The following is a 69,687-nucleotide window of genomic DNA, read 5'->3' on the forward strand; positions in this document are numbered from 1 at the left end:
AGTTGCTGCACATGTGGTCTTTTTGTAGGCCAATATTCAGCACCGTATAATATCGCCGGACGAATTGCTGTCCTATAGAATTTGCCTTTTAGCTTTTGTGGCACCCTCTTGTCACAAAGGATGCCAGAAGCTTGCCGCCATTTCAACCAGCCAGCTGAAATTCTATGCCTAACATCTTCATCAATGTCGCCATCCTTTTGTAACACCGATCCTAAATACCGAAACGTATCCTTCTGGACCACCACTTGCCCATCTAGACTAACGTCTCCCCCCTCATGCCTAGTCGCGCTGAAATCGCACATCATGTACTCGGTCTTGGTCCTACTAAGTCTGAACCCTTTCGACTCTAACGTGCGTCTCCACAGCTCTAACTTTCTATTAACCCCTGCCCTACTCTCGTCAACTAGCACCACATCATCAGCAAAGAGCATACACCAAGGGATCTCACCTTGTATATCCCTTGTGATCTCATCCATCACTAAAGCAAATAAATAAGGGCTCAATGCTGACCCCTGGTGTAGGCCTATGTTAATAGGAAAGTCAGTGGTGTTGCCATCACATGTCCGGACAAACGTCGTCGCATCTTTGTACATATCCTTAATGAGGGTAATGTACTTGGTTGGGACTTTGTGCTTCTCCAAAGCCCACCACATGACATTTCTCGGTACTTTGTCATATGCCTTCTCAAGGTCAATGAAGACCATGTGCAAGTCCTTCTTCTGCTCCCTATATCTCTCCATCAATTGTCGTATTAAGAAAATCGCCTCCATGGTTGACCTTCCAGGCATGAACCCAAATTGGTTTTGGATCACACTTGTCCCTCTTCTTAGGCGATGCTCGATGACCCTCTCCCAAAGCTTCATCGTATGGCTCATCAGCTTAATCTCACGGTAGTTAGTACAACTTTGAATATCACCCTTGTTTTTGAAGATAGGTACTAATATACTTCTCCTCCATTCTTCCGGCATCTTGTTTGACCGAAAAATGAGATTAAAAAGCTTAGTTAACCAAACTATTGCTCTATCTCCTAGGCATCTCCACACCTCAATGGGAATACCAACAGGACCCAACGCTTTACCTCTCTTCATCCTCTTCAAAGCCTCCCCGATCTCTACCTCCTGAATTCTCCTCACAAAACGTCTGTTGGTATCGTCAAAAGAGTCATCTAATTCAAGGGTAGGGCTCTCACTCTCCCCATTAAACAACTTGTCGAAGTACTCTCTCCATCTATCCATGATCTCATCATCCTTCACTAGCAGTCGATCTGTCCCATCCTTAATGCATTTGATTTGATTGATGTCCTTTGTCTTCCGCTCGCGGATCCTAGCCATCCTATAAATGTCCTTTTCCCCTTCTTTCGTGCCTAGCCGCTGATACAGGTCATCATACGCCTTACCTTTTGCTACACTCACAGCTCGCTTTGCAACCCTCTTCGCTAATTTATAGCCCTCGATGTTGGCTGCACTCTTGTCAAGATGGAGACGCTTGAAACACTCCTTCTTCTCCTTAATAGCCCTTTGCACCTCGTCGTTCCACCACCAGGTGTCTTTCCCCTCCTGTTTGCCTCCCTTACTCACGCCAAACACCTTTGAGGCCACCTTCCGAACACATGTTGCCATCTTTAGCCACATGTCATCTGCGTCTTCTCCTTCTTCCCAAGGCCCCTCACCTAGCATCCTTTCCTTAAACGCTTGTGCCGCTTCCCCTCTAAGCTTCCACCACTTTGTTCTCGCAATCTTGGTACATTTGTCCTGGTGGACACGTACCCGAAGACGAAAGTCCGCCACCACAAGCTTGTGTTGAGGGACAACACACTCCCCAGGTATCATCTTACAATCTAAGCAATCACGTCTATCCTCCCTCCTAGTAAGGATAAAGTCGATCTGGCTCGAGTGTTGTCCACTACGAAACGTCACAAGATGGGATTCCCTCTTCTTAAACACGGTATTCGCTATCAACAAGTCGTAGGCTAACGCGAAGTTCAACACATCCTCCCCCTCTTGACTCCTGCTACCATACCCAAAACCCCCGTGCACTCGCTCGAACCCTACATTAGTCGCACCCACATGACCGTTGAGATCTCCTCCTATGAAGAGTTTCTCGCTGGTAGGCACGGTACTAACCATACTATCTAGATCTTCCCAGAACTGCATCTTGGTGCTCTCACTAAGGCCTACCTGAGGGGCATATGCACTGATCACATTCAAAACCGAATCTCCAACTACCAACCGGATTAGGATAATCCGGTCGCCTTGCCTTCTAACCTCTACGACTCCATCCTTAAGGCTCCTATCAATCAAGATGCCTACACCATTCCTACCCGGAGTTACTCCCGTGTACCAAAGCTTGAAGCCAGTATCCTCAACCTCCTTCGCCTTCTGGCCCTTCCATTTAGTCTCTTGAACGCATAGAATATTTACACGCCTCCTAATTGCTACATCAACTAGCTCTCGCAACTTACCCGTTAGGGACCCTACGTTCCAGCTACCTATACGAAACCTAGTTGGCTCGGCTAGCTTCCTTACCCTTCGCACCCGTCGAGGGAAGTGCGAAGACCCTTGCTCATTTTTCACTACACCCGGGCGTAGATGTAGCACGCCATTCAGGTGACGACCCGACCCTTGCTCACTTATCATCGTACCCAGGTCATGATACGATGCGCCCTTGGGGGATGGCGACCCGGCCCTTGCCCATTTATCACCACACCCGGGTTCCGATGTAGCGCGTCGCTAAGAGGGTTACGCCCCAACGAGTTTCTTGTAGGTTTCATATCCATTAGAGTGGCATTTTTTATGCTGGTTTGCCAAAACCTAACGCAACCCTCCTCCTTTACCCGGGCTTGGGACCGGCTATGTTGAGACGACTCAGGAGAGAGAGTCTTCCAGTCAGCATAGGCGGAGTTATGCATTCATATGAAATACTGATTTTATTATGGTTTTCAGTGCCGAGAACGGTCAGAGAGTTTTCTGATGCTTCTCGAAAGAAAGAGAGTTTTCTGATGCTTTAGTGGTTGTTCTTTAACCAATGCCCCGGCTGCCTTGGGCTAATTGTGTTGCCCTTTTCTAAGTTGAAACATCTTGTTTCTGCTGAAACTGCCTGATGGATAGGACTGCATTCGAATCTTATAGGGTCAACTTTCATGTGTTCCTTTCTTATGTCTTCTGTAATTGCTCGATTGCAGCACAACTAATATACAGCGTGTTGCTGGGGGAAAAAACATAATATACTGCAGCCGAATTTCCCCTTGCCGCTCCATGTTTGTACAAGTTGGCTCTAGTAGTATTTGCTTTAGTGTGAAGCATCTGTACTCTATAGTGGTGACTGGAGAATGGAATCATTGTGTCATGTCATGTGGCTCATGTCTCTCTTAAAATACTAACAAGATTAGATTAGCACAAGATTACAGTCAGAATGTGACAACTGACAACCCCAGTGGAACGCAAAAGCTTCTTTACTATAATAACCTCGTATATCTTGTCACGATCTCTCTAGTCGGGAGGTCACTTTTCCTTTTCTGCCCTTTCTCGGCAAAAGTGGTGGAGCCGGGTGCTCGGAGATACCAGCATCTGTCTCGACCATGGTGGCACTGTATTCTCTGGAGTGACTTCGTCTTTGTGCTCGCCCAATCTCCTCATAGGCTTTTCTTCTGCGCTCTTGTCTAGGTGCGTGGTGAAGTGGAAGGCTGAATTAAGCTATCCTCTCCAGCTGAAAACTTAGTTTTTTTGCTGTATTTTGCCTTGGTGCATGCCGAAGTAGCAATAACATTATGTTTGGTTGATGGGTAGTACGAGCTAACGCCGTCAATTCATCAGGGAGAAAAGAAGGAAAAAATACTGCGAGTTATACTCTCTTTCCATCGCAAATCGTATGTCGTTTTGGCAAATAATTCATAGCAATAATAATGTCAAACAGTAGCCAGACAGACCTAGATGAAAACGTCCATAAATCTCTCACGTGGATCAGATGCCTTTTTTTTAGCAGTTGGATCAGATGCTCTTGTAGGAATAAAGCCTGTTTCAAAACTTTGCAATGAGTCCGGAAGTGGATCACAGCCGTCAACGCATTCCGTCCGTCTGTCCGTTGTTAAGGTAGCTAATCTACGTGAAGCTTTGGTCTCCTGGAGAGTGGAGACCCGCTTCTAGTTCTCTGCCGACTGGCGACGACGTGTCACGACTGATCTCATCTTTTCATGTAATCATGTTCATTTTGTTTTGATTGGTCTCAATATTTTTAAAGAAGTAACAAAAGTGTATATAAAAATCTCATTTAGACTGTATCATAGCTACAAATATTCATTAAAAAGTTTAAAGACGGCTAAATAGACAATCCATTGAACAAATTGTCTATTTACTGTTTGTATATACTGTTCAATATACTTACAGACGGCAGCTGTTCGCACCATTATACATGCCCTCACGAGCCTTCCTAGCTTGGTTGCTCCGTACGACGGCGGGGGTCTGCGACCATCGTGCCCGCAGCAGCGTGTCGTGGCAACATCCATCGACGGAGACTCTCCGTTCGTTGGTCTTTGACTCTTTTCCTGTTTTTCTTTCCTTAGCGTACAAGTCTATAGGATACGAAAGTGGATACAAGTGGTATTTTATGTGTCGGTACCCCAGGACTGGGGTACCCCTTCTTGCTGTGTCTAGGCAAGGATCTTGTAGTTATCCTTAACTACATCCAAACAGCCGGACCCCTGCGGTCCGGAGTCCTGTTCTCCCAGCAGCGGCCCGGACCGTTCCACAGTTGGGAAAGGTCCGGAGACACCACGTGTCCCGGAAGAGGCAGGAACTCGTGCGCAAGCAGCCGGGGCTCCGGACCTCCCAAGGAGACCGGACCCCCGCAGGGTCCCGGACCCCTCATGGGGTCCCGGACCCCCTGTATAGTAACCGGACCCCTCACTAAGGGAAGAAATCGGCACCCCACGTCGGGGTGGTCTGGAGACGCCACGTGTCTGCAAGATATGGCTGTTTGGGTTTCCTTACTAACGTTCACCCACCATTGCATTCATTGCGGTAGGTGGACGTCTGCATTGATATGGCAGAAGCTGAGGCGTTTCATTGACCAGGGGACACTATTGATCGCGTATTACCAAGGCAGTGAAGCCGCTGGCGCCGCCCATACCGCATCTGCCAGCCTGCTGTGACAGATGGATACGACGGCTCAGCTTCGCCCATTATGACGCTACATAATAGCCTCAGCAGGCCACGCCGCAAGCTACGCTACTCCAACGGGCGCCTCGCTGACGGGACAAGAGAAGACCCCCCTGAGTCAGAGGAGCAGCAGTACTCATATCGGAGGAAAGATTCGCTACCACTGTAGCCACAGTCACGTTGGGCCCACATGTCGGGGCATCAACGTTCTATGTATCCGCTCCCCCTTGATCTATAAAAGGAGGGGGCGCCGCTAGAAAACCTCAGGCTCGGCAAGAGCCAAGGCCGGCAGAGGATAGGTTCATACACACCACCAAGAACAATACATCTCCAGTGGACGTAGGGTATTACGCTCCGGCGGCCCGAACCACTCTAAATCTTGTGTTCTTGAGTCCTTGTCCCAGCGTAGATTCAGCCCCATCGCCTAGTACTTCCCCGAGTACTCCCTCACTGGGAATAGGCGGGTGCGTTCCGCCACCCGGCTGTGGGTAACCCTAGAACCCCCACAACATTTTGGCGCCGTCCGTGGGGATCGTCAGGCGCAGGTTGGATCTTCGGGCTTCTGGGCCGTGTTCATCCTCTGCAACGACGAGCGAGAAGATGAAGGAAGACCGGGCCACACTCACTCCACGTGCCATGGCACTGGGGCACCAACGCCCACGGTGTGGCGGCGCACGGCAGCGGCGTCTGTTGTGCGTCGCCACAGCAACACCTCAGAGCCGGCGTGGCAGCACACAGTGGGGGCGCCGCTGGGCGCTGCTACCCTACGTCGACTCAAGGTTTTCTCTCAAGCAACGGCCACACCTCCTCTGCCGTGGCATGGCGTCGGCTCAAGACTTTCTCTCAACTTGGAGCCTGGGGCCGACAGCCATCCCGGAGGAAGTTGACCGTGTCGTCCTGCCGTCTCCAGCACCAGAGATCCACCTCAGCGTTGCTCGGTGCTGCTGCAGACAGGACCCCGCCACCTCGCGCGGGGGCCCCTGGCGCTAGCACCAAGGACAAGCCGGCGAACGACCGCACTTCTCCACGCGTCGCACCGGTCCATCTGCTGCGCAAGGGTTCTGGTTTCCATCGGCAACGGCGACGGCAGGGGGAGGGGGCCTCTTCCATTCAAAGCCAAAGAATTTGTCTCATGCCATGTAAGCATGTGACAGCTCTTAGGCAAGGAGGGGTCCCCCGAGCTCCCGAGGTGATGCTGGATGATGCGGTTCAGGCACGTCCAGGGCGCCTTCACCTCCGAAGAAGAACACGCTGTATAGCATGCAGCCGTAGGTTACTCCTAAGAAAAGACTAAGAGAATTCCTCCTTTGTAATAACGTGGCGCCTACGTGTGTGTCCAGAGCGGTCAAGGTCCGACCTTGTAAACCCAACCTCTGGCCCTATCACACAAACAGGCAAAAAACGGTCCGGAGCGGTGGAGGTCCGACCTCGTAATCCCGACCTCTGATGTATACCGTGACAACCACAATAATAAAGGAGATTTTCTTTCTCAGTTTTACCTAGGCTCCGCCCTGGTTTACATTTATTCGCCTTGGTTTAACTATTCTTTCCTCTTGAACGGAGTTTCCCTTGTTGCTAACAATTCAAGTTAAGCTGCTAGCTATGGTCAGGTGAAGACACCCCTTCTAGTTGGAAGGCAGTCCGGACCCCTGAGGACCTGCTCTGGAGAAGTGGTGCTTGTATCCTGGGGTAGAGAAGCTCCGCGTAGCTTAGCCTGGTAATGTACCCTAAGTTTACGTACTTCACTACCCTGTTACAAGTACTCTAGTATCCAGGACTGCTGTCCTTAGAGGTCCCGGGCTCCCTTCTAGTATAAGGCTTGGTTTCTTTACACCTTACTATGAGGTCTGGTAGCATGCTTCATCAGATCGTCAGCAACGGTCGCTCCAAGCACGGTCGACAAAAGCCGGGTCCGGGAAGTGGTGGTTGCTCCCAGAGCGATCCGAAGTCTGTGTAGCCGCTTAGCTTGGTTCCGTACCCTAAGCCTACACCTTCGTCGCCCTATGGAGAGCACTCTAGTACCTAAATCTGGCAACAGGTGTACCGGCCTCAGGGGTCCGGGACTCCCGCTCTCTACACGAGCACATCAACGCGATCAAGTTGCGTAGAAACACATCCTGATAGTGGCCCCACCCGCGGGTTCGTACCTCTCCCGAGGTGGGCCCGGGGGCCACTGTCGGTACCCCAGGACTGGGGTACCCCCTCTTGCTGTGTCTAGGCAAGGATCTTGTAGTTATCCTTAACTACATCCAAACAGCCGGACCCCTGCGGTCCGGAGTCCTGTTCTCCCAGCAGCGGCCCGGACCGTTCCACAGTTGGGAAAGGTCCGGAGACACCACGTGTCCCGGAAGAGGCAGGAACTCGTGCGCAAGCAGCCGGGGCTCCGGACCTCCCAAGGAGACCGGACCCCCTGTATAGTAACCGGACCCCTCACTAAGGGAAGAAATCGGCACCCCGCGTCGGGGTGGTCTGGAGACACCACGTGTCTGCAAGATATGGCCGTTTGGATTTCCTTACTAACGTTCACCCACTATTGCATTCATTGCGGTAGGTGGACGTCTGCATTGATATGGCAGAAGCTGAGGCGTTTCATTGACCAGGGGACACTATTGATCGCGTATTACCAAGGCAGTGAAGCCGCTGGCGCCGCCCATACCGCATCTGCCAGCCTGCTGTGACAGATGGATATGACGGCTCAGCTTCGCCCATTATGACGCTACATAATAGCCTCAGCAGGCCACGCCGCAAGCTACGCTACTCCAACGGGCGCCTCGCTGACGGGACAAGAGAAGACCCCCCTGAGTCAGAGGAGCAGCAGTACTCATATCGGAGGAAAGATTCGCTACCACTGTAGCCACAGTCACGTTGGGCCCACCTGTCGGGACATCAACGTTCTATGTATCCGCTCCCCCTTGATCTATAAAAGGAGGGGGCGCCGCTAGAAAACCTCAGGCTCGGCAAGAGCCAAGGTCGGCAGAGGATAGGTTCATACACACCACCAAGAACAATACATCTCCAGTGGACGTAGGGTATTACGCTCCGGCGGCCCGAACCACTCTAAATCTTGTGTTCTTGAGTCCTTGTCCCAGCGTAGATTCAGCCCCATCGCCTAGTACTTCCCCGAGTACTCCCTCACTGGGAATAAGCGGGTGCGTTCCGCCACCCGGCTATGGGTACCCCTAGAACCCCCACAACATTATGGATCAGCTGATTAGTTACAATGACATGCAGTGGTGGGTCTAGGATTTGAATGTTGGGTATTCAAAAATTCAAAACACAAAGCAAAATAGTTGTTTTACCTATTATTAGCATATATACATTTGATTATACCTTGAAATACTATAGATTAGCAAAAATAATGGGTATTTAAAGAATACTCATGCATACCAAGTGGGCCCACCCCTGATGACATGCCATTCTAGAGTATTTTTCCTCACAAATTAATTTTGTAGAATATTATTCTAGTTTCTTTTATTTATTTATTTATTAACTTGTTTGACAACTATATATTCAAGCCCACCGTGGGGCACAACGTGGACACGCGTACATGCACAGTAATAACTACACATCGAGGCCATCTGGATCTGGCCATGGGAACGGAAGAAGCTCTCGGAGCCTCTACTCGAGGAACAAGCATGGCATTGCAGACCCTCTGGACCCATTTGGTTACTCTAAGTGCATGGAATGAACTTTGACTGCTAATTACAGTATCAAACAAAGTTAGTTTACAAAACTAATTTCAGAACCCCGCACTATGAACCCTTAAGAATCTAATAAGACATGATTAGAGAATAGTCACTGTAGCATCACTGTAGTTAATCATTAATTAATTATCGTCATTAGATTCGTCCCGAAAAATTACATCCATCTCTAAAAAAATTTTGTAAATAAATTTCATTTAGGCCGCCAAACATACACTAGAATACTCGTTATAGAATCCTAGGAGGAACCAAACACGGCCTCTCTTTCCTCTCAACGTCGCGCCAGCGAGGGGGTGAAGGAGGGAATGATTACTCGAGTGTTAGTTAGAAATTCCGGGAGAGGGGTGAAGAAAGCGTCATTGCGTGGCACTTGACACCACCCGTCACCAAACTGGGCCACCGAGGCCGAATTTGTTGTCATGGGCTCAGTGGTGCGCGCGCGGGCTGGCCCAACCACACGTTGCACCCTAAGGGCAAGCACAATGGCTAGACGGCTACCGTCTGCATGTGTCTAGAATACCGCACGCAGACGACAAAACAGATAACTTGTACAATGGTGTGTCTGTGTGGCTGTCTACAAGTTATTAAATACATGCCTAGATATATGAAATGTGGCGATCAAACATGTGAAATGGATCTTTGTGTATTATTTTGTGGCATACAAGAAGAAAGAATCATTTGTGGATGTAAATAAATTATTTGTGCAACCTGTTTATATTCACTAACTGACCACATTGACACAGGCTGAATTGTAAAAATAGCTAGGGACTCAATTGTAAAAATACATGGAAATATCTCACCTGGCTTGCTTTGCTCGGGTCTCTCTCGACCACTGTTTTTTCTCTCCAGCGGCTCTCTGCTCGTCACCAGCCGCCCCGCCAGGGGCTCCCGTTGACTCTCTCCTTTCTCTCTTTCTCGTATCTGCTCTCGATCTGGGCACGGTGGCCGGCAGCAAGGCACGGGGGACAGACGTTCGGCGGATCGGCTTGAGTGTCACGACGTCCAGTGGCCGGTGAGATGCAGCATCTAGCGACCGTGCGGGCGGCAGGCTTGGCTCGGGCGGCCAGGGATGGCTTCTCCGGTGAATGGCGGGTCGAGAGGCGGGAGGCTAGTAAGGTACGTGAGATCGTGATGGTCCTCCACGCCTGAGGAATTGTACCGAGACGGTCGGCCCTCGGCGAATTTGGCAGGCGGCTAGAGCTCGCCTTGGCAATGGCGGCGGCGCTCTGGCGGGCGGGCGCAGGCGGCGCAGCTCGACACAGCGTGGGTGGAGCACCGGATCGAAGCCGTCGTCGCCCACTCGCAGCAGCCCATTACAACGCGCGACGCGCCGTTGCTAATCTCTCGGAGCACGAGCCCGTGCCGTCGTCGCGCGAGACGACGGCATCGGCCGTCTCCTCGCTGAACCGTCTCGTTAATCATGAAAAACCGTATATAGACGACGTAATTAATGGCGTTGTACATGCCCTAAAGCGCCTAAAGCGGAAAGCATCTATACCACTCCTCTCTCCGCCACCCTTTTTGCTCGCGCTCGCGGCGGCGGCTGCTCGTGTCGTCTTCCCCGCCTTGCCCGCGAGTTTGTCCCGGACGCCTCGGCGCCCGGGCCGCCGGCGAGTCCTCTGCTCGGCTGGACTGGCGATTTGGTGCGTCTTCCGTTGGTAAGGAACCACCCTCTGTAATGTAACAGACCCCTCCCTCAAGGCTCAAAACCCTGTCCCCTTCCTAGCCGCCGCACCCCGCACCCGCACGCCCGCCTAGTCGCCTCCCCTCTCCTTCGGTAACCACTGAGCCACCTCCCTTCCATCGGTATCCCAAGTCCCAAATCCTAATCCTAGCGGCAACCCTAGCGGCGGCGGTCTCCCAGCTCCTGAGCGGCGGGCTCGTCGCCCCTGCCGGCCGTCGCCTTGAGCCCCCAGCTGCTAGCGGTCGTCGCCTCCAGTTGCCAGCGGCCAGCGCCCGACCGCTCGGCGCTCGTCGCTTGCGCCCCCGCGCGCAGGCCGCGTCGCGCTCGCGGCTCGAGCACGCGCAAGGGCCAGACTTCGGTCGCCTGCCGCGCGCGCCGAGCAAGCGCAGCCGCGCAGGGCCGCAGGGGGCAGGGTTGCCGTGCTGCACAGGGCTGCCGCGCACGTGCACTCGCACACAAAGCAGAGCAAGAAGCCAGCCTGAGAAGTGAACCAAGGTGATTTAGGTGAAAATATGTCATTGCAATTTGTGATTACAGATTACTTTGCGAAAAATTAGCAGCAATGCAGTGAGGAATTTTTTTCCTGAAACTTGAATACTTGTTCGATTTCAAGTAATGAACAATTTATGTTGTCAGTACTCAATTATAATTATCTGCAATAAATATGTACTTTAGGCTGTGAAATCTTTTTACATCATATGAAATTTTGAATACCCAGCTCTGAGATCCTGGGCCTGCCACTGTATGCATTTATATCTTTGCACGACTTCTTTAGTTTTACTGTAGACTCAACAGAACACTGATTCCCAACCAATGTGGTGCAGGTCTCCTGTTCATTTCGTCACTAAAAATCTTTGGGTTTGAGATGGCATCACCTGGCCAAATGACGGCAAGCAATCTGTTACACACCAAAGGCTTTCCTGGAAATATGGTATGCAATATGAAATAGCACAACATTTTTTTAACCTGCAATTAGCTTGTTCTTATGTTCGTTCTCTACACAGGGAAAACAATATGGTTTAATTGGTGCTCGAAGTCTTGGGTCAAGAAGTCTGCGAATGAGTCAACGCTGCTTTCATCAGCAGCATCTTTGTTGGCCACGTGCACAAAGAGTTATGGTTCGTAATATCAGAATGTCATCATCTCCTGGCACTGTGGTATCCGAGGGGTTTGACAGTCCATTAGTTGAGAAATCTGATTCTGCATTGAATGGTGGAATTATTCACTTGTACCGTATACCATTTCTTCAAGAAAGTGAAACCATGGAGCTGCTTAAGAAAGTGAAGGCCAAGGTTTCTGCTAATATTGCCGATATAATGACTGAGCAGTGCTTCAACATTCAGTTGGACAATCCACTTACTCCTGAGAAGCTTTCCACGCTTCACTGGCTCTTAGCAGAAACTTATGAACCTGAGAAGTTGCAAACTAGGAGCTTTCTGGAGGAGGAAGTGTCTAGAATTTCAAGTGCTGTCATTGTTGAGGTTGGTCCCCGGATGACATTTTCGACTGCATTCTCATCCAATGCTGTCTCTATCTGTAAATCTATCTCATTAGTAGAAGTGGCTCGACTGGAGAGATCAAGAAGATATCTTTTGCGCCTTGAGCCTGGTAGTGACCCGCTTGATGAAAGTCAGCTCAAAGAATTCTCTGCGTTGGTTCATGATAGAATGACAGAGTGTGTCTATCCCAACAAGCTCACATCATTTCAGTCAGATGTAGTTCCTGAACCTGTCCGTGTTGTTCCAGTCATTGAAAGGGGAAAAGAAGCATTGGAAGAAATAAATGTGAAGATGGGGCTTGCTTTTGATAAACAAGATATTGACTACTATACACACCTCTTCAGAGACGATATCAAACGCAACCCAACTACTGTGGAACTTTTTGATATTGCACAATCCAATAGTGAACACAGCAGACATTGGTTTTTTAATGGAAAGCTTTTAATAGATGGAGAAACCATGCCAAACACTTTGTTCCAGTTAGTGAAGAGACCCTTGAAGGCCAACCCCAATAACTCTGTCATTGGATTCAAGGATAATTCGAGTGCAATAAAAGGATTCCCAGTAAATCAGCTGCGTCCAACAATTCCGGGTTCCACTTCACCATTATCCATCATGATGCGTGAGCTTGATATTTTATTCACAGCAGAGACCCATAATTTTCCATGTGCTGTTGCACCATACCCTGGAGCCGAGACAGGTGCAGGTGGCCGTATAAGAGACACACATGCCACTGGGAAGGGTTCATTTGTTGTTGCTTCCACTGCTGGTTACTGTGTTGGTAATCTTCGAATTGAAAGTTCATACGCACCCTGGGAGGACCCTTCATTTTCTTACCCAGTGAACCTAGCATCTCCATTGCAAATTCTTGTTGATGCTAGTGATGGGGCGTCTGACTATGGGAACAAGTTTGGTGAGCCTCTAATTCAGGGATATACCAGAACATTTGGGATGAGGTTGCTAAATGGCGAGCGGCGTGAGTGGTTGAAGCCGATAATGTTCAGTGGAGCTATTGGGCAAATTGACCATGCACACATATCAAAGGGTGATCCAGAAATTGGCATGCTAGTTGTGAAGATTGGTGGTCCAGCATACAGAATTGGTATGGGCGGTGGTGCTGCCTCAAGTATGGTTAGTGGCCAGAACGATGCAGAGCTTGATTTCAATGCAGTTCAGCGTGGAGATGCTGAGATGGCACAGAAATTGTATCGTGTGGTCAGGGCATGTGCAGAAATGGGAGAGAATAACCCCATCGTCAGCATTCATGATCAGGGTGCAGGAGGAAATTGTAATGTTGTGAAGGAAATAATATATCCTAAGGGTGCTGAAATTGATATCCGCTCAGTTGTCGTTGGTGATCATACATTGTCGGTCTTGGAGATATGGGGTGCTGAGTACCAGGAGCAGGATGCACTACTTGTGAAACCTGAGAGCAGAAGCCTTCTGGAGTCGCTTTGTCAGAGGGAAAGGGTTTCAATGGCTGTCATTGGGAAAATTGATGGCTGTGGAAAAATTGTGTTGATTGATAGCGCTGCTGTGGAGCATGCCAAGTTGAATGGCCTTCCTCCTCCAAACCCTGTTGAAGAACTTGAGCTTGAAAAAGTTCTAGGAGATATGCCTCAGAAGACCTTCGAGTTCAAGCGTGTTTCTCAAGTCACAGAGCCTTTAGAAATTGCACCAGAGGTAACACTGCTGGATACTCTGAAGCGAGTATTAAGGCTCCCATCCGTCTGTTCAAAGCGTTTCTTAACCACAAAAGTTGATAGGTGTGTGACAGGTCTTGTTGCACAACAGCAGACAGTTGGGCCTCTTCAAATCCCGCTTGCTGATGTGGCTGTGATTGCACAGACATACACGGACCTCACAGGTGGTGCTTGCAGCATTGGAGAACAGCCAATAAAGGGTTTGCTTAATCCTAAGGCCATGGCTAGACTTGCTGTTGGGGAGGCCTTGACTAATCTTGTTTGGGCAAAGGTTACATCGCTTGCTGATGTCAAAGCAAGCGGGAACTGGATGTATGCTGCAAAGCTTGACGGTGAAGGTGCAGATATGTATGATGCAGCTGTTGCATTGGCTGACTGCATGATTGAACTTGGTATTGCAATAGATGGGGGAAAGGACAGTCTTTCCATGGCAGCTCAATGTGATGGTGAGGTCATCAAAGCTCCTGGAAATCTGGTTATTAGTACTTATGTCACATGTCCTGATATAACATTGACAGTAACCCCTGATTTGAAGCTTGGTAATGATGGAATTCTTCTGCATATTGACCTCGCTAAAGGTAATCGCCGTCTTGGTGGTTCTGCTCTTGCACAAGCATTTGATCAAATTGGAAATGACTGCCCAGACATTGATGATGTGCCGTACTTGAAGAAAGTATTTGAGGCCATTCAGGAACTGATTACTCAACGGCTTATTTCAGCAGGCCATGACATAAGTGATGGTGGCCTTATTGTGAGTGTCCTTGAGATGGCATTTGCTGGTAATTGTGGTTTAAAGCTGGATATAGACTTGGAAGATAGGAGCCTTCTTGAAGGACTTTTTGCAGAGGAGCTTGGTCTCGTTATTGAAGTGAAATCACAATATCTCAATGTCGTGAAGCAAAAGCTTGAAGCAGCAGGCGTTTCCGCTAATGTAATTGGAGAGGTTACTAGCTCGCCGGATATAGAAGTTTTTGTTGATGGCAATCTGCATCTCAAGGAAAAAACTTCAGATCTCAGGGATCTCTGGGAGGAAACGAGCTTCCAGCTTGAGGAGTCACAACGCCTGAAATCTTGTGTCAAACTTGAGAAAGAAGGGCTAAAAAGCAGAACGTCACCATCATGGTCTCTGTCCTTCACTTCCAAATTCACAGATGAGAATCTTTTGATTGCATCCTTGAAACCAAAGGTCGCTATCATTCGTGAAGAAGGGAGCAATGGTGACAGGGAAATGGCTGCTGCATTTCATGCTGCTGGATTTGAACCATGGGATATCACAATGTCAGACCTCTTGGCTGGGAAGTCCTCTCTAACGGATTTCCGTGGAATTGCATTTGTTGGTGGTTTCAGCTATGCAGATGTGCTGGACTCAGCAAAAGGCTGGGCTGCATCAATCAGATTTAACCAACCCCTCATTCAGCAATTCCAGGATTTCTACCATAGGCCAGACACTTTCAGCCTTGGAGTATGCAATGGTTGCCAACTTATGGCTCTTCTTGGCTGGGTGCCAGGATCAGATATTGGAGGTTCTCTTGGCTTAGGTGGAGAAATGTCCCAGCCAAGGTTTATTCACAACAAATCTGGTCGTTTTGAATGTCGGTTTACCAGTGTGTCCATTGGGAATTCTCCTGCAATCATGTTCAAAGGGATGGAAGGTTCTACCTTGGGTGTTTGGAGTGCTCATGGTGAGGGAAGAGCTTTCTTCCCAGATGAAGATGTTCTAGCTACTGTTGTGAAGTCTAATCTGGCTCCTGTGCGATATTGCGATGATGCTAACAATATAACTGAGACCTATCCCTTCAATCCCAATGGTTCTCCACTAGGCATTGCAGCCCTTTGCTCCCCTGATGGAAGGCACCTTGCCATGATGCCACACCCAGAGCGTTGCTTCATGATGTGGCAATATCCATGGTATCCAAAGGAATGGCAGGTTGAGAAGAGTGGCCCCAGCCCTTGGCTGCGGATGTTCCAGAATGCTCGAGAATGGTGCTCGTAGTGCAGGTGGGTCAATCTTATCTGCTACTTCTATTTATGGTACTGCGAGTACATTTTCAACTGTTGGCAAATAAACAGAAGCCTTGTGGTGCCAACTCTTCTATTTGGTATGCCTGATAGCAATTCATACATGTTAGCGAGACCAATAGTTCAAAATGACTTGCGCACTTGAAGTTCTTAGAGTCTCACTCGAAGTAGTAGTTTTAATTTTAACTTATCCCTGCTAATTCTGTGCACTATTGAATAAAATCTATCGTACTTACTAAGCACTTCAGTTCTTGTTTTTAAACTACTGTTTATCTTGTTCCACCTGTTGCAGGACTACAAGCTTGCTTCCTTGCATTGAACCTCGGATTTTTGCTTTTTTGGTGCAGCTTGTCACATTACGCTTACAAGTTGGGCAAGGATTTCGGAGTGCAGACGTTCAGGCCCAGCTGCAGGAATTTTGCGTGGATTCTGGGCTACTGGCTGTGGATGGTATGGCTGTCTCATGCCATTTGGGACCTCCTTTGGCGAAATAATTGTATTTGGCTGACCAATAATCAAATGTTGAAAAGCTCAATTTTGAAATGTTGAAGAATGTATGACTGCCTGGTCGGTCAGGGCCAACTTAACCATGTACTGCTGGTGGTCGCTAATGATTACAGTAATTGTAATAAGTGGATTAAGAAGGCATCATGCCATCTGCCTTTTTTTTGCGCGGTAGTTTATCGAGCATACTTGTTGCCTTGTCTTGCCTTTTTTTTTTTAATAAGGACGCCGGCAATACTTGGTGGTGGTCGCTAATGATTTCAATACTTGTTGCCACAAAGGCGCCGGCAATTTTTATCTTGTTCTGGCTTGGCTGGAGCGCAGGCGTGCGTTATTGGCGATTGGCTAAGGCTGGATGACTTGGTCCGCCTCGTGTTCCTCTGCCTCGCTCGTTGCTCCCCTGCCTCCCGGTCACCCAGCCAGACCACTGATGGGCCATATTCCATCAAAAGGGTTTGTTTATGGGTGCAGAAAAGCCCATGATTCAGCCCGGCCCAGTATCTGACGCACGCACTCACAGCGCAGTGGGATGAGACTATGAGAGAGACAAAAAAAAAACAATTTCTTACCGTCTCGTCTCGCTGCTGCGTGCCTGCGGGGACACTCCATCTCCTCCGCGATCCCCACCCCTCTCTCCGGCGGAGAACGAGCCGCAGGCAGCAGCAGGGCGCGGGCCACAGCTCGTCCGTTCGATTCGTTGGAGATCGCTCAAGCGGGAGCGGCGTCCTCAGCGAGGAGGCAGGCGCCATGAAGCCCCCGGCCGCCGCCAGCGGCGGCAAGGGAGGCACGGTCGACCCGTCGCTGCCGCGGTTCAGGTGCCAGGAGTGCCGCCGCGCCCTCGTCGTCGTCGGGGTCGACTCGTACGCCGACAGGCTGCCGCCCCACGCCGCGGCCGGTACCCGTGCCTCGTCTCCCCACCCGATTAACCCTCCTTCCATCACTATACTTACCTGTGAATCACTCCATCGTTTTGAGTCGCTTCTGTGCTTAAAACCACTCAGATTATGCCAAATAAGCTTCTCTAGGAGTCTCAGCCTGCACTGGAGATGTGATTCACACACAATTGAACCTCCATGGCCGTATTTGGATAAGCGAAAGGGCCAAAGCCGAATACTGGGAAAAAAATATGTGACTTGCAGGGTAACGAATCTGTATTAATAGAACTAGGAGAAGCTGCTGCGGGGATCATGTTGCCCATGATCCCTAATTATTTAGTCTTCTTAATGCTGGAAGCCGTAGCGGCTTCGTGCTTTCAACAATTGTAAGTTGCTCTGTTGAGATGGTGCTGAGACCAGGATTAGCAATTTAGCATACTGCCATATGCCTTGCTTCCTTGAATCCTGTTATTTCCTTTTTTTTTCTCAAGCACCACCCATTGAGCCTCTTCAAGATGCAACTGTGGTACACGTCGAACTTATCTAGTATGCCATTAAATTAATGCAGGTAACCATGCACCTTCTGTTCAGGGCAGTGTCATGGGTGCAAGCAGGATGGACAATTCTTATGTAGTGCTATCCAGGCAGAACAGATCTCAAGGTCCTGGAATTCCCCCGCTCCCACCAACTGCCGCAGCACCACACACTGAACCTAACCAATCAACAAGAGTGATAGAGGGGTCCTATATAGTGCTTCCACCTCCTGCTGCTTCCATATACAAGACACCTGCCTCTGAAGGAGGCGGTGCACAGCTGACAACACCGGGTGTAAACTCCAGTAACCATTCACCAGGAAACAACTCTGGATTTCACTCTAGTGTTACTGTGCTGAAAAGAGCTTTTGAGATTGCTAGCTCACAAACTCAGGTACAATCAATTGCTTAATATGTGCATGTTTTAGTTGTATAAGTATGCATCAGATGTGCTTGATTTTTTCCTGCTAAGTGTAGGCACTATTAAAGTGACGTATCTACTAACAAGAATACATTTATGCTTTTCCATTTACATGTGCAGGTTGAGCAGCCACTTTGTCTGGAATGTATGAGGATTCTTTCTGATAAGATGGATAAGGAGATTGAAGATGTTAATGCGGATATTAAAGCTTACGAGGCTTGTCTTCAACGTTTGGAGCAGGAACCCTACGACATACTCAGTGAAACAGACTTTCAGAAGGAGAAACAAAAGGTAATATTCCTGTTGCATATATATGGTTTGATGATAACTTTAATTATTAAGGTTAGAAGATGAAAACTCTACTGTTTAATTGATATACTTCAAGCAGCCACTAGCAGCAGTATATGGAGGCCATATTTGGTCCATTGACCCTGTTATCATGTCGAGTCGCACAAGATGAAAAGTGTACTGTGATGTATTCAAACATATTATGAGATAATCAAACATAATCTATCAGCTATAAATACAACTTCCTTTAAAAAAATGCAGCTGTATTCTTGCGCATCAGAGGAACGAGTCCATGTTATCAATCCTATGGTAGATTTGCCAGAAATACTTTTTGGAATGTGTGATATTCTTACAAATCCTATTCATATTTGTGTGCTCTACAATTTCAGATCGAGGAAGAAGAAAAGAAACTTAAAGCTGCTATTGAAGAAGCTGAAAAGCTATATTCAGAAGTTAGTTCCGAGATGAAAGATCTTGAAATAAAGTCTAAACAATTTGAGGAATTGGAAGAACGGTTAGTATCTGTTCTCGATGTCATTATTCTTTTAGTTATGTTCCTGTCATTACCTCTGCTGTTTGTCTATAATCTACAGTCTTGAATATTTTTTATTCGCTTGTAGTTGCGGGGAAATAATATCACTTTTGCACTACCTGCACTTCTAATGCTTCAAATACTTGTCATGCAAAGTTAATGCTGTAATTTTTTTTGAATTAGGTATTGGCATGAATTCAACAGCTTTCAGTTTCAGTTGACATCTCACCAGGTATAATTATTTCAAGCCATATGCATATGGATATCTTAGTGTCAGAATAGCAATACACCAAACTGCTGCTGTCATACTTGAACTTTTGTTCTTGTTGACCCCCTAAGGATTTGTTTGGATAAATCCATCCCCTCCCAATACATATGGATTGGAGGGGTTTAGTATGTATCCAAACAAGGCCAAATATATTTTTGAACAGACATGTATTTTGTTCCATATCAGTTACAGGCTAACAAATAAAGCAATATTAACCAAAAAGTGTGTCATTGATTTTGTGATCATATATTTATTTCACATCAATAAGTTGCTGACAGAAATTGAACAATGTTTTTGCGACATGCATGCTGTCTGTGTTGGGTTTTTTTTTGGGAAAGAATACTGTGTGTTGTGGATCTTTCATGCTTCCTTCTTGTTTGGATATACCATTATATATTACAATTTTTATTTATTATCTATATGCATGTTTTCTTATTCTTGAATAGTTTGCCAGATTTATTCTTGGTGACATTTTCATTTCGTTATCTGAAAAACATCTGCACTATCCAGGAAGAAAGAGACGCAGTTTTTGCTAAGATAGAAGTTTCTCAGGTTCATCTGGAACTGTTGAAGCGTACTAATGTTCTCAATGATGCATTTCATATTTCACATGATGGTGTAATTGGAACAATAAACAACTTCCGCCTCGGACGTCTTTCAAATGGAGAGGTAAGATGCAGGTCACAAAATGCATAAATACCACAATGATTCATTATATTCAGTGCTTCTCGAAAGAATGTGCAGGTTGAGTGGGATGAGATAAATGCTGCTTGGGGTCAGGCTGCACTGTTGCTGCATACCATGGCTCAATATTTCACTCCGAAATTTCAGTATCCTTTCGTTCTCTATCAGCAGCAATAGCATTCTTAGTGCATAGGTTAAGTCAAAATTTTATGAAGTGCATAAACCGTAAATTTTAATACTAAACACACTATAATTGTTATAAATAGAAATATTCCTATGGAGTTCCTGAACATTTTCCCCTAGATACCGGATCAAGATTCACCCTATGGGAAGCTATCCAAGAGTCACCGACATCCACAACAATACATATGAACTGTAAAGCTTTCTGCTGGCAAACATATTTTTTTAACCTTCTTGCCTTGGCAAGATTGAAGGTTCCCTTGTATAAAACACACTGTTGATGTTCAGGTTTGGCCCTGTAAATTTGTTCTGGAGCACCCGATTTGACAAAGCCATGACATGGTTTCTCACTTGCCTGCAAGAGTTTGCTGAGTTTGCCATAAATTTGGATAAAGAGAACAATGTTCCACCAGAGAAGTCATTGAAGCTTCCCTATAAGTAAGACTTCTTGCAAATATATTGTTCTCATAATCCCCATGTTTAGGTGCCTTGACGATTGTTGTCATTCATGCATCCGAATTTTTCATGTTTGCAATGATTTTTGTGGCTTTGGACCTTTCTTTAGTTACTACAACAATTGGTGCAGCGCACATGTAGGAACTCTGTTATGATGAGTTTGATGCGATAAGATAGTAAATTGGAAGGTTTCTTATGTCTTTTATGTCACCTGCGTTGCTGTTAATTAAGATTACTTCATTTTACAGGATTGATGGTGACAAAGTAGGGAGCCATACAATCGTCCTAAGTTTCAATAAGGACGAGAACTGGACCAAGGCGCTGAAGTACATGCTGTGCAATCTGAAATGGGTTCTCTACTGGTTCATTGGCAACACAAGTTTTGCTCCACCATCGGGACCAGTGCACACACAATCTCTGAGGAACAAGAACTAATGCTGTTTTTACTTCAACTGTGCATAGTTTAAATACAAACCGATTTACTGACACTAGTCATTGGACTCTAGCCGTAGTGACAATAACGACATATTTGATGTACATACATGTATCAATATTACCGTCTATTACTTGAAGTCTGCCGTTGTGTATGAACCCTATCGTCTGTGAATTCCAAGGGCCTGGCCATCTGCATGCAAATTGTAACAATAAAAAGATTTTTCAGTCTTCAGTTGATGCAACTTGTCACGGGGGAAGGATGCAACATAACAAAGCAAACGCAACATCTTCCTTTGATGGACGCTGCCCGGCTGAGATCTCCGGTTACTCGGTTACTCGGGCGACTGCGATGACATCCAGATTCTTCATCTGCTAGCTAATAAAAACTAATAACAGGCAAGCAGAAAAATATCAGATTATTCAGATCTCGCATCATCAGTGACCAGACAAAGTCCCACACAACAGCATGAGACCGTAGTTTTTATACCTCTCCCACCATGTGGCCTGATCTGTACATTATCTAATACAGAAAGAAACAACTAACAGCACAGCAAATCAATGCTAGTGGCAAAAAAATCCTGGCTCAGGCGCTATCATCTATACATTCACAGTTTACGACAGATCAACAAAACTATGGACCAAAATACACGATGATCGTGTCTGTCCTGTACAAATTTCACTTCTGTAAACCTGCGAGCGATATACAGAAAGCCTCCCTAATTTCATTACATCTTGACAAATCTGGTAAAAACTATGGCTAAAGAAAAGGATCTAGGCAAAAAAAAAAAGAGCCACAGCACAAAATTTTGTGGAGTTACAAAGAAGTGAGCGTGCTCACACAACAGCATGCTAATCATCTCGAACGATCTCGCCCATCATGATCCGGTTGCTGTGGACCTTGAAGCCAAGAAGAGAAGGGTCAATCTGCTTTCCTTTCTTTGTTTTCTTCTTCGCACCCTTACCACCTGGGCCACCGTCAGCAGATTCCGAGGTATCATACTGCAATGGAGGTTTCTTTGACTTCAGCGCTTCGCTGAATGAAGGACCAGAGGCATCTGGATTGTTGGTGGCTGATGGCATGCTATACATCCCTGTCTCTTTGTTGCTAGGAACAGAGGCTTCCATAGCCTGGGCTACCAAGGTAACACTTGATTCCATCTTATTCTCTGCACAGCAGATATCATTCAAAATTAAAACCATGATATAATGCAGACCTATAAATTCAATGTGAATTTGACCATCAATAGAAGAACCATAAAGGCTTATATTTGAAATTACATATGTTCATAAAAAATACAAGTCATTGTGTCTCCGTCTAAAATACTTATACTTGGATCAGGGGGAGTAAATAACATGGTAATTAGGATGTTCCAGCTACACCAGTGCATGTGTAACAGCTTAAGCACTGACGTTGTGCACAAACTATCATCTGGGGTAGATATAGCTATCGAATCCACAATCAGGTGGCCATCCAATTTATTCCCTACATACTCAATGTGTAATAGTTGACACTCAAGGTTGCATTGAAGCAGGTTCCACACACTTTTAGAAAACACTCTCAAAGTTATATTAACCAGATCAAAATTTGACAATTCCACTGAACCATGTAGTTTGAAAACTCATACCATCAGAGGACACAAGGCCTGCCTTCTTCAGCCTGATTGTTGATAGATCCGTAGAAACAGCCTGGGATGTAGCTGTATGTTGGTTTGTGGAGCGCTTCAGTAAGGAGTGAGAGCTCCCTTTTGATATGCCAGTATCAGACCTGCATATGAAACACAAAGCGCATCCATATATTATAAATACAGTAGAAAGCCAACTTTTGTTCTCCCAAAAAAATATTCAAAAACAGACACAGGACACTGTAGCAAAGTAGTTAATACTGGAGAAGAAACGCCTTAACAAATACTGAACAGCAATTAACCTTGGTCTGGGAAAAAAAGGCTTTGCAAAAAATAGAAGACAAATTACAATTAGTCAATGAGAGGTCCTCAGAATAAAGTATTGAGCCAAATAAATTATTTGAATGGTAGGGGGGGGGATATCCTATCAAGGTTCACTTAGAAAGATACTAGATAACAGAGTGGCACAGCTACAAAGTTTAGAATAATACCAGTTGTTAACGGCATCTTCTGAAAAGTTAGTATCATCCGCAACCAAGTTAGCACTTGAACCCTGCTTTTTTCCCCTGGTCAACTCATTGACACTCCCAACCAAATGATTAGCTGACGCTCTGCCACCTGTGACATCTGAAAAGTCCCTTTGAACATCATCAATTCCAAGAAAATGCTTCTGCTCAAGCATTGATCCAGAGCTTGATCTAAGGTTATATTTTCCACTGTTCTCAATACTGATGGGTAAACTATCCAGGTTGGCTGATCCCTCCTGCGCTGACTGCCCTGTTTTTGAAAAAAGTGACCTTTCTGAAAGAGACTCCTCAAAAGACAACCTGTCCACTGGGGATCTCAAAGGGTTCTCCACAACAGGCTGTGCAAATTGATCTTTACGCCCAAACGATGCCGGCACTGGAACATCAGGGAAGCCCAAAGATTGTTGCGACTGAAGGAAAAGTTTCTTGTGAATCATATCACTCAAATCTTGCTCCGCATTCCTCTCTTTGTTCATAAGTGCTGCCCATGCATGTGGGTTGTCAACAGAAAGGTTCATTTCCACATTCCTCCTCTGCTTCTCTGCTTCAATCTGCAACTGGTTGATACGTGAAGATTCCATTAGACTATTTGGCATTTGTCCACTGGCATCCGACCAATGCCTTTCCAGCCTTCCTAAGTGTGAACCAGAAAGCTGCTCCTGAAGCCTATGTTGCTGGGGGTGAACCCCTGAAGGAAGCATAGGCATTTGACCTAAAGAATATAAATCACCATGTGTTTCCAACTGACCAAGTCCATGATGGCGTGCTAGGGCATTAATAACATCTGGGTTTGGTACAGGACCACCACCAGGCAAAGAACCAGACCGCTCGAGTGAGTGAATACCTTGGCCTCCCCTATGCAAACGCTCGTGTAAGGACAAGTTCCGGTCCAGAGGTTCATGCTGCTCAAACGATGAAGATCTCTGAAGGTTCTCTAGAAGATCGAAACGACCATGCCGAGATGCATGACCTTGATTTGGACTGGTTCCTGGGCGGATAAACTGTGCTGCATCATCCAGTGGCCAGACCCCACTTAAGTGCCTTTCTTCCTCCCTGCCTGAATGTTGCCGGAGAGCATTAGCCAGCTGTTGTGACTGAAGCTGCTCCTGCTGAAGGCCTAAAAGAATTTGCTGCTCCAAAGGAAGCATCTGTCTCTGGTTTGAACGTGAGAGAACATCCAACATATCATTATGATGCTCCCTATGAAGCCCATGGCCAAATTTTGCTTGAATTAGTTGTTCAATCGCTGCATCATGTTGCCTTTGTAAATGGTGAGGTTGTTGATGCAGTTCATTTAATACATGCTCCCGAAGTAAGACTTGATCAACCATATTCGTTGGTCCAAAATTTGAACCCTGCAACTGTTGCTGCAACAGTTGCTCAATAATCATCTGCTGTTGCTGCTGCTGTTGCTGCTGTTGCAAGAGCTGGGCTTGCCGTTGCTGCTGCAGCTGCCTTTGGTGCTGCTCTTGTTGGAGATGTTGGCGACGTTGCTGCTGCTGGTCAAGTTCAAACTGGACTCTCAAAAGATGCTCCACATCAGAAAGTGGTTGATTCGTAGGCTGCCGGTGTTGGTGCAAAGAATCAAACACCTGGCCTGGAAACGGACCAGGAAACTCCAAATTGTTACGTGCCATCATTTGCTCCTGCTGCAGTTGCTCCCTTCGGATCTGTTGAAGCAGCAGTTGCTCCTCAAAATTCAAATGATGCTCGGCCTCAACCTGAGGAATTCTGCCTGGAATATTTGCATCATTCATACTATCAAGCCGCCCAAAGTTTGCAGGCCATTCATCACGCATACTAGAAGCTTCATTCATCCTGCTAAGTTGCCCATGTCTCATGTTTACATGTGCAATATCCTTGGGTGCTGTAGGCTTGGGATTTCTACGCTCATTTGCACCAAGAACATTTGATGAGAGAGGTTGCTTGGGATGCATACCTTCCAGCTCAGACCAAAGTAAACCAAGAGGACTGAGATCACTCTCTCTTGGGATATCATGCTGCGGCAAATTAGCTTCTCCCACCGCAGAATGAGGATCACGCGGTGCCAACTGGAAATCTGCACGGTCATTTTCAAGATCCCATACAGATTGACCCATGCTGCTATTAGGCCTCCCAGTGTACAGAACTTCTGTCATGAACATGAAAAAAATTAACATTTACCTCAAGAAAAATACAAACAGGACAAATAAACTTTTAAGCAAAAGATAAGAACTCGAAACATAAAGAAAACAAACCTTCAGCATCCTGAGTTGCTGGTTCAGGAATGTTCTGCTGGTGACTACTAATATTTGTTGTATCCTTTCCTGTTTCAGGTGAAGATAACCAACCAGTACGCGAAGGTAATGATGCATCATGATCACCTCTTTTAGGATCAACTGCATTGCTTTCAGAATCCCATTTGGAGGCTTGGTCACTTTTCCCAGAAGAAGCAGAAGTAAGGATTGCAGCTTCAAATTTACTTTGAGCAGAATCCAAAGATTCAGCATTTTCATCACAGAGTGCAGGCGGATGAGATTGCAGCTTCTGTCCAAGATGTGGCATGACTTCAACAAGTGGGCGGAAAGAAACATCATCTGGAGCCTGAGATAAACGCACAGGTAACTCCAAACCAAAGTATCCATCTTCATACCAGGAGATTATGTCAGCACCCAGAAATGGACCCTGCACACCTCCTTGGGGATCCAGATAATACAATGTCAACTCCTCTGGGTAACTAGCATGGCCGCCTGCCTTTATATCAATGTCACTATTTTGGTACGTCATAGGAGGTTCTGAATGATGCTCAAAAGGTGGCACATCAAACAGAGTGTTTGAATCATCTGGTAGTTTAGTGCTCAGATCAAGATCAGTACTTGACTTGGTTTCATCAGTTTTCAAACCATCCTGAATGCCAGCAATCCTGTATTGATTACAGGCAGCATTTTCCTCAATAGATTTCTTTGGTGGAGATGTACCAACAGCACCAGAAAGCATCCGGTTGTCATAGAAGGCATCCTTCTCCGAGATTAAAGTTGCAGATCCATCCTGACCCAACCCACCAAATGCTGCAGCGACCTTGTCTCTGTCTTCATCAATGCCAGAAGCAGGTTCTGAAACAATTAAAACATTTAAATTATACACAATGGATAACAAACCATGCAATAGACGGTAACACTAACATTTGCATTTCTCAATCAGCAAAAAATGATGTCACAATTAGCATCATGTGGCATATATACCTTCAAGCTCTTTTGCCCTCTCTTTTTTGTTTCCAGTTGCATTGCTTCCCTCACTGCTAATGACTTTACCCTTTCTAATATCTTCCAGAAGAGCCTATAAAGTAGAAGAGCAGATAAATAAATGTAAAATACATACAGCTAAAAGAGGTTAGAGAAAGTATGCAGAATATCACCCAGGCTCTACCTCTTCAACAGTATCCGGTGCAACAAAGGCAAGTGGTTTTGCAGAAGTAGAGAGTGTGATGGAAGGAATTTCCTCCAGTTTAGCATCGTCAAAGGATGACATCATATTTTTTTGCCTGTAAATATCCAGAAGCTTCCCTCTTGGGTAGCGGAAACTAACAGCAGATTTTGCAGACATCCCGTGCACAGCTGGAGCACCAATTGGTCCTGCAGAAGATGACCGACTGAAGGATGTGACTGAGTTTGGGTTTCCCCTGCCTCGCCCAGGGGCAAAGCCAACATTTGAGTCCTTTACACGCCCTTTCTCCGATCCAAAGCCTGGAGCAGCGCGGTATGTTGCCGTCCCGACAGAATGACTTTCCTGCCGGTGACGAGGTCTCCATTTATCACGGGAATCAGACTCAGGCAGCAGCCTTCCTGTGAATGTCTGCTTTTCAGCATGTGTTTCATCCTTTTCTGAGTCAACCTTCTTTTCTGACCTAGATTCCTTCTCCTTGTCATCAGGACCCCATCTTGTTGACCATTTCCCATCACGGCGACCCTCATTCCCCAAGCGGGTGGAACCATCGTTCCACCTTTCAGATGTAGGAGGTGCACGTGAATCAGTGTTATCCCTTGAAGAAACATTGTCAGATCGGCGATCAATTTTCCGATTATCAACATCCCGCTCCGCTTCCTTCTTGCGCTCCCTCCTCCCAAGCAAGCTTGTTTCCCTCTCCTCTTCAAGCCAACGAAGACCACTGTCAGCATCAAATACATTCCGCCTTCTTTCTTTCCTATCAATAGTTCCTTCTAACATCCTCACTTCCCTTTCAGCAGGTTCAAAGGAGGACCCATGAGGCAGTGAAATCTGCAGATGAGAATCCAGCATCATTAATAAGCACTTCTACGGTTCTACCAGGAATCAATCAAATATACAGTACAGTAAAACACCTAGGAGAGAGCAGTGTTTACAAACCTTTCCATCAGCCGGCTTGGTGTAGAGCCACTGAGGAGACAAAGGAATGCTGTTATCCAGGTGCAGCTGATCTGCATAGCAGAACAATTCGGGGTCAACGAGCAGAAAAACATGGTCGTACCTTCCACATAACAGCCCACTCACGCACAAACTCACACTCCTATGCGCACATACGCATGGGAGCCCACGCCCAGGCACACGTGAACCGAAAGCAAAACGAACGAGCAACCAACAACCGAATCCTACGTACTTATGCGGCACACGCTACACTAATCCATCGACTGCTAAATGCACATCCCTAACTGAATCAGCGAGGAGTAAGGAACATGTGGTTCCGGGCAGGAATCCTTACCTTTTGAATCGTCGACGAACCCCATGGCGGCGGCGGCGGCCCTGTCCTCCTCGATCCCAAGCGACAACGCATCTGCGCGACGCAACAACCACACGTCAAATCGGGAGCACCCACCAATCAATCACAGATCTGCGCGGCGGCGATCCAGGGCCGCGGCAGATCGGATCTCCCAAGTCTCGGGGCGCGCGGATCGGGCGGCTCACCTTTCCCGAGCGCGGCGGGTCGATCCAGCTTCCTCTCCGCCATCGCGGCCTCGCGAGATCCGAGAGCGTGGGGGTGAACTAGGGTTTCGGGCAGGAGCGGAGCGGCCTCCGCGGCGCGATCCGAGCAAACGGGGCGGGGCGGCGGCGGCGAAGGGAACCAGAGCTAGGGTTTTGAGAGCGGCGCGAGGCGTGGAGGTCACCGGCGAAGGCGAGGCGGCAGGAAGAGTAGAGGGGGTGGCCGGGTTGGGTTGGGTTGGGTGGGGGTGGGAGCTCTGTGTTTTTAGGGAAGGCTTTTTTGGCTGCTCGTTTCGACGGATGGGTTTGCCTAGCGGGCGTGCGCTGTGGGCTGTGGCTGCTGGCTTGGATGGGGGCGAGAGAAGAGGGCCTACGAAGAGATAAATCATGGATTTGTTTTCTAGTGAACTATTTTCTCTCTCATGATGATAGAAACGTTTTCCAAAATGGAGGGGAGGTGTCGTCATTATAGAATGGAAATTTGTTGGGAGGATGCTGGTGTTTTACTAGCAAATCTACTTAGGAATATTCTTAGATAGTATTTTGTTCATAAGGGATCGCTGAGATAAGGAACATGATGGTGCAAACAACAAAGGGTTTAGACAGATTCGAGTCGCGAGTTGCGTAATACCTTACGTCATGTGTGATGGTTTGTATTATTGGAGGGATGATGAATGATACGTCTACGCTAGGTTATGCCTTGGAGGGGTCCCTACCCATCCTTATATAGGATGGGGAGCAGTGTTACATGAAACTCTAGGTTCATACGACGCCTAAAGTCCTTCCCGAGTAATCGGGTGGTTTCTATCTAAACCGATTGGTACATACAAGATTGATACGAGTAGTTACATGACATACAGATACAGAACATGTTCTACCCTACATCTCGTATAGGACCGTGTTTCGTCAGGTATCCCGTGACCCCGGATCTGACCGAGAATGACTTCATTGCAATACAGAAGTTTACGTATACATTTATGGGATCAATAGGGTGATCATACAATTAGAGCATCTCCAACAGATTATCCCTCTTTCCAATACTAAAAAATAATGTTTTGGTGATGGAGGTGCTCCAGCAATTACTAATCAAATCCCTATACCTATAATGCTCCGTTTAGTTAGCAAAAATTTTTTGGCACAAAATTTTGGCACCTTTTCCAACGCTAATTATGAGTATTAAACATAGATTAATTATAAAACTAATTACACGGGTGGACGGGAAATCGCGAGGCGAGGTGAATCTATTACTGTAGCACAACATTGTCTAATCATTGCATTATTAGGTTTATTAGATTCGTATCGTGATTTCATCCGAGGTTATGGAATGGATTTTGTCAGTTATTCATATTTAGTACTCCTAATTAGTAGACAAATGTTACAAAAATAATGTAGTGCTTGAAAAAATTTGGGAACTAAACAGGGCCGTAGACAAATGTTACAAATTACTGTAGTGCTTGAAAATTTTTGGGAATTTTGGGAACTAAACGGGGCCTAACTTTTTGGTAATCACCAAATCACACATCCCTCTTCCTTAAATGTAGGAGGATTTTCCTCTTCCCTATTCTTGGTGATTGCATTTTGGTAGTCTGTTGCAGTAAACTATTACCTAAAATACAAAAGCAGTTATTGGTAATGGAGAGAGAATATATTTTGGATATGGAATATGAGTAATCTGTTGGATATGTTTTTAATTCATGAAAACCAAAATTTTCATATATTCACACAGGTGATAATAATCACATAATATATCAGGGAAAAGACTAATTGCTTTTAGGTATAATATCTTTGTTTAATCTAGACAAAGAGGAAAAAGTCCAATCTAAAATAGTCTGAACTTGATCAAACTTGGTTACCTGGGTTGAAAAGCCCACCTAGAAAGCTAGAAAGGACCTCTAAATTCCTATAGATGGTAGATATTTTAGATAATGGAAATAGTATCCGGCTTCAATCCCTCACTGGTCCAATGCTACACGATCCCCAAACTAAATTTTAAGACAGCGATACAATTATTTAAAATCAATTAGTAAACTAAAAGACAGTCCAGGAGACGGATAAATGAAGAGTTTCCATGTCCAGGGACCAGCATACTCGTATCATTATTTTCTTTTAATTCTTACTGAGCTGAAGCTGCGTCTGGTGTGATGGAGCCAATATGTTGCTCATAATCGAACTTCCTTTTTTTGAGACATCCATATTCTCCCTTGCCATTACTTTAGTTTGCAACTTTCTTAGACATGATTTTTCATTTGAACCTAGAATAATTTCGTGTAGTAAGAACGTGGTTCATTCGAACATCCGTTCGTCATAGGAATTTTCAAATCATTATCAACAAAACAAAATGACCCATAATTTTTTCCTTCGGAATTTATAAATATCACCCGGACTTTTTTTTAGCAAAATATCACCCTATCTTAACTCTTAAGGCTTGATAGATTGAATGTTATTTCCATCAAAACCATTTCTGGGCTCGATCCAGCCCATCAACTTCCAGGCTCCCCGCGCTTGCGCGGGCACCCCTAGTTTACGGTCCACCATAGGGAGAGATTCCCTACGATCGATCTTCAGACCATTTATTTTTTAGTATTTTTTGTCATTTTTTGATAAAAAAATGTTTAGAGAAAAATTTAAGACAAAATTAAGAGAGATAGAAATATTTTTCAAGGAAAAATTCGAATAGATAGAAAAAAATTTCAAGAAAATTTTGGAGAGATAGAAAAAATAACAAGAAAATATGAAAGAGAAAGTTTTATGAAATAAATTGAAGACATACAAGAGAAAAATTTTACATCCAAAAATAAAAAAACCGGGTAAAAATGTTTTGTCAAAAAAAAGAAAAAGGAAAAAACAATAAAAATAAAAAAGGAAAAAAAAACCTACTGGAGCGGTGGCGGGCCTCCCCGCCAACGGCCCTCGCCGCGCCTTCCCGCCGGCACCGCGCCGCCACTGTGCCTCCCCGCCGAGGAAGAGATAAAGGGGAAGGGGCAAGGAGAAAGGGGAAAGTGAAGAAGGCGGCGGAGTGCAGAGCAGTATGATCGACCGTGACTTTTGAAAATTACATCGATCGAAAATTTATTCTTGGGCGCTTGCGCTTCTCTTCTCTCCGTGCACGAGTGGACGCCTTCGCCCCTTGCCCTGAATCCCTGATAGCACACTCCTGTCATGTCTCTCGTCCCCTAAAAGCTTGTGCTTATGAGTGCGAATGTGCGATGCATTGAATACTATCATCCATGCACACAACATACTGTAGATGGTTGTCTTCTGAAGACAAACACACATTTGGAAGAATTGGCACCTCCGAAGGTGAAATTCTTCACTTGGCTGGCTACCAGGGAGCAGATTTGGACAGCGGTGATCACCGACGTCGGCATGGTCTTGACGCCCACGACACTTGCTGGCTGTGCGATTAAGAGTTGGAAACGTGCAACCATATATACCTGTGAATTGCTCGTTTGCCAAACAAATTTGGTGGGAGACTCTGATGTGGATGGATTGCACATGTTGCTTCCGCTCGGATCAGCCGAAGCAGCAGGACTGGTGGCCGGTGGGCACATGCCAGGCGCCTACAAACCAAACAACAAAGGAACCGGTGCTCTTCCAGCATAGAGCAGCTCCTTGAGTCTATCAAGTTGGAGAGTGCGTGGAGGCTGGAGCCACTGGCTTAGGTTGTTTGAACCGTGAGGTGTAGGCTAGGTCTGTTTTTCTGGCCGGTGTTTTTCTCTTTGCCGACGGCTTTGCCTGAAACAAGGGTATTATTTGGTGCGTGCATCCGTCCAATGTTGAACCTGTAAACACTATGTTTTCTCGTTATTTAATACAATGATGCATAGCTCTCCTGCGTATTCAAAGAAAAAGAAGACAAACAAGCGCGATCGAGACATTGAGCAGAGACACTGCCTACTAGCAGCCGTACACGCGATAGAGGATTCAGGATTGACATTCTGCTTTAGAGTTCTCGTTTCCAAAAATGAAAAAGGAAGAAAGAGATTTTGCTGATTGTGGGGCTGTTTGGTTTGGAGCCACACCTGGCCTCGACTAAACTTCGGCTGCTCTTTGGTTCGCATCAAGTTTCGACCATCACAGCCTTGTCTCCCTGTTTTCTGGCTGCTGCTTGTCTTCGAGTGTGTGCCGAGTGTGGTGAGGCTGTGGCGGAGAATTCGGCCGTCACTGTTGCGGCAGGCCACACTGCGCCACACTGTGGCGCGGCGATTGAAGGCCGGCAACCAAACATGCCGACCTTTCAGAAACCAAGTTGAGGCATCGGGTGTCCGGGATTCGACAGCATGTAGACGGCATCTCTGATTCCCGGCCGGTGTTGGCGATCCGGCTGGACACACAGGAGCCCGACGAGCAGCACGCGCTCCATCTGCCACTCATCGTAGTTGCCGTTCAGCCGTTCGTCAGCCAACTCGAGAACCGCGCCCTTGCCGTAAGAAGCCCTGGCAGCGTTGACGAGGGCGTTCGGGAGGCCTGCTTGTTCCCGCCCTCTCTCCCTCGCCGGAGCGGCGCCGCCGCGGTCCAGACCACCGCCGTCCGCCCCTCTCCGTGGAGCCACCGCTGCAGGCCACCATCTCGAGCCCCAAGACCTTCTAGAGGTAGTCCTCGGTCCCCTCTCGCATTTCCCCAGTGGGGCCCCCACCACCGGAGCCTCTCCTCGCCGGGAAAAGCCGCGCCCTCCCTCCTCTGTTCCTCACCCGACCAGGGACCCACGCTGAGAAGAAAATAGAAATCCAGGGGTCCAAGTGTAAAAACGACAGGAACTATAGAACTCAAAAGCTGCGAACTTTGAAAATACCTAGAAAATGGTAGAAAAATCATAAAAATACAAATCCAAATCTTTTGGGATCCTTGCAACAATACCTACAACTTTTGTTACATCCACTTTTGTATTTGACCAATAGTTTTATCTCTATATTAAATATTAGTTTTATCCACATTTGTATGTATCTCAAGTTCTATCCATGATCTTTAGTTTATTTTTGTACAGTGTGCTAAAACCTAGATTAATAGATTACTGTAAAAATTTTAGGACATTTTGACAAATATAGCTATAGGTTTCATTAGATCTTGGTTTATGCCTTTGTTAAATAGAATTAAATTCACAGGGTTCTATACTAGTTTTATTGAGCTGAAATTTTTACAACAGCCTTATATTTGTTTCTAGATGCTATATAAAAAATTTGGGAATTTTTAGTAATGTATAACTAGTCCTTTTGATTTATTCATGAATAAATTTTGTAAACCTAAAGCCCTAGTTTCCTTCATTAGAAAAATCTCATATTTTTACTAGAGCTTGGTTTTCAGTACATGATCATGCCTGTAAAATTTTAGCCACTGAAACTTAGTAGTTTACTCTGTAGATTTTTAGTTAGATATATACCTAGAAAAAGAATCTTAATTCTCATGTTTGCTGTGTAGCTCTTTTAATCCTGAAAATTTTACCACAAGCTCATCTTAAGGAATCCAATCCTCAGTTAAAAGATCATTACCAGCACTTACATTCCCTAGCTCGGAGAATTATTTTTGTGTAGAAATGCTTTTTTTGTACTAATATATAAGAAAAGCAACACACCCAGATCTTTTATGAGTTAGTATAGATAAAATTTCTACTCTATAAATGATTGCCCAAGAAATATTAATTGATAAGTTTCCCATACCAACTCACTTTATGTTGGACTACAACTTTATCGTGAAGAAAAAAATAATAACACCTAAATCGCTGAACAACTCGGAACTGTGCATTCATACATATGCATTGTTGCATTTCATTTAGATACGATAGATGAATCACGTGAAGGATGTGACGTGGAGCCGAGCCAGAAGACGGTGAATGGTGGACACATCTAGAAGATGGATGGATGGATCCCGATGTGCATGACCGAAGGAAGATGCTCGCCGAGATGTTGTTCTCTAATTAACACTGACCTAGTGTTATTCCCAGGCAAGCCCCGGAGCATGTCCTATCTATTTTAAATTTATGCAACCTATTATTGTTCTATCTACTTGTGCATTTAAGTTTATAGGAGTTGCTTGGAACCTTAGCTGCATAACTCCTAGGTACCTATGCTTGAACACTAGTATGTGTAGGTCATTAGATGGCTAGGCTAATGGTTCGGTAGAAGTCGAGTGATTTCCTATCACTCGCGAGAATTATAGGAGTTGAATGTCTACTACATACTGCAACTATAAGGCTCACGGGCGGGGCTGTGGTACTTGTGATGCCCCGTCTGTTTAGTGAAAATGGATAAGGCCGCAGTGTGTGGTAGTGGTGGTTAAGCGTTTGAACGTACTAACCACATGCCGAGAAATATGGTAATCGGTAAGTTTAAGTACCTGATCGGCCCGGCGAGTGGACTTTACTTTCACCCTCTTTGAACTGGGTTCACATGCGGGTATAAGAAGGCGCACGCCGGGAGTGGATTCTTGTAGTCGAGGTGGGTGACCCTGATCCACAACCCTGAAAGAAAGGGGAAAAGTCGTGTGTCGGCGTTCCGACCCGTGGGGCCTGAATCCCAACTAGTAAATGCTGCGTGTTTCCTCGTCCCAGATGATGATGCAAGAGGCAATCACAGTAACGCACGATTTTATCCTAGTTCCGGCCGCGGGGCCGTACGTCCAGCAAAGGGGGTGTGCGAGGGCACTGTATTATCTTGCACCTGAAGTGCTCGTAGTAGGGGATACAAGCGAGGCGAGAGAGGGAGAGAAGCTCCCAAGTCTCTGCTAGAGGTGGAGTTGGTTGAGATGAGTGCTCAGTCGTGCTGAGAGTCCTCTGAGGGGGAGTTCAGAGAACTTACTTCCAACCTTTGGTTGGAGAGAGTCGATCAGCCACTCCAAAAGGAAGCCCACCCTCTCCTTTTATAGTTGTAAGGAGGGGCGGCGTACATGAGTGTAGGGGCGCGGAAGTCGTCGTTTTCCCCTGAATCGCGGGTACAGTGGTCGAGCACTGTAGGAAGTGTACTGTGGGAAGGCGACGCACGTCGCCGTCATCCTGGGCTCCGTCCTTGGTCTCGTGGAGATGGCGGCGGCCGTCCTGCAGAGTCCCAGCGGTAGTAATGGCGTGGGACGGTCCCGGACCCCCTGGTCGGGGTGCGAGCGTGCGCACTAGAAGGTCCGGGGGCGCGTGGAAGTCCCGGACCCCACAAGAGGGAGGTCCGGGACCGTCCGCGCATGCGGAGTGCCCCTCCCGGAAGGGCACGCGACATCGCCAGACCCCTTCCCCAGGGGGAGGTGTGTTCGGATGGTTGATGTCGGCGTGACAGTAACAGGGGCGGCGCCAACTTGTCTTGTACCGCGTTGAATGCTCCACAGTGCTGCTATAGCGGCTGGGGTGGCAGAGCGGTGACCGGGGTCAGTGGACGGGACGCCGGTCACATCCACTGCGGGAGTGGCAGTCTGACGCCGCCCGTCCTTTGAGCCGTGGCGGAGTAGCTGGCCTTTAATGCCTTTGTACGGCGGTCGGTTGGGCGGCGGGGCCACTTGTCCCTTGTGCCGAGAGATGGCCTCGAGCGAGGCGGAGATTGGCCACCCGCTCGAGGGCAGGTCCGCTGTCCTCGAGCGAGGCGGAGACTGGCCACCCGCTCGAGGGCAGGTCCGCTGTCCTCGAGCGAGGCGGAAATGCGATTGCGCGGTCGAGGGTCCGAGGGGAGCCCTCGAGCGAGGCGGAGATGAGTGACCCGCCCGAGGGTAGATTCGCTACCCTCGAGCGGGGCGGAGATTGTTCGGTGGGCCTGAGAGGGGTGCGAATGGGCCACATGCTGGGCTTCTTCGAGTCCTTTCCTCTCTTCCAGATTTGGAAGGAGGCCGGGGGCCTTTGTGGGCCCAGTTGCCTTAACATGTGTTTGTGTTTTCGAAAGTGGTTTTAGTACTCCAATTAGGGTGTCCCTAATTGTGGCACCCGACAGTAGCCCCCGAGGCTTTGGTCGAGTCATGGGATTCGTCCAAAGGGTAATTCGGCGGTTTCTCTCTCGACGTGTTTAGTCAAAGTCGCGCACCTGCTGGGCGCGCCTGAGCGCGGGCCCGGCGGGTGCGACAACACGCCGGTCGGGATAGTACGCCCGTGGGGGGTGTACTTCGAGGCGCGCGCCTCTTTGTTTGTTTGTTTGAAGGACAAGACGTGTCCGCGCACTGAGGGGGGCCAGGGCGACGGTGGCACCCGCTGCTTGGCAGCTGGTGCTCCCATCGTGCTGTCCCGTACGTAGGGCCTTGGCCCCAGCGTTCCTGGTTGCTTTACGGCGCGCCGTTCGAGGGCATCCGGCCAGGGCCGATGCTGCACCGCTTAGCATCCGGGGACTCAGCTCCGCTTTATTTCGTTCGGTCGTGTCTCGGCGCAGGGACCGAGGACATCCTTTGCTCGTGGAGCGCCGCTTTGTCACGGGCGATACAAGCCTCCGCTTTTCGGAAAGCTCGAAGCTTTGTGCCCGGCACAGCTATAAATAGGGGTCGTGGGATTTCCTTCTTCTCCAGCCTTCCGACTCTTTCTTCCAGCATTGCCTAAATCTTGTAATGTTTCCATTGCCTTTTTGCGACCGGCCCCCAGATGGGGTGGCCTGGCTTTTTTAAGCTTTTGGCGCTAGAAGAATGCTTGCGAGCGGTTGGGGAAGACCGGAGTGGGCGTGCGCACCATCCCTCAGCTTCAGTGGGATTAGCGGAAGAGCATTGGGCCCGTGGGGTCCTGCTCCTGCGATGTCCCCTAGCCTGAAGGGGGATGGAGACGCCTGACCGGGGCGCTGGCGCCAGGTCCGGCGGCTGTTTTTCGCATCGTCCCCCCCGGCGACAAGGTTGCTCTCGGGGAGACGGTGCGGAGGGCGCTGTCCGCCAGCTTGACCCCCCGCGCGGTCTTCGGTGGGGGAGACGCTAGAAGAAGGCTTGCGAGGAGAGCGTCCCGCTGGACCCGTGAGGTCTGGGGGCCGCTTCTCGCATCCCTAGCAGCCCCGCCGCTGCGTCAGCTAGGGGCTTGGTGCCTTTCTTCGTCGCTCGCTCCTCCCCAAGACAGGGAAAATTGCCACGTAGGTGGCAATGTGTTTGTATCTTTCGATGGCTTCGCGCCGGTGATCCTTTGTAATATTTACTTGCTTTTGAGCAATAAAGTTCCCTTTCTCCTCTGCGGGGAGGATTACCGAGGGTATAGGGGTGTATAGAGAGTCACGACCCTCGAATATGTGTGAAGTCACCTTCGCGGGGGCGCGTCAGCGCACCCGCGGGTGTAGCCCCCGAGGCCTTGGAGGAGAGTTTGTGCTCGTCCAAGGGCTATAAACGTTGTCCCGCTGGGTAGCTCTACTGGGATGGCCGTCCAGCGTCTTTTTCAGCCGGCATCGGCACTTTTTCAGCCGGCCTCGGCACTCTTAGTGCTGGTACGGCGATCTGGCGTTCAGCTTTAGCCGTTAAAGGGACGTACGCTAATAGCGGTGGGTTCGGTTTACGCGTGGAGCTTCATAAGTGATGGTTGTCGATTTATTCGAGGGTGTGGTTTTGAACCGTGGTGTGCGAGGAGCCCCCGAGCCTAGGCCCGTGTGAAGGCGTTCAGGGGAAACCCTCGACTTTAATTACGACCCTCGTCGCCCTTCCGCAGGGAGGAGGGGTGAAGCGCACCATGCTACCCATGCCCGGGCTGCGAGCTATGGCTGCTTCAGTAAGCTATTAGCGGGTTGTTCAAGTGGACGTCCGTGCCCCGTTCGATAGGGGTCGGCTCGTGGTCCATAGACACGTCTCATAAAGCGCTTGCGAGGGTTCACTAGGCGGGGCTCGGACCCATTCGATAGGGTCCGAGGGCTCGACGCTCTCCCTCGATGGGATCCCCCTTCTAGGCACCCTCGACTGGCCTTGAACACTGCGTAGGATGTCTCGAACTCCGCATTCGAGGGTAGCTTGTATGGCACATCCCTGCAGTCCCTGACTCCGGTGATCTGGGGCGCCTGTCGAACCCCCTGAAGGGCCAGGCTTCGATCCCTTGATCAGTAAGGCCTCGAAATGCGATTCCTTCGAGGGTAAAGAGACCCCTGAAGGAATATTCCGTCTTGGTTTGAAACGACGCAGAGTCGCAAGTCGTGCGCGCGGGTCTTCCGCTGGTGGTGGGCGAACGTGGCCCGATTCATGCGGTGCGGCGTGGGCGCGCCTTTTCAGGCGTCGGTGAAAGCATCTAGGCCCCTAATTCTAGTTTTGGTAATTAATGACAACGGTTTGTGGATTAACGATTTCATTTGAGAAGATGAGTATAGGTTGATTCACGGATGAAAGACATTTGGTTGTGAACGTATGGAGTTTTGGAGATGATGAGTAAAGCTCGGGCTCAAGGCAAAGGTATAAAATAGGGCTTTTACATTTTACCGGTCACAAGGCGTTTAGTGGATGAAAAGTGACCGGATTTGTTGGATAGTTAGCCGTACTATCAAGAGGGGTTGTGTACTCATGCTTGACGGGTCTTTAGTGCCATTTTGCTCAAAATGTCTAGTTGCATGCATGAGGGCTAACGGCGTTTTGAAAAGTTTTGAAATAGACTAAGTTCGAGCTCACTGAGTAACGGCGGACAGTCCGCACCTGAGGGGCGGACAGTCCGCGCCCGTTCCAGAGAGCTTGCAGAGGCTCTGGTGGGCTGGCGGACTGTCCGGCCCAGAGGGGCGGACAGTCCGCGATCGTTCCAGAGAGCTTGCAGAGGCTCTGGTGGGCTGGCGGACAGTCCGGCCCAGGTGGGCGGACGGTCCGCTACTGTATTTCATTTTTTACCAGAAAGGGTGTCTCTCTGGTGTGGGCTTCAAAGTTAAACTGCGGACGGTCCGCTCCTGAGGCGCGGACGGTCCGCAGGCTAATCTCAAAGTTGTTCCAGAGACGATGTTAGTCTCTGGTGGGGTTGGAACTCTTAACTGCGGACGGTCCGCCACTGGGGCGCGGACGGTCCGCCAGGGCTTAACGGCTAGTTCTGACATGCATTAAATGCACTCTGACTCACTGGTTTATAACGGCGGACAGTCCGGTTTTTGAATCGCGGACGGTCCGCGACTTCGCAGAAAAGAGTGTAACGGCTAGTTTTTGGAGGGATGTCTATATATACCCAATGCCCGGCCATTGGGTGACTCTCTTGGCCATTTGGATAGCATTCTTGACACATTAGAGCTAAGGCATCCCTCTCTCACACACACTTGCTTAGAGATTGCATTTTTAAGAGTGTGAGAGCTTCCTAGTGCATTGCATCAAGAGTTTGAGCTTTGTGGCATTAGGGAAACTTCAAGCAAGCGTCATCAACTTGTTACTCTTGGGAGTTGCCGCTCCCTAGACGGCTTGGAGAAGTGGATTTCGTGGAGCACCTCCAAGGAGATTGTTGAGGAGCCCCGATTTCGGTTGTGAGAGGTCTTGTGCTCACCTCACCGGAGTGGTGAAGAGCAACTCTAGTGGAATCGAGGTGTGGAGCGGTTCCTTGATTCAAGCCGGCTCAAGATCAAGAGGTTCTTGATAGAGGAGCGGTTGATTCTAGGAATCCACCTCAACGTGGATTAGGGGTGACCGGCAAGTCATCGACACCACGGGATATATTCTTGTGTCAAGCTCGGTTACTACTCTTGCTCTCTTTTATTCTTGTCTTTACTTTGAGCAATTTACTTTACTAGAGCTTAATTCGTGTCTTGTCACCCTAGGTTGCAAACCCATCTAGAGATTGTAATAGCTTGACATAGGGCTTTTCTTTGTTACTAATTAAATTTCTCTAGTGTTGTTGGGTTTAGTTTTTTAAACCGCCTATTCACCCCCCCTCTAGTCGGTGTTCTTGATCCTACAAGTGGTACCAGAGCTAAGTACTCCATTAATTAAGGATTTAACCATCTTGGAGTAGAACAATGACTAGTGATCATGGGATTCATGTTGGGAAGCCACCGTTCTTTGATGGGAACAATTATGATTATTGGAAGACTAGGATGTCGGCTCATCTCAAAGCCATGAGTAGAAAGCTATGGAGAGTAGTAAATGATGGATATGTCATTTTGGACCCAAAGAGTTTGACACCCCTAGATGAGGAAAATGAGACACTAAATGATCAAGGGGTTAATGTGCTCTTTAGTGCTCTTGATGTAAATGAATTCAATAGAGTCAAGAGCCTCACCAATGCAAATGACATATGGAAGAAGCTCATGGAAATTCATGAGGGTACATCAACGGTGAAGGAGGCCAAGCTATACTTGCTTAAAGGAAATTTTAGTGAATTCACCATGAAGAAGGATGAGAGCATAGCCGAGATGTTCAACCGGCTAAATGACATTGTAAATGATCTCAAGGGACTTGGATTTGAGGTACCGGATGGGGATTTCAACCACAAGTTTCTTAGATGTCTTCCGGAAAGATATGACACAATTGTGACCTTACTTGTAAGGTCAAATGTGAAGACCGCAACTCCCACACAAATATTGGGAGAAATTCTCACCCATGACATGTTCAAGAAATCTCAAGATGAAGCTCATGGTGGAGAAATTGATATGAAAAAGAAAAGTGTGGCATTCAAAGCTCAAGATAGCAAAAATGAAGAAGAAAGTGGATGCCAAGAAGAAGAATCGGATGAGGAGATGGCTCTTTTTGTCAAGAGATTCAATAGAATGATGAGCAAGAAGAGCTTTGGCAAGAGAGGTCAATCATCAAGAAAAAATCCTTTTGTGGACAAGACTTGCTTTAATTGTGGTGAAGTAGGTCATATCATTGTCAATTGTCCAAACAAGAAAAAGGACAAGAAAAATGATGAAAAGAAGAAGAAGAAGTTCATCAAGAAGAAAAAGAATGGCCAAGCTTATTTTGTTGAATGGGATTCCGATGCAAGCTCCGATGATGATGATGATGATGATGACAAGCCATCCAAGGGAGTTGCCGGGATCGCCATCAAGGAGGCTCCATCACTCTTCTCTACACCACATTGTCTTATGGCAAAGGGTGGTGCAAAGGTACAACAAGATGATGAACTTGATGAACTTTCATATGATGATCTTGTTGAAATGCTTAATGATGCCGATGAATTCATGACAAAGGAAAAGGCTAAGTTGAGGGACTTGAAGTTGAAGTTTACTTCTCTTCAAGATTCCTATGAGGAGTTAAAGACTTCTCATGAGAATCTCAAAGAAACTCATGAGAAGCTTGAGGAATCTCACAATACCTTGCTTAGTCATGAAAGAAAAGCAACATTGAGCATTGGTGTTAGTTGTGATTTAATTGATGATAAATCTTGTGGCTCTAGCTCTACTAGTTCTTTGTGCACCAACCTAGACAACTCATATTGCAATAAATCTCTCATTATGGAAAATGATTTGTTAAAGAAAGAGGTTACTTGCTTGACTAATGATTTGAGAAAATGCTATGATAGTAGAGCAAAATTTAATCATTGTTGGGCAAGCCAAAAGTTCACCTTGAACAAGCAAGGGTTTGGATATATTCCTAAGAAAGGGAAGAAGGCTTTTGTGCAAACCAAAACTGCCTTTGTGAAGAGTAGTGGCAAGCCATATTGTGAAAAATGCAAGAAGGTTGGCCATGTTGAGAAGAATTGCACCAACAAGAAAGTCATATCCTTTGATTCAAGTTACATGCTTATGAAAAATTCAAATGGCAATGTTAGTGCAAAATTTGTTGGGATACCTATAAATGGTGCTAAAAAGAATGCCATTTGGGTGCCAAAAGTCTTGGTCACTAATGTGGTCACTAACGCTCAAGGACCCAAGAAAGTTTGGGTACCTAAAAGAGTTACTTCCTCTTTGTAGGTGAATTACAAGTCCGGAGGAAGACATTGGGTGCTTGATAGTGGATGCACTCAACATATGACCGGAGATCAAATGATGTTTTCCTCTCTAGATGAGAATGTGGGTGGCTATAGTGACATCATTTTTGGTGACAATAGCCGGGGCAAAGTCAAAGGAGTTGGTACAATTCCTATCTCAAGCAATCATTCTCTCTCAAATGTATTGTTAGTTGATTCTCTCAAGTTTAATCTCTTAGCGGTCACTCAACTTTGTGATTTTGGATATAAGTGTAGTTTCACTAAAGATGATGTTGTAGTGACTAGCTTGGATGGAAAAGATCACATCTTTACGGGATTTAGACATGAGGATGTATATCTTGTGGATTTTGCAACTAAAGAGGCAAATTTGTCCACTTGCTTATTCACTCAATCATCTTTGGGTTGGTTATGGCATAGAAGGCTTGGTCATGTTGGCATGAAACAACTCAACCGTCTTTTGAAGCATGATTTAGTAGTTGGCTTGAAGAATGTGAAGTTTGATAAAGATAAGCTTTGTAGTGCATGTCAAGCCGGAAAGCAAGTTGCAAATACTCATCCCACTAAGAGTGTCATGTCAACCGAGAGACCTTTGGAATTATTGCACATGGATTTATTTGGTCCTACAACTTATAGAAGTATTGGTGGAAATTGCTATTGTCTTGTGGTAGTAGATGATTACTCAAGATATACATGGGTTTTCTTTCTTCATGACAAGGCCGATACATATGACACTTTCAAGAAATTCTTTACAAGGGCCGAAAATGAATTTGAGCTTAAGGTGAAGAAAGTAAGGAGTGACAATGGAAGTGAGTTTAGAAACACAAGAGTTGAGGAATGGTGTGATGAGAAAGGAATCAAGCATGAATTCTCAACCAAGTACACTCCGGAACAAAATGGTCTTGTTGAGAGGAAAAATAGAACCTTGATTGATATGGCAAGATCAATGCTCTCCGAGTATAATGTTTCGGACAGTTTTTGGGCCGAAGCAATCAACACGGCTTGTCATGCCTCAAATAGATTGTATTGCCATAGATTTCATAACAAGACCCCATATGAGTTGCTCATTGGAAGGAAGCCAAATATATCATATTTTAGAGTGTTCGGTTGCAAATGCTATATTCTCAAGAAGGGAACTCGGTTATCAAAGTTTCAAAGCAAATGTGATGAGGGTTTTCTTCTTGGATATTCATCTAGTAGCAAGGCTTATCGGGTCTACAACAAAACACATGGCATTGTTGAAGAAGCATATGATGTTGAGTTTGATGAAACCAATGGGTCTCACAATGAACAAGAAAATCTTGATGATGTGAGAAGTGATGGTTTGAGAAATGCAATGAAAAATATGTCAATTGGTGATGTTAGACCAAGAGAAGAAGATGAAGATGAAGTTGGTCCTTCTATCTCTATTAGAGTTAATCCTTCAACTTCTATCTCAAATGATCAAGCACAACAAAATATACAAGATTCAAGTAATGATAATTCTCAAGTACAAGATCAAGTTGGTTCATCTAGTGCACCTTCTTCATCAACTCAAGAACCCATTATCCCTCAAAGAATTCTTCATGTTCTTGCAAAGGATCATCCGGTGGATCAAATCATGGGTGATATTAGTAAGGGTGTCCAAACTCGATCTCGCATTGCTTCATTTTGTGAACATTATTCTTTTGTATCTTTTCTTGAACCTAACCGTGTAGATGAAGCATTGAGAGATCCGGATTGGGTGAATGCTATGCATGAAGAATTAAATAATTTCACCCGGAATCAAGTTTGGGATTTAGTTGAGAGGCCCAAGAATTATAATGTTATTGGCACTAAATGGGTCTTTAGAAACAAGCAAAATGAAGATGGAATGGTTGTGAGGAACAAGGCAAGATTGGTCGCTCAAGGCTTCACTCAAGTCGAAGGTTTGGATTTCGGTGAAACTTTTGCTCCCGTTGCTAGATTAGAAGCTATTAGAATTTTATTAGCTTATGCTTGCTCTCACAACATTAAACTTTTTCAAATGGATGTGAAAAGTGCTTTCTTGAATGGCAAAATTAGTGAACTTGTTTTTGTTGAGCAACCTCCCGGTTTTGAAGATCCCAAGAAGCCAAATCATGTATACAAGCTCTCTAAAGCTCTTTATGGTCTTAAGCAAGCTCCACGAGCTTGGTATGAAAGATTGAGGGATTTTCTTATCTCTAAGGGCTTCAAAATTGGTAAGGTTGATACTACCTTGTTCACTAAAGATATTGGTAAAGACTTGTTTGTTTGTCAAATTTACGTCGATGATATTATCTTTGGTTCAACTAACCCAAGTTTTTGTGAGGAATTTGGTGAAATGATGTCTAGGGAATTTGAGATGTCCATGATTGGTGAATTGAGTTTCTTTCTTGGACTTCAAATCAAGCAACTCAAGGAAGGCACCTTTGTGTGTCAATCAAAATATGTGAAGGATATCTTGAAGAAATTTGGAATGGAAGATGCAAAACCAATCAAGACTCCTATGGCCACAAACGGGCATCTCGACCTAGATGAGGGAGGTAACCCGGTTGACCAAAAGCTTTACCGTTCTATGATTGGTAGTTTGCTTTATTTGACCGCATCTAGGCCCGACATCATGTTTAGTGTTTGCATGTGTGCACGATTTCAAGCCGCACCTAGAGAATGTCATTTGACCGCCGTCAAGAGGATCTTGAGATACTTGAAATATTCTCCTAATATTGGCTTATGGTATCCCAAGGGTGCTCATTTTGATTTGGTTGGATTCTCGGATTCGGATTATGCGGGGTGCAAGGTTGATAGGAAGAGCACTTCCGGTGGTTGTCAATTTCTTGGAAGATCTCTTGTATCATGGTCATCAAAGAAGCAAAATTCCGTGGCTCTTTCAACCGCCGAAGCGGAATATATCTCGGCCGGAAGTTGTTGTGCTCAATTATTATGGATGAAGCAAACTCTTCTAGATTATGGTGTGAAATTTGATGAAATTCTCTTGTTGTGTGATAATGAAAGTGCCGTGAAGATTGCCTCTAATCCGGTTCAACATTCAAGAACCAAGCATATTGATATCCGCCATCATTTTCTTAGAGATCATGTGAACAAGGGTGATATCAAGATTGATGGTATTGGCACGGATGATCAATTAGCCGATATTTTTACCAAGCCTTTGGATGAATCTCGGTTTTGCAAGTTGAGAAATGAGTTAAATATCATTGACTTCTCAAATGTGGCTTGAAAACTAGCACATGTGGCATATGGTTCTTTCATGCACTTCTTGTTTCATTTTTATGAATTTTTGAGGTATTTTTGAGCCATTTATGAGTTTTCATGATTCTACTCGATTTATTTTTGAATTCTTGTTGAAACTTGCTCATATAAGTCGTTTGAAGGTTTTCATGCAATATTTGAGATTTTTGGTTTTTTGTAAGAGCAATGATCCCAAATTGGAGTTGGAATTGAGAAAATTGGCAGAATTCAGACTTGTCAGATTTTTGGTAGCGCGGACGGTCCGCGGGTAATAGGCGGACAGTCCGCCGTTAATTGGACTTGTTCACCAGAAGCTCTGCAGAGAAGTTGTCAATCGCAGAAATTCATTGCGGACAGTCCGCAAAAGGACCGCGGACGGTCCGCGCATGTTGGGCAAAGGAAGTTCAGTCAGTTGCAGTGAAAAAATTTCAAAGGCGGACGGTCCGCCAAAGGACCGCGGACAGTCCGCGACTGGACAGAATTGTGGGGTCGGCCAGACTCGACTTATAATGGGTGCCCCCCTCACCTCCCCCACCAAACCGAACACATACTCCAAAAGTGTCTCTCTCTTTCTCTCTCAAGCACGTGGGGAAGACGACAAGGTCAAGCCCTTTTGGAGTGGTTCCCGGACAGTCCGAGCACATCCCCGGACTCTTCTCAAGATAGTGCATCATGTCCTCGCGGTATTTCAATGAATCCCTAACTCTTGTTCTTGGATTTCTTTATTGGAAAGAGTTAGGGTTAGATGCTCCGATCTATTTTTTGGCCATGGATTCTTAAAAATACTTGGGGGATCTTATTCCTAGTGATGAGGAGATGCTATAGTTTAATTTTGGTTGGTGGATTTGAATCAAAACTCAAAATGTGGATGAATCAAAGATGAGGGCGATTTTGTGTTCCTGCGCAGAACAGATGGGTCGCGGACAGTCCGCCTGATGGACGCGGACAGTCCGCCGTGGTAGTTCATGAACCGCGGACGGTCCGCGTTCAGAAGTGCGGACGGTCCGCTAGTATCAGATTTTCAGATCAGTGCTGAATTGAGTTATATCATTAAGGATTCATTCTATTGCTTTAGTAATTGTTCTTATGGTTAAATCTTGATCTCAGGCCACCCCGGAAGATCATCAAGGTAGCTTCTAAAATCAAGAAGGCTATGTCTTCCAAAAGACAAAGAGACAGTGATGACTCGGATGATGTGGACTATGCTCCAAATGTCAGTGAGATGGCTGCAGCTTCTTCAGTAGGAGATGCAGGTGATGAGTCTTCAGAGGAAGAGACTGAAGGGGTTGATGATGATATTACAGATTTAATGGGGCTAGATCTACCTAGCCGTCAGTGGACTGCAGAGAGCTATGCCAATGCAAGAGCAGTGGATCAATTCAGCTTACCTCGTGACACCAACATTCTTTTCTTCAAAACCGAGGTACAAAAAGATGTTTACTTTGGTCATCTAGTTAAGAAAAATGTATTCAAACATCAGACCATTGACATAGGCTACATGAGACAACAACAAGTCATGACTGATCTAGTAGATAGATTTCAGCAAATGGGGTTAGCTAATTTTCTGCAGCATAGGTGTGATTGGAATGAAACTGTGATACGCCAGTTCTATGCCACCCTAGAGATCAACATGGTTGAGGAAACTTTTAGATGGACAACTGGGAAAAGAACCTATGGTGCTACATTTGCACAGTTTGCTGAAGCAAATGAATTGGATTATAATCTCATCACTAGTGAGCAAAGTATGAATATTGTGTTAGAAAACCCTCTAGATGAGAATGACTATCCCATGTTCTATGAGCCTGCACATCTTGGAATTGCTAGAACTTTTGGGGGCACTCAGGGTCTGAGGCATCATCCTGCAGTGATCAATAAGATTGCTAGAGTCACATTCATGCCTAAGAGTGGCAACAAGGACAAGATTAGAGGACACTATTGGAATGTGATATCTCATGTCATGAATGGAAATAGAATCAATGTCATTGCTCTTATCATGGATCAGCTTGCAGACTTGAGGCTTAACATGGAGATGAACTTGTACTTTGCTCCATACATTATGTCCATCATCAAGGTTAAGACTAGCTTCAGAGGGTTATGTGAAAGCAAGCACACTCCTTTCAGGCCATTCAAGAATGACAATGCTTTTCTCTTGAGGCCTTTGACTCCCTTCCCTGGAGATGATATGGATGCCGAAGCACAGGGGCAAGATGATAGTGATGATGATGCTCATATGGGAGCAGCTGCAGCTCAGCATGCCATGCCACCACCGCATCCTCCAGCACAGCAGCAGTGGGCTCCTCCAGCTGGCTACTTTGATCCATACTTTGCATCCATGCAGGAAAGCATGTCCTCTCAGATTGCGGGGTTGGCCAGTCAGATGCAGAATCAAATGAACCTCAACTTTCAGAACATGCAGCAGCAGATTTTCCAGCCCATGATGACTCAGATGCAGGGATTTCATGAGAGCTTACACTCAGATATAGCAGCCCTTGACTCACGTTTTGAGGATTTGCCCTCCTCTGAGCAGTTTGAGCAGCTTGAGCAGAGACAGGAGCAGCTAGAGCAGCGCTTTGATGCTTTCAGCACAGCCTTCACAGGGTTTTCTGATCATTTCTACTCAGTGTTTCCAGCTCCAGTGCCGCCTCCAGAGTTCTATCCGCACCAGCCGTTCTACCCACCGCCACCTCCTCCACCAGCCGTTTGACTTTCTTGGCAATTGATGCCAAAGGGGGAGAAGGAGCTTTGGAGTGCCTGGATCTAGGGGGAGCTCATGGACTTCTTATGGAGATCATTCGTTTTCAGCTTCCGCTTGCCTCACATGTTTTATATATTTGTGTCTTTCATGAACTCTATTTGAGACTTGTGTTTGGATTTGAACCTTGGTTTGTAATGTGTGATGAACTATGTTAGTTTGCGCTACTCTTATCTATTTATGTTCATCTTGTGGTTGTGAGGTCGTGCTAACCATGCTAAACTTTCATATCATATATCTATTGTATCTTGTATGCCTCGATTTCCACTTGTAGGGAAAACTCTGTCAAAATTCTCAAATATATATATGTGCTCTTGGTATTCATGAAAATTTATATGCACATATCAAGGGGGAGTTCTCTCTACTCATCGAACTTGGTGAATTTATTCATACCATATTCTGAAATTTTCAAGAAAATGAGTAAGTTCTTCCAAAGTTCAATTCCAAGTCCACCTTATGCCTAGTGTATAAAGTTGACTTGAAAACTTTTATCACTCCAAAATTTAGTGTTGTCATCAATTACCAAAAAGGGGGAGATTGAAAGCATCTAGGCCCCTAATTCTAGTTTTGGTAATTAATGACAACGGTTTGTGGATTAACGATTTCATTTGAGAAGATGAGTATAGGTTGATTCACGGATGAAAGACATTTGGTTGTGAACGTATGGAGTTTTGGAGATGATGAGTAAAGCTCGGGCTCAAGGCAAAGGTATAAAATAGGGCTTTTACATTTTACCGGTCACAAGGCGTTTAGTGGATGAAAAGTGACCGGATTTGTTGGATAGTTAGCCGTACTATCAAGAGGGGTTGTGTACTCATGCTTGACGGGTCTTTAGTGCCATTTTGCTCAAAATGTCTAGTTGCATGCATGAGGGCTAACGGCGTTTTGAAAAGTTTTGAAATAGACTAAGTTCGAGCTCACTGAGTAACGGCGGACAGTCCGCACCTGAGGGGCGGACAGTCCGCGCCCGTTCCAGAGAGCTTGCAGAGGCTCTGGTGGGCTGGCGGACTGTCCGGCCCAGAGGGGCGGACAGTCCGCGATCGTTCCAGAGAGCTTGCAGAGGCTCTGGTGGGCTGGCGGACAGTCCGGCCCAGGTGGGCGGACGGTCCGCTACTGTATTTCATTTTTTACCAGAAAGGGTGTCTCTCTGGTGTGGGCTTCAAAGTTAAACTGCGGACGGTCCGCTCCTGAGGCGCGGACGGTCCGCAGGCTAATCTCAAAGTTGTTCCAGAGACGATGTTAGTCTCTGGTGGGGTTGGAACTCTTAACTGCGGACGGTCCGCCACTGGGGCGCGGACGGTCCGCCAGGGCTTAACGGCTAGTTCTGACATGCATTAAATGCACTCTGACTCACTGGTTTATAACGGCGGACAGTCCGGTTTTTGAATCGCGGACGGTCCGCGACTTCGCAGAAAAGAGTGTAACGGCTAGTTTTTGGAGGGATGTCTATATATACCCAATGCCCGGCCATTGGGTGACTCTCTTGGCCATTTGGATAGCATTCTTGACACATTAGAGCTAAGACATCCCTCTCTCACACACACTTGCTTAGAGATTGCATTTTTAAGAGTGTGAGAGCTTCCTAGTGCATTGCATCAAGAGTTTGAGCTTTGTGGCATTAGGGAAACTTCAAGCAAGCGTCATCAACTTGTTACTCTTGGGAGTTGCCGCTCCCTAGACGGCTTGGAGAAGTGGATTTCGTGGAGCACCTCCAAGGAGATTGTTGAGGAGCCCCGATTTCGGTTGTGAGAGGTCTTGTGCTCACCTCACCGGAGTGGTGAAGAGCAACTCTAGTGGAATCGAGGTGTGGAGCGGTTCCTTGATTCAAGCCGGCTCAAGATCAAGAGGTTCTTGATAGAGGAGCGGTTGATTCTAGGAATCCACCTCAACGTGGATTAGGGGTGACCGGCAAGTCATCGACACCACGGGATATATTCTTGTGTCAAGCTCGGTTACTACTCTTGCTCTCTTTTATTCTTGTCTTTACTTTGAGCAATTTACTTTACTAGAGCTTAATTCGTGTCTTGTCACCCTAGGTTGCAAACCCATCTAGAGATTGTAATAGCTTGACATAGGGCTTTCCTTTGTTACTAATTAAATTTCTCTAGTGTTGTTGGGTTTAGTTTTTTAAACCGCCTATTCACCCCCCCTCTAGTCGGTGTTCTTGATCCTACAGTCGGCCTCGGGCAGACGGAGCGGCGTGGGCGGCGGCTGACGGATGGGATAACACAACAGTCGCGTCGCGCCCGCCGGTTACCGTGCCGCATTTATCGCCGCGTGCGCGCGTGGGGAACTCCGCGGTCGTGGGGCCCACCCGTCAGTGATAGCAAAATCTACCGCATTGAATGCGGTAGATTTGGGCCGTGGCTATGGGTGCGCCCCCCGTGGTACATAAATATGGAGAAGAAGGGGATGTTTTGGGTTCACCTGGCCATTTGCCTTCATCCTGTTTCGCCTTCTCCGCCTCCGTCGCCTCCTGAACCCATAGCCTAGAGCGAGAAGGAGAAAAGGAGAAAGAGAAAGAGAGAGGAAGAGACTTAGCCATTTCGGAGCCTTCCTTTTTCCATCCCCCCTCGACTCTCGGAGATGTCGGATATCCAGGAGCCCTTGCCATGGGGGAAGTCCTCCGCCACCGTCGCGGTGCTGGAGCAGCTGGTCGCCGATCGGCTGCTGCCGCGGAACCCCGACGCGGGGGCGCCGGCGTGGATTTCCCCGCGCCCGGACGAGTCTGAGCCGGAGCCCCCGCAGGGCTATGTTGTGAGCTTCGTGCGCCTCCACGAACGGGGCTTCGGCGTCCCCGCCAGCAAGTTTATGAGGGCGCTGTGCGAGTACTACGGAGTGGAGCTGCACAATTTCAGCCCCAACTCCATCTCGCAGGCGGCGGTCTTCGTCGCCGTCTGCGAGGGGTACCTCGGCATCGACGTCCACTGGGATATCTGGATCCACCTGTTCCGCGGCGAGCTCTTCGTCGAGAACGCGCGGAACCAGCCAAGGCGGTTCGCACGCGCCGGTGGCTTGACGCTCCACGTCCGCCCGAACCGGCGGAACCTTTACATCACAAGCAAGATGACGACAAACAACTCCGGGTGGAGCCGAGGGTGGTTCTACCTTCGAAACTTCAGCGGCGCGCTCCCGGCGTTTACTAACAAGGTTCTTCGGGAGCGTCCGGCGAAGTGGGACTGGGGGGTGTCGCCCCCAGCCCAACAAGCCAGGCTCGAGGGCCTTACCGACGCGCTGGCGCGTTTGGCGAGGAAGGGATTGACAGCGGCGGACGTCATCGCGAACTTTCACCGGCAGAGGGTGATCCCTCTTGTGGAGAGGGCCCTGCCGATTTACCGGCTCATCCCCGGGAGCAAGGTCGAGGGCTCGAGGACGTCGAGCAAGCTTCTCTCCCACACCAACGCCGCCCGAAGGGCGAAGTATGCGGTGGCGGAGTTTCCCCAAGATCCCGCGGATCTTTGGAGGATCAAGATGCGTCCCGAGCCGGGGTATATTTCCCTGGTGAGTTTTGGCTTCGAACTCGTCGTGCATCGTGTAGTTCCCCTTTCCTGACCCCATATGTGTGTATTGTACAGGGTTTGAGATGCGGCACCTCGAGGCCTCCGGTCTCAAAACAGCGCCTGATCAATCGCCTCCACGCGGAGAAGATGAAGAGGCGGAAGGACGCGGTGGAGGCCAAGGCCGAGAGGAAGAGGAAAAGGAAGGCGGCGCACGACAAGGCGCGCCAGCTCGCTCGGGCGGAGGGGAAGCCGCGACCCGCCACACCTGAGTCCTCGGAGGAGGACTCGGAGGAGGCCTCGGATGCCGAGGACCGCGCGCCGAGGGGGGACGGGGAGGGCGCGAGCCCCCTACCGTTCTACCTGTGGGACGAGGAAGAGGGAGCAACCGTGGCGCCAGAGGAGCCGGGGGCCGTAGCGGGGTCATCGGCGAATCCCACCCTCGAGGGTGCGGTACGGGGGTCATCCTCGCTGGCGACCGGCGAGGGGCCGCCTGCGCCCCAGGTGCTAATCCGCGGCCACGAGGCCGCGGCGGGAGAGGAGTCGTCCGTGCTGGCAGCCTCGAGCCATCGGGCTGACACGAGGGGGGCGCCCTCGGGGCAGTCTTCGAGGGACAGCCCGATCCCCCAGGCTCGAAAGAGCGCCACGAGGAAGAGGAGCATGAGTGCTCGATCTGGGTAAGCATTTTGGATTTCGTTTTTTGTTATGTACTTGGTAAATTTCTCGATCCCGCTCAACTCGTACCTCTTGACTTCCAGCCCCGGGGCCGTTCCCAAGGATGCAGTGCGGCTTGCCCCGGCCAAGGCTCTCAAGACCGGGGCTCGCAGCACTCCGCACACGGCGCTGCAGCCCCCGCCCGCCTTGGATCTCGAGGCGGCGGCCGCTAGGCTACGGGAGGCAGTGGCCCGAGGGGCCCAGGCGGCGCAGCAAGCCCGGGAGAAGGAGGGTGACGCTGGTCAGAGTGACGCCGGCCACCGTGGCGCCGAGGCGGCTGCTCAAGCGGCCGACGCCGAGGAGACCGGCCAGGGCGGTGCCGGTGGCGCCGCCCAAGCGGTCATTGATGTTGGGCCGGTCAGGGCGACGCAGATATCGCCGCCCGGCCGGACATAGGAGGAGAAACTGGCGGGGGCGCGCAGGAGCACCCTGCCGGCCAAACTGCGGAGGAGACCCCCGTCTTCGAGCCTTCGAGGGCCGAGGGCGAGGGTCTCGCGGAAGAAATGGCGCAAGAGGCGTCAGCGGTAGAAGGAGCCCCCATCTCGGAGCCCACCGAGGCCCGAGACGAGGGTACCGCCGCGATAGTGCCCGTGCCCACGGCGCAGGGGGGCGCAACGGCGGTGGTGGAGCTGCCAGACAGCAGCGAGGAGTATGGGGACTCGATGGATATCGACCCCACTGCTGCGGCGAGCGCCGCCGCACATATTGCCGAGTTCGCGTCGGCCAGCGCGGGCGTGCTCGAAGCGGGGGCGTCGGAGGGGAGCCACCTCGGGGTTATCGTCCCGTCCGGTGTCCCCTCAGAGTTCCTTCGCAAGGAGCAGGAGGAGGAGGAGGCCTGGAACAAGCAGATGGGCGTTGGGCGCGAGATCTTGCAGGCCCTCGACCGCGCTTATCAGCTTCATCAGAACGCGGATTACCAGGTCAGCCAGGTAAATATTTCCCCCCGAAAATTGCTTGGATTCGGTTTTAGCTTTTACGCGTCCTCACCCACACCCTCCCCCTTTGCAGCAGCTGAGGGAAATCTCGCGCCAAAAGAGCGTCGAGATGAACCGGCTGTACTCCCAGATGAGCCAGCTCGGGCAACACAACGCCGAGCTGGTGCTCAAAAACATCGACGCCAACACCAAAATGGCCGATCTGGGAGCGCGTCAGCGGGCGCTGGAGGAGGAGCTGGCGCGGGTTGCTGGTGAGCGGGACGTCCAGAGGGCGGCAGCGGAGGAGAAGGCCCAGGAGGCCGAGGCACAAGCTGCCGAGCTGCAGCGCCTTCGGACGGCGCTCGAGGAGAGAGCTCGGGAGGCGGAGGAGCAGAGCGCCGAGCTGCAACGCCTCGGCGCCACTCTTGAGCAGCAGAAAGCCGAGCTCCTCCACAAAGAGGTGGCCGTGGTTGCGCTCGCCGGGACCCTCCAGGAACAGGGTGTGGCCCTCGAAGAGAGGGAGGTGGCCCTCCAGAACATGGGGGCTAGCCTTAAGGAAAAGGAAGCCTCCATTTCCTCGCTCGAGGAGGCCGCCCGTACCCAGAGGGAGGAGGCGCAAAAGAACATGGCGGGTGAGTACCTTCGATTTTCCGTCGTTTTGCTTTCTTTCGTGGCTAATGTTGATTTCCTTTGCTCAGAGCTGAGGCAAAAGGTGGCGGATGAGACCGCGGCGAAGGAAGCGGTCCACACCGCGCTCACGGCGGCACAGATGGAGTTTGCTGAGCTGGAGCAGACCGCCGTGAGCGTGTGTCAAGAGCTCGAGGGGGAGGGCGCCGTCTCGGGCAGTTCGGTGATCAGCCGCCTGCGCGCGCTAGGCGGCCGGATTGCCGAACACGCCAAGAGTACCTTCCGCCTCGGTGTCCTGCGGGCTCTCGCCGTGGCCTCGACGCATTACCTCATGGATCTCCAGAGGGTGTCGTCGGGGTACGTTGTTCCCGATGATGCCGATGCGGACGCCGCGTCGGTCATCATGGATGAAGCTGACGCAGCCGCAGAGGAATTCGCCACCGTCCTCGCCGAGAAGCTCGAGGCAGACATCCCTCCCATCGCTGAATTCGACGCCCCTGAAGACCCGCAGGGGGGGATGGATGCCTGTAGGAAAGTTGGGCCTCGAAGCCCATTGTAAATAGATTAGTGTTTATCATAGTCGCGCCTTGTAATCGCACTTTATGAATATAAGAGATTTGTTTTTGTAATTTGAATGTGTGGCCCGTCGAGGCCTTGTGTGTTCGAGCCTGTGTTTCTTTACTTTACTTCTGTGTTCTTCGTATGCGACTTAGATAAACATCTGCGAGGAAGTTCGCGTTCATAAGCAACGTAGGCGTAGGGTGGTGAGGGGGGTGCCGTATCCCGGAGGCGTAGGCGGCCCCACGACTCGGCCAGCCCCGTACCGTAGTTGCTTATGTCTCGCGTCCGTTTTTCCAAGGATACGAGAAGCTTAGGGTCGAGACGGAGATATTTCGAAAAAACATTGGCGACTTTTTGGGGACGTTCGGGGGTTCCCCCCGTAGTAGCCCCCGAGGGAGGCTCGGTTTTGCCGAGGGTAAAGCCGAGCATACCTCGATGTTCGTGCGCGCCCGAGCCCTTGAGGGTCGGGAATGTTCCCAAAAAGCAATAAGTAAAGCGTACTTCCTTATTATTTCAGGAAATTGAAAATGCGAGTACGAACAATATACAAATAGCTTGAAATGCTAAGGATAAAAGCGACGTAGCTGTTGTATACTCCAAGCGTTGGTGGGGACTTCGCCTTTTTCGTTGGCCAGCTTGTACGTGCCGGGCTTGAGCACCTTGGCGATTATGTACGGTCCTTCCCATGGAGGTGAGAGCTTGTGGCGGCCCCTGTTGTCTTGTCGAAGCCTTAGCACCAAGTCCCCTTCGTTGAGGTCTCGGCGCCGGACCCTCTGCGCTTGATACCTTCGCAAGGACTGCTGGTAGCGCGCAGAGTGGAGGAGCGCCATGTCTCGAGCCTCGTCCACTTGGTCCAGCGAGTCTTCGCGAGCTCGCTGGTTTCGTTGCTCTTGATATGCCTTGAGCCTCAGCGATCCATACTCCAAGTCAGTGGGGAGGATAGCCTCGGCACCATGGACCAGGAAGAACGGAGAAAAGCCCGTTGCTCTGCTCGGGGTCGTCCTCAGGCTCCAGATGACCGAGGGTAGCTCCGTGAGCCACCTCCGGCCGAACTTGTTCAGCTTGTTGAAGATTCTTGGCTTTAGTCCTTGGAGGATCATGCCGTTGGCACGCTCCACTTGCCCGTTCGTCTGTGGGTGTGCCATAGCCGACCAGTCCACACGTATGTGGAAGCTGTCACAGAATGCCAAGAACTTCTTGCCTGTGAACTGGGTGCCGTTGTCGGTGATGATCGAGTTCGGGACCCCGAACCTGAAGACGATGTCGGTGAAGAATTGGACTGCTTGCTCAGATTTGATCTTGCCGATGGGTCGAGCCTCGATCCATTTGGAGAACTTGTCGACCGCCACCAGCAAGTGGGTGAAGCCCCCGGGCGCCTTCTTCAGCGGACCGACGAGGTCCAGCCCCCACACGGCGAACGGCCACGTGATGGGGATGGTCTGCAGAGCATGGGCCGGAAGATGTGTTTTTCGAGCATAGAACTGGCAACCCTCGCAGGTCCGCACGACGTCGGTGGCGTCGGCGACCGCGGTGGGCCAGTAAAATCCTTGCCGAAACGCGTTGCCCACGAGGGTACGTGGCGCTGCGTGATGGCCGCAGATGCCAGCGTGGATGTCGCGGATCAGCTCCTTGCCCTCGGGGAGGGGGATGCATCGCTGCAAGACGCCCGAGGGACTGCGCTTGTGTAGCTCATTGTCGATTAGAGCGAAGGACTTGGCCCTCCTGGCGAGGCGCCGTGCCTGAGCACGGTTCGAGGGTAAGATCCCTCGAATCATCCAGTCAAGGTACTGGACGCGCCAGTCTCGCGAGGTGGGGGCCTCGTCGACTTCCATTGCTTCGGCCTCGTCCGCGGAGGTGGTCCCAAAGTCAATGTCCATGGGCTCGACCCCGTCCGCCGGGGGGTTCCCGCCGGGGGACCCGGTGGACGAGGGGCCCGGCTCCGGCGGGTCCTTGAATTCGGCGGAGGGCTTGGCGATGTCACGGGCGAAGATATTCGGGGGGACAGTGGTCCGCCCCGAGGCTATCTTGGCCAGTTCGTCGGCATCCTCGTTGTACTCGCGCGGGACATGATTGAGCTCGAGACCGTCGAATTTGTCTTCGAGGCGGCGCACCGCGTTGCAGTATGCCTCCATCTTCGGGTCGTGACAGCTGGACTCTTTCATTACTTGGTCGACGACAAGCTGAGAGTCACTGCGCGCGTCGAGGCGTTTGACGCCGAGCTCGATGGCGATGCGGAGGCCACCGAGGAGGGCCTCATACTCCGCCATATTGTTCGAAGCAGGGAAATGCAAGCGGATCACGTACCGTATGTGTTCTCCGAGGGGTGAGATGAATAGGAGGCCGGCACCGGCGCCAGTTTTCATCACCGACCCGTCGAAGTACATAATCCAGCATTCGCCCTGGATTTGTGCCACGTTCGTGTGGACCAAATCGACCCAGTTGTGGATCTGATCCGCAGGCAGGTGCTCGAGCCACGTTCGTGTGGCGTCAGCAAGATGGAGAGGAAGGTTGCGGATGATGGCCGCGTCCTCCGTCGCGCCGCCTAGCTGGCATGCTAGGCGGTAGTCGTTAAGCCAGACTGCAGGATCAGTCTCGCCCGAGTATTTGACGAGGGTGTTGGGTTGTCGGAAGCGCGGGGGAAAAGGCGCGGTTCGAATCTCCCGGCTGAACACCCGGGTGCCCGGAGGCTCTGGTGACTCACCCCTGTCGTGCTCGGGGTCGAAGCGTCCACCCCGTCGAGGGGTGTACCTCCTGCCGTCGATGACGTTGCGGGCGTCGCCGTCGCCAGCGTGCCCGCGAGTGTCACGGATTCGCTCCCTTACGGGAACTCTCCCGATGCGCTCGTGCACCGAGGGTGTCCTCGCGCCGGGCGCTACGGCTGCTTTGCCCTTCGCCGCTGGGGGTGTGTGCACGGAGACCTCACGGTCCTGGTGCGCAGTCCCATCACACTGCTCCGGGGCCTTCGAGCGCATGCGAGACGCAGAACTCTCAGCCTGCTGCACGGCAGCTTGCTCGATGAGCTCCTGTGCCTCGCGCCGCAGGTTGCGGCCCGAAGGTGTCGATGGCTCGGGCATAGCTTGGAGTAGGTAAGCCGCAGCGACGAGCTTCTCGCCCGCCGTCTTCAGTTCCGGAGATTTGTCGACGTTGTCGTCGGCCAGGATGCGCTCCCGGGCAACACGTCCCGCCGCCTGGGCGTGTGCACCAGGCACGGCACGCTGCTGCTCGAGTGCGGCGCGTAGCTCCTGGGTTTGTTGACGCTGCTCGTCGAGCTTGGCTTGAAGCTCTTTGAGCTGCGCCAGCTGGGCCTGTCGCGCCGCCGAGCTTGACGAGGAAGGCGCTGCAGGCGGGTTCGCTGGTTGCTTTGCCCGCGCGTCCGCCCCGGCTTCCCCGTCGTTGCCTGGGGCGTTGTCATTTTGCTCGTCCGCAAGGTCCACCATGAAGCACTCCCGGGAAGGATCGAAATCCCCCTCGCTGGAGTCTTCGGAGCAGGTGAGGTAGTAGGCCGTCACCAGCTGGAACGCGCGGAGAGCGTCGGGGTCGCGGGCCCCGGAGTAGTCCTCGGCCTCCTTGGCTACGAAGTTGGTCATGAAGAAGTCGATGTCGTCGGCGATCGAGCTCGCTGTCTCGGGGTAGGATTCGTCAGGAGATGACGCGATGGGGCTGCGAATCGACCAAAGATGATAACCCGGCAGATCCCCACGCTCGATGAAGTCAGCGACGGTTGACGAGGCGTGGGCGGCAGCGTTGCGCATTTAGATACGCATAGATGAATCACGTGAAGGATGTGACGTGGAGCCGAGCCAGAAGACGGTGAATGGTGGACACATCTAGAAGATGGATGGATGGATCCCGATGTGCATGACCGAAGGAAGATGCTCGCCGAGATGTTGTTCTCTAATTAACACTGACCTAGTGTTATTCCCAGGCAAGCCCCGGAGCATGTCCTATCTATTTTAAATTTATGCAACCTATTATTGTTCTATCTACTTGTGCATTTAAGTTTACAGGAGTTGCTTGGAACCTTAGCTGCATAACTCCTAGGTACCTATGCTTGAACACTAGTATGTGTAGGTCGTTAAATGGCTAGGCTAATGGTTCGGTAGAAGTCGAGTGATTTCCTATCACTCGCGAGAATTATAGGAGTTGAATGTCTACTACATACTGTAACTATAAGGCTCACGGGCGGGGCTGTGGTACTTGTGATGCCCCGTCTATTTAGTGAAAATGGATAAGGCCGCAGTGTGTGGTAGTGGTGGTTAAGCGTTTGAACGTACTAACCACATGCCGAGAAATATGGTAATCGGTAAGTTTAAGTACCTGATCGGCCCGGCGAGTGGACTTTACTTTCACCCTCTTTGAACTGGGTTCACATGCGGGTACAAGAAGGCGCACGCCGGGAGTGGATTCTTGTAGTCGAGGTGGGTGACCCTGATCCACAACCCGGAAAGAAAGGGGAAAAGTCGTGTGTCGGCGTTCCGACCCGTGGGGCCTGAATCCCAACTAGTAAATGCTGCGTGTTTCCTCGTCCCAGATGATGATGCAAGAGGCAATCACAGTAACGCACGATTTTATCCTGGTTCCGGCCGCGGGGCCGTACGTCCAGCAAAGGGGGTGTGCGAGGGCACTGTATTATCTTGCACCCGAAGTGCTCGTAGTAGGGGATACAAGCGAGGCGAGAGAGGGAGAGAAGCTCCCAAGTCTCTGCTAGAGGTGGAGTTGGTTGAGATGAGTGCTCAGTCGTGCTGAGAGTCCTCTGAGGGGGAGTTCAGAGAACTTACTTCCAACCTTTGGTTGGAGAGAGTCGATCAGCCACTCCAAAAGGAAGCCCACCCTCTCCTTTTATAGTTGTAAGGAGGGGCGGCGTACATGAGTGTAGGGGCGCGGAAGTCGTCGTTTTCCCCTGAATCGCGGGTACAGTGGTCGAGCACTGTAGGAAGTGTACTGTGGGAAGGCGACGCACGTCGCCGTCATCCTGGGCTCCGTCCTTGGTCTCGTGGAGATGGCGGCGGCCGTCCTGCAGAGTCCCAGCGGTAGTAATGGCGTGGGACGGTCCCGGACCCCCTGGTCGGGGTGCGAGCGTGCGCACTAGAAGGTCCGGGGGCGCGTGGAAGTCCCGGACCCCACAAGAGGGAGGTCCGGGACCGTCCGCGCATGCGGAGTGCCCCTCCCGGAAGGGCACGCGACATCGCCAGACCCCTTCCCCAGGGGGAGGTGTGTTCGGATGGTTGATGTCGGCGTGACAGTAACGGGGGCGGCGCCAACTTGTCTTGTACCGCGTTGAATGCTCCACAGTGCTGCTATAGCGGCTGGGGTGGCAGAGCGGTGACCGGGGTTAGTGGACGGGACGCCGGTCACATCCACTGCGGGAGTGGCAGTCTGACGCCGCCCGTCCTTTGAGCCGTGGCGGAGTAGCTGGCCTTTAATGCCTTTGTACGGCGGTCGGTTGGGCGGCGGGGCCACTTGTCCCTTGTGCCGAGAGATGGCCTCGAGCGAGGCAGAGGTTGGCCACCCGCTCGAGGGCAGGTCCGCTGTCCTCGAGCGAGGCGGAGACTGGCCACCCGCTCGAGGGCAGGTCCGCTGTCCTTGAGCGAGGCGGAAATGCGATTGCACGGTCGAGGGTCCGAGGGGAGCCCTCGAGCGAGGCGGAGATGAGTGACCCGCCCGAGGGTAGATTCGCTACCCTCGAGCGGGGCGGAGATTGTTAGGTGGGCCTGAGAGGGGTGCGAATGGGCCACATGCTGGGCTTCTTTGAGTCCTTTCCTCTCTTCCAGATTTGGAAGGAGGCCGGGGGCCTTTGCGGGCCCAGTTGCCTTAACATGTGTTTGTGTTTTCGAAAGTGGTTTTAGTACTCTAATTAGGGTGTCCCTAATTGTGGCACCCGACATCGTGTGGGTGGCTTGGTTCCCATACGTGTGTGTTAGGTCTGCCTGGCCAGGTTAACAAATTCGATTCGAATCGTCCGCTTCTCACGGTTTGGGACTGCTTAACCCTTTTGCCACATAGAGTAAGAAGTGAAAGATGACGATGATGAATATGGTTGATTGGATGATAAAAGATAATTGTTTTCACCATGTATGCTATGGGATAGATGCTCACCTAGAACGGTTAATTGAACTAGAACATAAAAGCTAAAATATGAAATTAAGGACCTACTCTTTACTGCTTTTCGGCAAACAAACCCCTCACGCCAAAAGCCTTGCATGTCTAGATAAAGGGCTAAGTATACCCTTAGTCGGGTAAGCCTTGCTAAGTATTAGTATACTCAGCCTTGCTTGTGGCTTTGTTTTTCAGGTGTTACATCTGAGGATCCGGTTGACGTCATGTACGGGCTTCATCATGACGTCTGGTTTCGACGCTAGACTATCGTTCGTTTTTCGTCAAACTTGAACTCTGTTGTACTTTTATAAACTCAAACTTGGTTTGTAATAATAATTTAATTTCATACTCTGAGCTGTAAAATTTGTGGAATGTTGCACGCTCTGAACTGCTTTGTCGATCCTGTTTTAAGTGGTTTAATCGGGATTTTACCTGACAGCACTGCCGGATTACTCTGTTTTAAGTGCGTGTTAACCCTGATTGTCATTTTGATGATGGTTAGCGCACTTAAGCCGGATTAATTTAGGCGGGACTGTCACACAACCTATAGCCAATCCTAAACAAACTAACTAGGAAAGTAAAGGCACGCAAGATAAAGTAAATGCGGAAACGGAATAAGGTAAGTAAAGAGGTAAGTGCAAGAGGGATGCAAACTCCCGAGTAGACACGGTCATGTAGCGTGGTTCGGCACAAACGCCTACGTCCACGGGACACCGAGGCTCTTCCGATCACCGTCTTGCACTACGCCACCAAGGCGATGCCGGCAAGTAAAGGCAAGTGCCCACAAGACACCGAGTCTCGTGCACCGCCACTGTCTCTCTCGGTCACCCAGCCGAAATCCACTACGGAGCTTCTCCACCAAGGAGGGGGTCTCCTCTTCCCCCGCACAAAGTGTCGTTGCCACTCCACACCAAGTCGGAGGGTCACACGACGGATCACAAGGATTGCTTGCCACAGCAAGACTTCTCTCAAGGAAGCCCTCGCAAGAACTAATCCCTATTACAAGCACTAAGCACTCTCACAAATGTGCTTAAGCCTATATGATGTACAATGAAGCTCTAAGGTGGTTGGGGATGATCTTTGGCTCTTGTGTACTTCCTTGGTCTCCAGCACTCTCAAAAGATCCGTGGGGTGGCATATATATAGCCCACACACCCCAAACTAGCCGTTGGAAAAAAGGCTGACAAAAAGCGCTATCACCGGTTAAACCGATGCTCCCGTTTTTGTCATCACCGGTTTAACCGGTGAGTGCATTTTCCAACTAGCCGTTATACTTCAACGGCTACCTCAATCGACCGACGTAATCAACCGATGCAGCGTCGGTTTAACCGGTGAGTGTAGTTGCTGAAAAACTAACTCTCTGGACAACAACACCGATGTTCACCAATATCTAGCGTCGGTTCATCCGGTATAGATTTTGCCTTAGCTGCTGAGTTCATTGCACCGACGTATTCAACTTTCCTGGCGTCGGTTCAACCGGTGTTACCAAAACTCCCAGACGTGCTCCAAGTCAATGCACCGACGTATGTAATTTTCTTAGCGTCGGTTCAACCGGTGATACTAAAATATCACGGGTTGGCTGCGATGGCATGTGTGCCATGGCCGACGTCGATCCGCCGCCAGAGGTGGTGCCGTCTGAGCAGACGCATGCCCCAGTGGACCATCGCGAGCACGCACTCGCCAATGCGCTGGCCCACGGCGATGACCTTCGCCATCGCGAGCAGGTGCCTCCGCCTGTGGAGCGGCCCCCACGGGCCCCCTCCGGGTCAAAGGAGGTGAACCCCACAAGTTCCGCGCGTCGACGCGCACGTGCGGTCAACCACGACATCATCAACGACGCCTGCATGCAGCTCCCGTAGGAGTTCCGTGCAGGTCAGAATATCGCAGCAGCCGCAATCCTGCTGTAGACCCTGCCAGAGCCGAAAGATCCGGCCCAAAGAGACCTTCACCGTCAGGTGAGGAATCTGGTCGAACTTGCCGCCGTCCAGCAGGTGGAGAGCTCCTCGTTCCACCGCCGGCAGGCTACTGCCTCATGACCAGTTGGCGGCGCAAGCCATGGTGGGCGAGAGCCATCTCAAGAGCAATGCACCCCGTCTCCACGGCAGCTCGACGCGGGCGGCGCGCCGGCCCCAGCGGCGGCATCTGCTCCTCTCCCGCCGAGGCCACCGATCCATGACCGCGTCGGTCCTAACTACAACGCGCGCAGCGTGATCCGAGGCCGGCAGCAGGCGAGGCACCACGCCGACGTTGATCGCATGGCCGCTCGAGCAGAAGATGCGCGGGCATATACCCCCAACCAGGAACGCTCACCGCTCCTCCGCGCAGGGCATCCCTGCGACCCCGACGTGGATCATGACCGGAGTACAAGTCAAACGCCTTCTCCAGAGCAATCCGGGGGGCACCCTTCCTCAACGCTTTCGACCGCCGGCGAACGTCGTGAAGTACACCGGGATACGAACCCCGGCGTGTGGATGGAGGATTACCGGCTTGCATGACGAGCCGGAGGAGCGTCCGACGAACGCTTCATCATCCAGTATCTCCCTATATGCCTGGGAGAAAACATCCGCGCCTGGCTGGACTTCTTGCCCGCCGACTCCATCGGCTGTTGGGCATACCTCCGTAAGGTCTTCATCGGCAACTTTCAAGGCACGTATGTGCGCCCTGGCAACTCTTGGGACCTCAAGAGCTGCAAGCAGGATCCCGGTGAGTCCCTGTGCGACTACATCTGGCGCTTCTCCAAGCAGTGCAACTCGCTGCCGGGCGTCGTCGACGCCGACGTCATCGGTGCGTTCCTCAGCGGGACGCACTGCCAGACCCTGGTCCACAAACTGGGGTGCCAGAAGCCGCGTACCACGCACGAGCTCCTGGAGATTGCTACAAACCATGCTTCCGGTGAGGTGCGGTCGGGGCCGTCTTCGAGAGCGACCAGCACGCGGCGAAAGAAAAGCGACGCGACCGCGATAGGCCTCCTTCGGGCTACGAGGATAGGAGCAAGAAGAACCACCGACCTCCCGCCGCCGACGAGGTCACGGCGGCCGAGTGCTAGGACAAGCGTTCTTCGAGAAACGACCACTTCTACCAGCTCCTGGACAAGCCGTGCACCAACCATGGCTATCCGGTGAACCACAAGTTCAAAGATTGCGATATGATGAAGCGCCTCCTCCGCAGGACAGCCAAGACCGACGGCGACGACCGCGACAAGCGGCCTGACGCCGGCTAGGAGAAAGAGAAGCCGACAGAAGGAGAGTTCCCGGACGTGGACCGGTGCATGATGATCATCGGCGGCCTGGAGGACGAATGCTCCCGGCGACTATAGAAAGTCTAACTCCGCGAGGTATGTGCAGCCACAAGTTCCATTCCTAGAAAGTTGAAGTGGGCGTCCACGTCCATTATTTTCGATCAGGACGATCATCCGGCAAGCATCCCTCGACCTGAGAGCTATCCCCTCATCGTCGACCCCGTCATCAGCAACATGCGCTTATCCAAGGTGCTGATGGACGGGGGCAGTAGCCTCAACATCCTCTACTTGGACACTTTGGAAGCCATGGGAATCCCGCGAGGCTGCTTGCGGGGTTCCCCCTTCCCCTTCTACGGCATCTTGCCGGGCATGAAGGCATACCCGGTCGGCAACATCGACTTGCCAGTCACTTTTGGCAGCAAGACCAACTTCCGCACCGAGACCCTCACGTTCTAGGTGGTGGACTAGAAGTGAGTGTACCACGCCCTCCTCGGGCGCCCCGCTTACGCCAAGTTCATGGCAGTGCCCAACTACACCTACCTCAAGCTCAAGATGCCGGGCCCGAACGGGGTCATCACCGTGAGCGGATCCTTCGAGCAGTCCTACGTCAGTAGCCGCGAGTACTACGATATCGCCACTACCGCGGCGAAATCGGCCGAACTCGGCCAGCTTTGCGCCACCACTGCCGAGTGCCGCTCCAACCCTGGCAAGCCCAGCTAGGTACCGGCCTTCACCTCAACTGATGAGACCAAGGGGGTCGCGGTCGACGACATCGACCCAACCAAGATGGTGCGGATTGGCTCCCAGCTGCCGACCAAATAGGAACACGCGCTCGTCGACTTCTTCCGGGCCAATAAGGACACTTTTGCCTGGAAGTCGTCCGACATGTCGGGTATCCCTAGGGAGGTCGCCGAGCACGAGCTCCACATTTTGCCGGGATCCAAGCCCGTCCAGCAACGACTGCGGCTCTTCGACGACGAGAGGCGCAGGGCCATAGGAGAGGAGATAGCTAAGCTATTAGCTGCTGGCTTCATTAAAGAAGTCTACCACTCCGACTGGCTATCTAACCCAGTCCTTGTAAGAAGGAAAACCGGCCAATGGAGGATGTGTGTTGACTACACCAGCCTGAACAAGGCTTGCCCCAAAGACCCTTTTTCTTTGCCTAGAATAGATCAGATAATTGACTCGACCTCCGGGTGTGAGATCTTATCCTTTCTAGACGCTTACTCGGGCTATCACCAGATAGCGATGAAGGAATCCGACCAGCTCGCGACATCCTTCATCACGCCGTTTGGCTCATACTGCTACGTATCGATGCCTTTTGGTCTCAAAAATGCGGGAGCAACATACCAGCGATGCATGCAATCCTGCTTCTCCGACCAGATCAACCTGCCGATCGATCCCGACCGGTCGGATCCGCCTCGAGCAACGGTCACGGTCTACGTCGACGACATCATCGTCAAAACACCACATGCGGACGACCTGGTCGCCACCCTAAGCGCCACGTTCTCAAATCTCAAGAGATTCAACATCAAGTTGAATCCCGAGAAATGCATGTTTCGGTGTGCCTAAGGGCAAACTACTCATATACATGGTGTCTGAGCGTGGCATTGAAGCCAACCGCGACAAAATTACGGCCATTACCAACATGGGACCCATCCGTGGCGTCAAGGGCGTCCAGAGACTAACAGGATGCTGGCAGCGCTCAGCCGATTCATCGCTCGGTTGGGAGAACGAGGCCTGCTCCTATACAAATTCCTCAAGAAATCCGACACCTTTGTTTGAACGGAGGAGGCCCAGGTGGCCCTCGACCGCCTCAAGGCTCTCTTGTCCTCTCCACCGGTGCTCGTGGCACCGGAGCCCTACGAACTCCTTTTACTTTACTTAGCAGCTACCAACCACGTGGTCAGTGCCGCGCTGGTAGTTGAAAGGGAAGAACAAGGACACGCCCTGAAGGTCCAACGGCCAGTATATTTTGTCAACGAGGTACTAACGGACACCAAGTCACGGTACCCTCAGACACAGAAGCTTCTGTACGCCGTCATCATGGCAGCCAAGAAACTCCAACACTACTTCACCGAGCATGAGGTGTCGATCGTCACCTCGTTTCCACTCGGAGAAGTTGTCCGCAACCGCGACGCCGTGGGACGTATTTCTAAATGGGCAGTCGAGCTCATGGGCTACGACGTCAAGTTCGTTCCACGCACGACGATAAAAATCCCAGGCCCTGGCCGATTTCATCGCCGAGTGGACGGAAGTCCAAGCCCCGACTCCAGAAATCTCTCACGAGTACTGGACCCTCTACTTCGACGGGTCGGTCATGGGACCCGACGCGGGGGCCGGGGTCGTCTTGGTCTCCCCAGAGGGAGGCAAGTTCCAGTACGCGATTCGCCTCCATTTTCCCGCATCCAACAATGTTGCAGAGTATGAGGCACTCATCAGCGGCCTCCGTATAGCCATCGACATCGGGGCAACCCGCCTGTACGTCTATGGCGACTCCAAGCTGGTAATCGACCAGGTCATGAAGAACTCTAACTGCGAGAGCCCTCTCATGGACGCATACTACCAGGAGGTCCGCAAGCTGGAAGGGAGATTCCGGGGTCTGGAGCTCCACCATATCCCACGGAAGCAAAACCCTGACGTGGACGCTCTCGCGAAAATGGCCGCCGAGCGCAAGCCGGCACCCAGCGGCGTCTTTGTTAACGACCTGAACACGCCGTCAACGCGTGAAAGACAGTCGGCCATAGACAAGGCAAAAACAGAGGAAACAGAGCATGTGCAAAAAATAGAGCACGCTCCCTCCGACCCAGCCCCCGACCAAACACCTGGGGGCCCAACCTGTCTCGCCACGGAGCAATCCGACCCAAGCCAGACAGACAACACAGACTGCAGAGCTGACTTGTTAGCTTATCTCCTACACGAAGTCCTCCCCGAGGATCACAATGTAGCCCGTCGCGTCACCCGACGGGCCAAGACGTTCGCTGTAATCGATGGCGAACACTACAAGCGCAGTCCCTCAAAGACTGGCATTCTCATGAAGTGCATCCCCATTGTCCAAGGCAAGGATCTCCTTCTCGAGATACACGCCGGGATCTGCGGACACCACGCCGCGCCACGCTCCTTGGTCGGAAAGGCCTTCCGACAGGGATTTTACTGGCCAACAGCCCTACGCAAACGCGGAAGACATCGTCCGTGCGTGCAAAGGATGCCAGTTCTACGCCAAACAAACCCACCTACCAGCCCAGGAGCTCCGGACCATCCCCATAACATGGCCATTCGCCGTACAGGGCCTAGACATGGTCGGGCCACTCAAAAAGGCACGAGGAGGGTTCACCGACCTACTTGGCGCAATCGACAAGATCACAAAATGGATAGAGGCAAAACCGATAACCACAATCGACTGTAAGGAGGCCGTCAAGTTCTTCCTGGACATCGTCTACAGATCGGGGTGCCCAACTCCATCATCAGAGACGACGGGACCAATTTCACAGGTCATTACTTCCAAGAGTTCGCAGAATGGTATGGGATCCGGATTGACTGGGCATCGGTCGGACACCCACGCACAAACGGGCAAGTAGAAAGAGCTAACGGCTTAATCCTCCAAGGGCTCAAACCGTGCATTTTTGACATGCTCAAAAAGTTAGCGGGTCGTTGGGTGGAAGAAATGCCGGCAGTGCTCTGGAGCTTGCGAACCACACCCAACCGATCAACAGGGCTGACACCTTTCTTCTTAACATACGGCTCCGAAGCCGTGCTGCCCTCCGACCTGGACTACGGTGCGCCAAGAGTCAAAGCCTTTGACCCAGCAACGGCAGCCGAAGCCCAGAGGGACGCAATGGAAGTTTTGAAAGAAGTAAGGCTAGCTACGCTCCTCCGATCGGCCCGCTACCAACAAACTTTACGCAGGTACCACGAGAGGCGCATACGGGAAAGGACGCTGCAGATCAGAGATCTGGTGCTACGACGGGTCATGACGATGAAGGAAAAACACAAGATTTCGCCACCATGGGAAGGACCCTACAGCATCGCAGAGGTGATACGACCAGGCACCTACATGCTAAAAGACTCTGACGGTAACATTCTGACCAACTCTTGGAACATAGAACAATTACGCCGCTTCTTTCCGTAAGCAGCACTAGCGGCTCAGTCCAAGTGCCCCGACCCAGCCACTTTCGGCTCGGAGCACTCGGGGGGGCCGACACCTGTCGATTTTTTTCTCCCCGCACAACACAGTGCACTCACTCGGCGCTTCGACCTGGCCACTCATTGCCCAGAATCACTCGGGGCTAGACAACTGTCTTCTTTTTTCTTGCATGCTCACAGCACAAACAAGCTCTCTGGTATCCAGCACCCCGACCCATACAAATTTTGGCTCGGAGTTCTCGGGGGCCAGACCATGGTCTTCGACCATCTTACTTTCTGTTGCTTCCCGCCTCTATAGCCCCCTGCCTTGAACACTTTCAGGCCAAGGCGCTCGGGGGCCTCATTGGGACAAACCGTGCAGTGCGCACACATCTTTTTTCCTCGTCACACAAACATACGAAAACTCTCGCAACAAAATCAAAAAGCAAACGTAAAAACGTTTTTGAAAAACTCGGGCGAGGCGAAAAACGGAGCAAAGACGAAATACGAACATAAATTGAAACATAGTTAGGGGCGCCACGCACACGGTGGACGCCCCAGATGTTCTCCCGAGCCGCACGAACGGCTTGAGACATAGCACATACATACTCTTTCATAATTAAAAAGAAGAAGTGGCCGCCGGCCGGCCCCACGCTCCGTCGCCGTCCCGCCGAGACCCTACGGCCCATCCAGCTCCAGATCGGCGCCGCGTTGCAGGAGGTCGTCGACGTCCATCTCCGCCGCGGTGACCCGTCCGAACCCGGCGAAGTCTCGCATGGCCAGTCGACGAGACGATGCGCTCGAGGTCTCCAAGAAGCCGGGGTCGACCCCCCCGAGGTGCGTCCCGGTGCGCAGACGGACGGCAGCCAGTGCAGCAGCAGCGCCACAGCGGATCCCCAGCCTCACCGACGACCGGATGATCTCGGGAAGGGCATGGAGCTGGTCCACTGTTGACGCTTCTTAAAGCGCCAATTTACGTACCGCAAGCGCACGGATAGTGTAGCTTTTCCCTTAGAGTATTCCCCCAAGGTTTATCAATCCACGGAACAAGTGTATTACTATGCTTAACTAAGCACTAATGACGTTGGTAAAAGATCTATATTGAGTGTTTGAATGTGAAATAGATCTAATCTAACTAATCTAATCTAATCTAGACTAGTGAGCAAAGATAGATGTGTGCACAAGATATGAAGAGCATTTGTCCATAGGGTCTAGGATCACTAGAGATGTAATAGCCAAGCAACGAAGAACGGATCTAATCTACCAAAGGTGTGTTCCCAGATCAAAACCTTTCCCTCCCGCATACTATCACTACACGAGGATAATCGGTAACGAATCAACAAGAACACGATAGTTGATGTAATCTAAGTAAACCATGCAAGAGCAAAGCAAACCCAAAGCCAAGTCGCGAACTATTAGGCATCAAAGCATCATCAACAAGAATCGTGATAGATCAATCTCATAAAGGATTCGGCAATTACAACTCAAGATCTCCTTACAACCCCATGAACAAACGAGGACTTTACCCCATAAAGCTAAGCGAAGCGTAGTCGATCATGGTGGTGAAATCTTCGGCAAGGGATGGATCCCTTGCTGTCCTCCAACTTGCAGCGGCGCCGAGGGACGATGAGGCCTTCGGTGTCGCCTTTCTCTTGTGTCTAACTCGAATGTATCTCTGGATACTCTTTCTCTGCGATCTCTGCGATCCCTCTGGATGCTCCCGCGATCCCCCCTCTCTTTGACGGCGGCTTTGGGGTATTTATAGGCAGATATGGTCGGTGGTTTTGGTAAAACATAGATTAGGGTTGACGCATACTTCGTGCTGAAGAAAACCGAGACCGATTGGGCTCCGAAAAGGGCTAGGCCGGCCGGCCCAAGGACTCCAGGCCGGCCGGCCTAGGCCTTTTCCGACCCCTTTCGGTCCCATTTTTCGCGTGTTGAATCTTCCTCTTATTCCTCATCTTAGCCCAATTGTAACCATGCGTCAAAACATCTCCGAAAATGTCCAATTTCCTGTCAAAATGCAACATGCTCCAAAATCCAGGACAAAATCGAAAACGGTCAAATTCGGGTGCTAAGTGGCGGGTTAGTACATGAATCATCCCGAAGAATTTCCAAAAACAACTCCTAATCATATAGTAAAATGGGTACTTAAGGAGCGCCAACATCCACCTGCATGGGCGCCCGCGGCTC

At 49.7% G+C, this 69,687-nt stretch overlaps 4 protein-coding genes across 12 annotated transcripts; 2 read left to right on the top strand and 2 right to left on the bottom strand.

Moving 5' to 3' along the window:
• Positions 1-9,725: 9,725 nt before the first annotated feature.
• On the top strand, positions 9,726-16,462 carry LOC120674134 (probable phosphoribosylformylglycinamidine synthase, chloroplastic/mitochondrial). Of its 7 annotated transcripts, none has more exons than XM_039955260.1 (4): positions 9,726-9,970; positions 11,363-11,469; positions 11,543-15,738; positions 16,107-16,462. In XM_039955260.1, the coding sequence occupies exons 2-3, from the start codon at positions 11,404-11,406 to the stop codon at positions 15,731-15,733; spliced, it is 4,257 nt and encodes a 1,418-aa protein (XP_039811194.1). In that variant the 5' UTR covers positions 9,726-9,970; positions 11,363-11,403; the 3' UTR covers positions 15,734-15,738; positions 16,107-16,462. The 7 variants fall into 7 exon arrangements, with proteins under 7 accessions (XP_039811194.1, XP_039811197.1, XP_039811195.1 ...); XM_039955263.1 differs by lacking the exon at positions 9,726-9,970 and adding an exon at positions 10,321-10,512 and having other exon boundaries at positions 16,052-16,462; XM_039955261.1 differs by lacking the exon at positions 9,726-9,970 and adding an exon at positions 10,338-11,033 and having other exon boundaries at positions 16,052-16,462.
• A 310-nt stretch (positions 16,463-16,772) lies between these two features.
• LOC120672830 (beclin-1-like protein) lies at positions 16,773-21,167 on the top strand. 2 transcript variants are annotated; one of them, XM_039953434.1, is made up of 10 exons: positions 16,773-17,158; positions 17,707-18,065; positions 18,213-18,383; positions 18,770-18,894; positions 19,096-19,144; positions 19,691-19,849; positions 19,925-20,010; positions 20,168-20,239; positions 20,333-20,482; positions 20,749-21,167. In XM_039953434.1, the coding sequence occupies exons 1-10, from the start codon at positions 16,801-16,803 to the stop codon at positions 20,933-20,935; spliced, it is 1,716 nt and encodes a 571-aa protein (XP_039809368.1). In that variant the 5' UTR covers positions 16,773-16,800; the 3' UTR covers positions 20,936-21,167. The 2 variants fall into 2 exon arrangements, with proteins under 2 accessions (XP_039809368.1, XP_039809369.1); XM_039953435.1 differs by having other exon boundaries at positions 16,836-17,158; positions 19,916-20,010.
• A 327-nt stretch (positions 21,168-21,494) lies between these two features.
• Positions 21,495-28,374, bottom strand: LOC120672829 (protein ESSENTIAL FOR POTEXVIRUS ACCUMULATION 1-like). 2 transcript variants are annotated; one of them, XM_039953433.1, is made up of 9 exons: positions 28,002-28,374; positions 27,799-27,870; positions 27,447-27,517; positions 26,490-27,338; positions 26,306-26,399; positions 25,322-26,176; positions 23,049-25,212; positions 22,561-22,700; positions 21,495-22,101 (listed from the first exon to the last, which is right to left on the bottom strand). In XM_039953433.1, the coding sequence occupies exons 1-9, from the start codon at positions 28,042-28,044 to the stop codon at positions 21,785-21,787; spliced, it is 4,605 nt and encodes a 1,534-aa protein (XP_039809367.1). In that variant the 5' UTR covers positions 28,045-28,374; the 3' UTR covers positions 21,495-21,784. The 2 variants fall into 2 exon arrangements, with proteins under 2 accessions (XP_039809367.1, XP_039809366.1); XM_039953432.1 differs by having other exon boundaries at positions 23,049-25,215.
• Positions 28,375-55,033: 26,659 nt separating this feature from the next.
• Positions 55,034-56,170, bottom strand: LOC120672023 (the record flags this gene model as incomplete). The annotated part of the gene is made up of 2 exons (XM_039952308.1): positions 55,433-56,170; positions 55,034-55,246 (listed from the first exon to the last, which is right to left on the bottom strand). Coding segments are annotated over exons 1-2 (951 nt in total), but the record flags the coding sequence as incomplete, so codon positions are not given.
• Between the last annotated feature and the right edge of the window lie 13,517 nt (positions 56,171-69,687).

The sequence above is a fragment of the Panicum virgatum genome, chromosome 5N (assembly GCF_016808335.1).
Source record: "Panicum virgatum strain AP13 chromosome 5N, P.virgatum_v5, whole genome shotgun sequence".
NCBI classification, from domain to species: domain Eukaryota; kingdom Viridiplantae; phylum Streptophyta; class Magnoliopsida; order Poales; family Poaceae; genus Panicum; species Panicum virgatum.

Excerpts from the sequence above, each read along its gene's own strand:
- LOC120674134 (XM_039955260.1), top strand. The coding sequence starts at position 11,404 with ATGGCATCACCTGGCCAAATGACGGCAAGCAATCTGTTACACACCAAA. Across the intron at positions 11,470-11,542 it reads AAGGCTTTCCTGGAAATATG|GGAAAACAATATGGTTTAAT; the intron begins GTATGCAATATG and ends TTCTCTACACAG.
- LOC120672829 (XM_039953432.1), bottom strand. The coding sequence starts at position 28,044 with ATGGCGGAGAGGAAGCTGGATCGACCCGCCGCGCTCGGGAAAG. Across the intron at positions 25,216-25,321 it reads AGCAACTCAGGATGCTGAAG|AAGTTCTGTACACTGGGAGG; the intron begins GTTTGTTTTCTT and ends TGTTCATGACAG. Across the intron at positions 22,102-22,560 it reads AGGCCTTGTGTCCTCTGATG|AGAATAAGATGGAATCAAGT; the intron begins GTATGAGTTTTC and ends TCTGCTGTGCAG.
- LOC120672830 (XM_039953434.1), top strand. The coding sequence starts at position 16,801 with ATGAGAGAGACAAAAAAAAAACAATTTCTTACCGTCTCGTCTCGCTGC. Across the intron at positions 18,384-18,769 it reads TTCAGAAGGAGAAACAAAAG|ATCGAGGAAGAAGAAAAGAA; the intron begins GTAATATTCCTG and ends CTACAATTTCAG. Across the intron at positions 19,850-19,924 it reads GACGTCTTTCAAATGGAGAG|GTTGAGTGGGATGAGATAAA; the intron begins GTAAGATGCAGG and ends AAGAATGTGCAG.